This window comes from Ovis aries, chromosome 3 (genome assembly GCF_016772045.2).
Source record: "Ovis aries strain OAR_USU_Benz2616 breed Rambouillet chromosome 3, ARS-UI_Ramb_v3.0, whole genome shotgun sequence".
NCBI classification, from domain to species: Eukaryota; Metazoa; Chordata; class Mammalia; order Artiodactyla; family Bovidae; genus Ovis; species Ovis aries.
Genome location: NC_056056.1, coordinates 7,157,590 through 7,229,386, shown reverse-complemented (window position 1 = coordinate 7,229,386; position 71,797 = coordinate 7,157,590). Strand labels below are relative to the sequence as shown.

Sequence of the window (71,797 nt, the reverse complement as noted above, 5' to 3'; positions counted from 1 at the left end):
TCAGCCTGTGGACTAAGCTCTATTTGCCTTCTAAGTATCAGGCTAGGCATCACCTCTTCCAGGAAGCCTTCCTTGACTTCACCCTCCAACCTCTTTCTATGTTAGGTGTCCCCTCTGGGCTCCCATGGTACCCTGTACTCCCCATGATTACACTGACTATAATTACATACTTCTCTGTCTGTCACTCCACTAGACTATGGGCTTAATTAATAATCTGGAATGAATGAATGAATGGATGTATAGATGGATAAATAGCTGGATGACATCTCACTTTTCCCCTGACATTGTCAATCATTCTGGCTCTTTGGAGACCCATCCCATACCCCGCAACTGACCTGGTATTGCCTGCTAGAAGGTATCCCTTCTTTGTTCTTCCTCTACATTACCTGCTTGATCTTTTGCCCAGAGTGACTTCAGGTTCCTTCTAACACACACTTTCCTTGAAGTTCATACCCTCTCCCTGGCCCTTAAGTCAAGAAGTGGGACTATAAATCCCAGAAATAGGGGAATATATCAGAGGGGACAGTTTTAATTCAAACTATGGGAAACTCTATTTCTTATAAAGTTCCTTCTTGTGCACACAAATCCCAAGGCCTGCTTCGAGGAGAAGTCAAGCAGGGAGGCGTCCAGTTCAGCGATGATATGCAAGGACTCTGGGTCTCTGACGTGGGTTAGAATCCCTGGCTGTCGGACTTCCCCCAGTCTGTATCATTCATGGCAGAGCACTGATGCAGGACTGGGCGGATGGGGCATTCCCACTAGATTCTAGCCTCTGTCCTTCCGTGACCTTGTCCCACCCTCCCTGTCCCTCCCTGTCCCTCTGCCTTTCCAGAACGACCTTTCCCTTCCTCTGACTAGTCACATCTGCCGAGTCCTGTGAGGCCAGGCTCTGCTCCTCAGGAAGCTCATGCTGACCGCCCTGGTCCAGGCAGGTCTTTGCTGGCATTGTCCTCCCTGATGTGAGGAGCAGCTAGGTGGGGTGGGGGCCTCACTCTTCATTTGGAGCATTGATTGAGCACCTCCTGTGTGCAGGGCCCTGTGCTGGGGGCGCGGTGATGAGTGAGACCTGCAAGGTCCCATTCTCTTGTCTCTTCCTTGCTTCTTACAGAAGCTGTTTTCTTGGTCTCTTGGTGGTTCCCATCTCCTCTGACTCCTAGCTGTGACTTGGAGGAGGCTGGTGGGACTCGGGGGGCAATGTTGGGTTGGAGACACATGTTGGCCTCCTGGGATTTTCAAGAGTGATGGGGACATTCCCAGACAGTGATATAAACTTGAAGATATATAAAATGCTTCCCTTTCATTCCCCTGTGGGTCTCAGTGACAGAGGGCAGGGTGGGCTGATCATTTTAGAGATGAGGAGACCCAAGGCCAGAGAGGGACAGTGACTCCTGAAGCTCACACAGCATGTTATTTCACTTGACTCAGCCTTCACAGCCCGAGATGCCTGCTTGACAGAGGCCCTGGGTGGACCTGCCCTCTTCCCCCTGGGATTATGTCCTTGGAGACTGCTGAGCAGGGGCTAGGGTTTCTGAGGGCTGGAGACATGGTCTCCCCAGCAACTACTTGGGACCTGGCGTTCTGGGCGGGAGGGGGATCACTTCCTGTGCAGCGGGAGCACCGGAAGAGTCCACAGCCAAGAAGCCAGTGTCGTGAGGAGGCTCGAGATGATGAGGCTGGGGGCGAGGAGGAGGCTGGAGGGATGGAGACAAGAGAAGGCATTTGAGATCCCTCTAGAAGTCGGGCAGACCCCGCAACAGGTTGGACATGAGGCCATGGGGCAGGGGGTACTCAGAACTTCGAGAGGATGGCTGACAGGACGATGGGGTCGTTTGTAGAGTGAGGGGCCCTTGGAGGAGGAACCTCTCTGAAGAGGGTGCAACAAGGGATCTGGTTTATTTTTTCTGGTTTTTGGCCTTGCCATGTGCCATGCAGGATCTTGGTTCCCCAATCAAGGATTAAACCCCTGACCCCTGAAGTGGAAGGATGGAACTTTAATCACTGAACTGCCAAGCAAGTCCCAGGAACCTGGTTATGATCAAGACATGTGTGGGGCATTCCTGTAGACACCCCTTGTCCATGAAGGTGGCTGGGATTTAAGGGTGAGTGACGACAAGTTGAACCCCTGCCCCAGTCCCAACCTCTAGCAGCCTCAGCCCTCTGGGCTGGTTCCTTGGGGGTCTTGGGAACATGCAGACCTCATTTCCTTCTCAACAGCCTCCCTGGAAGGAAGACACCCAGGGACTTGGCTGAACGTTGGAATTAATTTCAATTCGAAGTGTCGCCTGGCGTCTGATCACGTGGGACTCCGGTAATAAGATTACTTAATCACATGCTTACTCCATGATGAGGGAGGTGCGGCCCCGGGCTTGCGGGAGGACTCCGAGGCCCACGTTTGGTCCCTCTGGCCGGCTCCACCTGGCAGTGCACTTCGAATGAAGTTCCTGCCTCAGATTGTCTGCTGTCTTGGTGATTCAGACACTCATGACGAAGGGAAAGATGCCGGTGACGCAGCCAGAGATGCAGGTGACCCCACCTTCCAGCAGCAATGGCTGAAAAGCATAGACTTGCTGTCCCAACAGCGTGGTGCTTGGAGCAAGAGGGTCTGGGGACTTGTCTTCCCTGGCACCGAACGCAGCGCATTTTCCCTCGCTCACTGTTGTCTTCCCGCTAGGATGTAAGCCCCACGAGGACTTGCATTTCTGTCTGTGGTTCGTCGGTACCTAGAACGTGTCTGGCATGTGGTGGGATCTGTCAGGGTTGGATGAGTGAATGACTTCCCATTTGTCTTAAATGCCAGCCAGGGTCTTCCTGCCTCTTTCTGGGTCTAAATTGAGGGTCGTGAATAGTTGCTGGCTGCCCACCTTCCCATAAAACAGAGCTAAAGGCCGTAAAGCTTTCCGGGCAGGACTGCTCTGGGGACGAACTGGGACAATCCATGTAAGACCCTTGGTATTGACCTGAACACAGCAAGTGCTCAATAGTGTCTGCCACGAGTATTACTAGGGGGGTTATTTCTCACTACCTAATTTTGGGAGACTTCAGGCTGACCATGTTGCCATCAAGCCTCAGTTCCCCTTCAGCAAGAGGAGCACATGATGGGGACTCCGCTGGGCACTGGAGGATCCCAAAGGCCCACAGATGCCCCATTAGTAAGAGCTTGGGGGCAGTGAAGAAGCCTGTTTCCCCTGCGCCTTGTAAAGTGCTTCAAACTCGATGAAATGGTCCCTCACATTCTCATCCCTGACCTCAGTTATGGAGGACAGGATGGGGTGCATCATTTCACGGACACAAGCCCAGAGACGCAGAGTGACTGCCCAAGGTCACACAGCTCGTTGGTGGAGGATGTGATACTTCCTCCCACCTCCCCCGCCACGGGGGAAGCAGGAGGAAGGAGAGGATGAGGACAGGGCTGCCTGCCTCTCCAGCTGGCCCAGCATCCTTGCCGGGGGTGGACGTGGCCCAAAGCTCCGGAAAGGAAGGAGACGAGACTGGAGTGGTTCGAATGTTGCCTCCTCAGACAGGCCCTTCCCCTATCAGCATGCTTAAAGTAGGTCTCCTGTGTCGCTTTCCTGAAGTCTTGTCACCCACGGTGTTTACTGCACTCTGCTGCCCGCCTTTCCCCCCTTCCTTGTCTTCTTCTCTTGTTCAGAGTCTGCCTCTCCTACTGGGGATCGTCTTTGAAGGAAGCAGGGAGGGGGCTTAGGGAATCTTTGCCATCATCGTGCACCCGCCCCCTTGCACAAGTCAAGCACTTAGCAGCTGCTCAAGGCATATATTTTCAGGGTAAAGTGACACATTCGTCTATGAAGTATGATAACACATACTTCCTGGCATTGTTCTTGGGCTTTTCAGGGGTCAGTGCCTGAAAGCATGAGGCACGTGGCTCTTGGCAGGAGCAGGGGCTAAAGATGGTGGCTCATGTGCCTCCCCTGGCTTGGGAGTCTGAGCCTCAAGTTCCCACCACGCCCGGTACAGCTTCACAGTAAATCTGCAGACTGATCGAATGAGAGATTTATAAGACAGAGAAACAGGGTGAGAGCGCTTGTGTTCAGCGATGGTTTTTGTTGCCTAGGAACACCCACCCCCATCATCAGAGGCGAGTGACTTTGTAGGTGAAGAGTGGGTCGTGAAAGACCCAGAAGTAAATAGCCTCCATCGCAAATGAGCAGAAGGGAGAGGGGCTTGGGAGGGTTCCCAGGTCTGCAGGGCCCAAAGCTGGGGGAGGTGCTGGTTCCTGTTGGGGCAGAATTAAGATCCACAATGATTTCTTGATTTCTCTGGTGTCTACAACTTACTGAGGAAGTTTATCATAAGGAATGTTAACATCTGCATCTTGGGGACTTCCCTGGTGGTGCAGTGGATACGAATCTGCTTGCTAATGCACGGAACATGGGTTCAGTCCTGGAAGATCCCACATGCCGTGGAGCAACAAAGCCCGAGAGCCACAACTACTGAGCCTGCATGTGGCAACTACTGAAGCTTGGGCACCACATCAAGAGAAACCACCACGAGAGGCCCATGCCTTGCAACAAAGAGTAGCCCCCACTCACCACAACTAGAAAAAGCAGGCCCACAGCAACGAAGACCCAGCACAGCCAATGAATAAATACATGGGCATCCCTTCATCAATGTTCTACAATAAAAAACCACCTGCATTTTGGCTCCAAAAGTCAGCTGAAGGATGGGGTTGACAGTCATCATCCTGTCAGTTGACAGGAAGTTAACAGCAAGTTGTCTGGAAGCTCCATGGGTCTTGGGTTGATTACAGAATAGTAGGGACCCCCAGGGGCTTTGCCAGGTGGCACTAGTGGTAAAGAACCCACCAGCCAATCTTGGAGACATGAGAGAGGCAGGTTCAATCCCTGGGTTGGGAAGATTCCCTGGAAAAGGGAATGGCAACCCATGTCAGTATTCTTGCCTGGGGAATCCGAGGAGCCCGGCAGGCTAAGGTCCATAGGGTCTCGAAGAGTTGGGCATGACAGAAGTTGACGTATCACGCATGCAGAGGCCCCCGGAGGTACCCAGATGGACCCTCAGCCCCTGACAGCTAACCAGGGCAGGGTCTCTGTGGGCACTTGGGGTCAGAATGATAGACCCTTGGGGCCCAGTACATCACTCCGCACTGCTGACGTGGGCTCTGCTTCACTGTCTTGTCATGGACCGCTCTGGGACCTCTACCTGGGCCCCCTCCTCCTTGTCCCAAGGTGACTTCTTGAACTTTCCAATTTGGCCAATGGCTGAGAAGAGGGGTGTAGCCCAGTAGGTGAGGGCAACCACTTATGATCAGATCCCGTCTCTGACTCTTACTAGCTAGGGGATCTTAGATGATCGCTCAACTTCTCTGAGTCTCAGTTTTCCCTTCTGTAAAATGGGGTGAGGAGTCCATGAGGCAACATCTCTGGAGTGCCTGGTATAGAGCCTTACAAAGACCTCGGGGGAGCCTTCTGAGCTCTCGCTCTGGTGGAAGAAGCTTCCTCTCTCAAGTTGGACCCCATATGGGGTGCAGTGTGCACAGGAATGGGGAAGACATGGGGCCACTGGGGCCGCTGGGCCAAACAAGGGCTGAACACCAAACAGGGGCGGAACATTCAGGAAGGCTATTTCTCTCCTGGGAATGCTGGATCAGCCACCATCATTCCAGCAGCAATACTATAGATGGAGGTAAGAGGAAAAATGACAATCATAAAGGCAATAATAACCAGAATTATGGAGCACCAAGAATGTGCTTTATGCTGTGCTGAACACCTTACAAATATTACCCCAAGTCATCCTCATAGTGGCCCTGAGAGGTGGATTTTGTCATATCCCTGTTTCACTTTGCTTATTTTTTTCTCTTCCGTGGAATTCTTTCCCCCAAAGCTGGGGCTTTATTTTATTTTTTAATTTTTAAATTGAGGTAGAGTTGATTTATTTATAATGGTGTGTTAGTTTCTGGTGTATAATAGCAAAGTGAGTCAGATATATATATATATATATATATATATATATATATTCTTTTTCATACTCTTTTCCATTATGGTTTATTACAGGATATTGAATATAGTTTCCTGTGCTATACAGTAGGACCTTGCTGTTTATCTATTTTATATATAGTAGTTTGTGTCTGCTAACTCCAAATTCATACTTTATTCCTCCCCTATCCTTTTCCCCTTTGGTAACCCTAATTTTATTGTCTCTCTCTCTCTTTTTTTTTTGCTACGCCATGAGGCATGTATTTAACTTATATGCAGAGTACATCATGAGAAATGCTGGGCTGGAAGAAGCACATGCTGGAATCAAGATTGCCGGGAGAAATATCAATAACCTCAGATATGCAGATGACACCACCCTTATGGCAGAAAGTGAAGAGGAACTAAAAACCCTCTTGATGAAAGTGAAAGAGGACAGTGAAAAAGTTGGCTTAAAGCTCAACATTCAGAAAATGAAGATCATGGCATCTGGTCGCATCACTTCATGGGAAATAGATGGGGAAACAGTGGAAACAGTGTCAGACTTTATTTTTTGGGGCTCCAAAATCACCACGGATGGTGATTGCAGCCATGAAATTAAAAGACGCTTACTCCTTGGAAGAAAAGTTATGACCAACCTAGATAGCATATTCAAAAGCAGAGACATTACTTTGCCGACTAAGGTCTGTCTAGTCAAGGCTACGGGTTTTCCTGTGGTCATGTATAGATGTGAGAGTTGGACTGTGAAGAAGGCTGAGTGCCAAAGAATTGATGCATTTGAACTGTGGTGTTGGAGAAGACTCTTGAGAGTCCCTTGGACTGCAAGGAGATCCAACCAGTCCATTGTGAAGGAGATCAACCCTGGGATTTCTTTGGAAGGAATGATGCTAAAGCTTAAAGTCCAGTACTTTGGCCACCTCATGCGAAGAGTTGACTCATTGGAAAAGACTCTGATGCTGGGAGGGATTGGAGGCAGGAGGAGAAGGGGACGACAGAGGATGAGATGGCTGGATGGCATCACTGACTCGATGGATGTGAGTCTGAGTGAACTCTGGGAGATGGTGATGGACAGGGAGGCCTGGCGTGCTGCGATTCATGGGGTTGCAGAGAGTTGGACACGGCTGAGCGACTGAACTGAACTGAGGCATGTATTAATAGGATCTTAGTTCCCAGTAAGTGAGTAAGTAAGTGAAGTCGCTCAGTTGTGTTGGACTCTTTGCGACCCTGTGGACTGTAGCCTACCAGGGTTCTCCGTCCATGGGATTCTCCAGGCAAGAGTACTGGCATGGGTTACCATTTCCTTCTCCAGGGGATCTTCTCGACCCAGGGATCGATCCCAGGCCTCCCGCATTGGAGGCTGATGCTTTAACCTCTGAGCCGCCAGGGAAAATGACCAGGGATCAAACCCCTGCCCCCTGCACTCGAAGTGCAGCGTCTTAACCACAGACCACTTGAGAAACCCCTTAACTTTGTTTTCTGCCTCTGTGAGTCTGTTTCTGTTTCTTACATAAGTCCATTGGTATCATATTTTAGATTCTACATGTAAGTGATATCGTATGGTATTTATCTTCCTCTTTCTGACTCACTTCGTATTCTCTAGCGCCATCCATGTTGCTGTGAATGGCATTGTTTCATTCTTTTTAATGGCTGGGTAATAGTCTATCGTGTGTGTGTATATGTGTATATATATAAACATCTTCTTTATTCATTCATTTTGTCATATCAACAGACATTTATGTTGCTTCCATGTCTTGGCTATTGTAAATAATCTGCTACGGACACTGGGATGAATGTTTCTTTTCAAATTTTAGTTTTCTCTGGATGTATGTCTAAGAGAGAGATTGCAAGATGATATGGCAACTCTATTTTTAGTTTTGTGAGGAAACTCCAGTGTGTTCTCCATAGTGGCTGCTTCAATTTACATTCCTACCAACAGTGGAGGAAGGTTCCCTCTTCTCCACACCCTCTCCAGTGCTGGTTATTTCTAGACTTTTAAATGACTATCCCTGTTTTAAAGATAGAAAACTCATACTCTGGGAGCTGAAATGATTTCGCCAAGGTCATTCCCTTGGTACACTGTGTGGAGGAGGGCTAGGCTTGAACCCAGAAGTCCAGCTCCCAAGTCTCTCAGCCTCTCCACCTGGCTGCCTATTTTCCCCACCTTCTCCCTCCCTACCTGTGCTGACGTCAGCTGTTCCCACTTGCTTTTTCCACGGTCATTCTGTCTCATAGCAGCTTGGGAGGTAATTCTAGCAGCTTGGGATATGTGCTAAAATTGCAAGGAAATGAACATTGATGGGGGCCTCAGAACTCTGATTCTGGGCTTCTCATATTTGTTCTGCCTGGCTAAGGGCTCTGTAAGGCTACAGGGACCATGGGGACAGGGCCCACTGGCAGTGGAACTTGGTGTTCCCTGCTGGATCCAATTCCTCCCACGTCACCCAGACCCTTCACTCCCATCTTGAATGTTGACAGCTCTTTGAGCCTCTTCCTCACTGACCATCCTGACCAGGTCACTGCTCTTATATCCTAGGGCTAGGATAAAAGCCAAGGCTTTAGAATCCCTCGCATCTGGATTAAAATTCTGAGTGCATCTATGAAAAACCTGCAGTTAACATCACACTTAATGGTGAAAGACTGAAAGCTTTCACCAAATCAGGAACAAGAGAGGCATTCTCAGTCTCCCCACTCTTGTTCAATATTGTACTGGAAATTATAGCCAGCACAGTTGGGCAAGAAAAAGAAATAAATGTCATGAAGATTGGGAAGGAAAAAAGTAAAACTATCTTTATTTGCAGTGACATGATCTTATGTATAGAAAACTGTAAGGAATTCCCTGAAAATATATATGAGAACAAATATATGAGTTCACAAAGGTTTCAGGATACAAGGTCAAAATAAAAAACCAAGTTCTATATACTAGCAATGAACACTGTAAAATGAAATTAAGTAAATAATTCCATTTACATTTGTATCTGAAAGAATAAAATACTTGGGAATAAGTTTAACAAAAGAACTCTTGTAACCTTTTGTAAAATTTGCATGGTGAAAACTACAAAATATTGCTGAAAAGAACTGAAAGAAAGAAGGCCTAAACAAATGGAGAGACAGGCCTAAATGGAAAAACATCCCATGTTTATGGATTAGAAGACTTAATATGGTTAAGATAGCAGCACTGTGGTTGGATGGCATCACTGACTTGATGGACATGAGTTTGAGCAAGCTTCGGAAGTTGGTGATGGACAGAAAAGCCTGGCGTGCTGCAGTCCATGGGGTCACAAAGAGTCAGACACGACTGAGCGGCTGAACTGAACTGAGCAACATCAACCAAATCGATCTATAGATTTAATGCAATCTCTATCAAAATTCAGTTGGCATTTTTGTAAAAATTTATGCTAAAATGTACATAGAAATAAGAGAGACCTAAAATCTTCAAACAATTTTGGAAAAGAAGAACAGAATTGGAGAACTCACACCTTCTAATTTCAAACTTATTGCACAGTTATAGGAATTGAGGCTGTGTGGCACTGGCATAAGATTAGAATACAGATTGATGGGATAGAATTGGGAGTCCAGAAATAAATCCATATATTGACGCTCAATTGATTTTTTGACATGGGTGCCAAGATCATTCGATGGGGAAAGAAGAGTCTTTTTAAGAAATGGTGGGACTTCCCTGACGGTTCAGTGGTTAGGACGTTACCTTCCAATGCAGGGAGTGCAGGATCCATCCCTGGTTGGGGAGCTAAGATCCCACATGCCTTGGAGTCAAAAAAACAAAACATAAAGTAGAAGCAATGTCGTAATAAACGCAACAAAGACTTTAAAAAGTGGTCCACATCAAATAATCTTGGTAGTGACAATTGGAATCACACACCCAAAGAGTGAGGTTAGATCCCCACCTCACCTCATATACAAAAGTTAACACAAAATGGATCATAGTCCTAAATATAACAGTGGGAGCTATAGACCCTTAGAATAAAACAAAGGAGTTAATGTTCATGAGAAACCTAAAATCTTCAAACAATTTCAAAAGCAGAATTGGAGAACTCACACCTTCTAATTTCAAACTTACTGCACAGTTATAGGGATTGAGACTGTGCGGCACCGGCATAAGGTTAGACTATAGATTGATGGAGTAGAATTGGGAGTCATGCAACACAAAGGATATGAAACAGATAGGTAAATAGGGCTTCATCAAAATTTTAAAGCCTTGTGCTTCAAAGGATTGCAAGAAAGTGAAGACAACCCCTATAATGGGAGGAAAAAAATGTATAAATCATGTATCTGATAAGGATCTTGTCTATACAGAGAATTATTTACAAGCCAAATAATCCAAATGAAAAATCCCAAGGAAGACATACCAATTGCAATAAGCCCATGAAAAGATGCTCAACACCACTTGCCATTAGGGAAACACGAATCAAAACTGCAATGAGAGACAGTTTCACTCTCTGCTGCTGCTGCTGCTAAGTCGCTTCAGTTGTGTCTGACTCTGAGCAACCCCACAGACAGCAGCCCATCAGGCTCCCCCGTCCCTGAGATTCTCCAGGCAAGAACACTGGAGTGGGTTGCCATTTCCTTCTCCAATGCATGAAAGCGAAAAGTGAAAGTGAAGTCGCTCAGTCATGTCCAACTCTTAGCAACCCCATGGACTGCAGCCCACCAGGCTCCTCCATCGATGGGATTTTCCAGGCAAGAGTACTGGAGTGGGGTGCCATTGCCTTCTCACTCTCTCTAGGATGACTCAAATAAAAAAGGTAGACCCTTACAAGCACTGGTGGGGATGCAGAGAAAATGGAACCCTCACACGTTGCTGGTGGTGTTGTAAACTGGCACAGTTACTTTGGAAAACAGATAGGTGATTCCTCAAAATGCTAAAGACAGAGTTACATAAGCCTTGGCATCCATTCCTATGTGTATACACCCAAGAGAACTGAAAATAGATATTTGCACAATCACATGTACACACATGTGAATAGATATTTTATATTTATATTAACATACTTATGAGTTCATTATTTATAACAGGCAAGAAGTAGAGACAACCTTTATATCCATCAACAATGGATGGATAAACAGCATATGGTATATTTATACAATGGAATGTGATTTGGCAATAAAAAGGAAGAAAGTACTCAAACATGATAAAACATGGATGAAAATATTGGGTTGGCCAAAACATTCATTTGGGTTTTTCCATAAACTCTTATGGGCAAATCTGAACAAAGTTTTTGGCCAACTCAGTGTTATGCTAAATAAAAGCTACCTGTCACAAAAGACCACATACTGCGTGATTCCATTGATACTAAGTGTCCAGCGTAGGCAAATCCGTAGAGAGGAAAGTAGATCCGTGGTTTCCGGGGCTGGCAGCAGGGAAGAATGGGGAGCGACTGCTAATGGGTTGGGAGTGTCTTTTTGGGGTGATGAGAACATTTTGAAGTTGGACAAGAGTAATGGTTGTACGGCTCTGTGAATGTACTAAAAAGCATTGAATTGTACACTTTGAAAGAGTGATACGTGTGATATGTGAGTTATATCTCAACACAATGGTTATTTAAAAGGGGAGGGGCTCAATTTCACGGGAAATATAGGGATAGAGAAACAGGTTAAGTGTCACTGCTGCTGCTAAGTCACTTCAGTTGTGTCTGACTCTGAGCGACCCCATAGATGGCAGCCCACCGGGCTCCGCGGTCCCTGGGATTCTCCAGGCAAGAACACTGGAGTGGGTCGCCATTGAGGAAGCAAACAGACAACCAGGCTGTGGACATTTCACAGGACAACAGACTCAGTTTCTTCAATAAGTCAATGGCATGGAAAAACATTAAAAAAATAAAGACACAAAACCGAATGCTATGTGTAGACCTTCCAAGGATCCTAACTCAAACGAATCACCTGGAAAACCATGCTGATGAGAGTATCAGGATAACTAGATGATGCACTGGATATTAGATGATGCAGTGGGATTGCTGTTAGTTTTGCTAGGTGTGACAACGAATGCTATTAATATTGTATCCTTATATTAGAGGAATACGGAAGTGTGTTGGGATGAGATGACGTGTCCAGGGTTGGCTTTATCTATTTATACGGCTGTGCCGTGCAGCATACAGGATCGTATTTCCCCAACTAGGGATTGAACCTGTGCGCCCTGCAGTAGAAACACAGAGTTCTAACCACTGGAGAGCAAGGGAACTCCTCCCAGGCTTGGCTTTATATTTCCTTTCACGGCAACAAAATAATGGAAAGGGACAAATATAGCAGGTAAAATCTCAGTAATCTTTGAATCTGAGTGATGGTCTGTGGGGATTTATTATGCTCTTTTTACTTCTGTGTATGTTTGAAACGTTCCTAATAAGCACTTTAAAAAATTGTGTATTTTTTAGTTTCGGTTGCCCGTGGCCTTGGTTGCCCTGCGCAGCCTTTCTCTAGTTACGAGGCGTGGGGGCCGCTCTCCAGCTGTGGTGAGCGGGCCTCTCATCGCAGCGGCTCCTCTTGTCTCAGAGCGCAGGCTCCAGGTGCACAGGCTTCGGTATTTGTAGCACACAGGATCAGAAGTGGCGGCTCACTGGCTTAGCAGTCCCGCAGCACATGGAATCTCCCTGGGCCAGGATCGAACTCGTGTTCCCTGCCTTAGCAGGCAGGTTCTTAACCACTGGACCACCAGGGAAGTCCCCAAACTTGTTTTAATGTTATGAAAGAGATCCTGCCTGTGTGGCCTCAGGCAAGCCCCTCCTCTGAAGGTGGGTTTGCACATCTATAAAATGGGGTTGGTAGCTGTCCCATTTCACAGATGAGGAGACTGAGGTTCAGAGGGGTGGTATGACCTGCCCAGGTCAGCACTGGAGAAGCCAGTATTTGAGTCTGAACCCACTCGGCTCCAAACCCTGCCTGTTACCTCCTTGCTTCTCTGAGGACGTGGTGGCTGCCTCAGCAGTTTTCACCTTTGGGGTATATGTGTGTGCGTGTGTGTGTGAGACCTCAGGGCCTGACTGAGGCAGCCTGAGGCCCGTCTGGAGGTAGAGTCTGTTTTCTTTCCCTAGCGGGCACGGTGGACACTGGGACATCCTTTGAGGTGGCAGCAGCTCTCACACGGGCCCCTCAGTCCATCCTGCCCTAGGTCACCCGCTGCCCCCCGCTCCGGATGTCCAGGAGCCAGGCTCGGCAGCACAGGCAGCAGGACAATGGGCCCTTTGGAGGCCTGAGCAGGACCTGGGCCCTGGCTGTGGGCTGCGGCTGAGGCTGCCACAGAAGGTCGCTTGTGGCTGGTTGAGGGTGCAGCCAGAAATAGGTCCTGCTGGGCACGAGCTCCTGAAGGCCCCACCCTGGATTCAGCCTGGGAATGTGGGTATTTGTGGCACTGAGGGGAGGAGAGCTTCGTCAGGAAAGCAGGCCTATTTTGGGGCCTTCGGGAGGCAGGGAGGAAAATGGGCGCCAGCCCTGAAAACATCCACGCTCAGCCCCCCTCCTTAGTGCAGAGGCGTGAACACAGGCTCCTGAGTCCCTCTGGGTGCAAACCCTGCCTCTGTGCCCGCTGGGCATGTGGTCTGCTGGCCATGCAATTGGTTATTTCCTGCCTTGTGCCTTACTTTGCTCATCTGTATGGTGGGACAAACCACGAGGCCTTCATGGGTTGTGAGGATTCCTATGACGCATGCGCAGCTCCAGGAATAGTCTGTGCTCATGATGTACCTGTTACTAAAGTGTTTCTACCACCTCTCCTGCCCGCCTCTGGCAGGGGGCTGCTCCTGTCCTTGGATGGGCCCTGCAGGGCCTGAATGGTGATCTGCGGCACAGTTTTACACCATCCCTGTTTGGGGGAATCAAAGCACTGGAGCCCAGGCAGAGGCCGGCAAGCCCCCCACCTCGCTTCCCCTCCCCAGCACGGCTCCCCGGTTCCCCTGCTGGCTCCCCAAGTCCGCCCTGTTCTGCAGCTTCCTCCCATGATGCACTGCAGGAGTCGTGCTCAGAGCTGGCAGTGGGAGGGATTCCAGGCGTTTTTTTCCCCTGCATGACTTTTACATCTGCCTCTCTTTGCCTGAAGCTGGGTGATGGGGGCTGAACACCAAGGAGCTTTGCATGTCTAGGCCTGTGGTTCACAGACAGATACAGACCCAGGTTCAAGTCCAGAGTCATCCGGGCAGCTGTCGGCCCTTGGAGAAAGGAGAAGTGGAACTTGTACTTATCTAGTTCTTCTGGAAGCCAAGGGACCAGGTCTCCCTCCTCCCGCCCCCCTGGATGTCCTTGAAGCTATTTTTATGTGTTGCTAGAAACCTGAGTTGTAGACAAAGCCAAAAGCATGGGGAGGTTTCCCTTGTATCATGGGTCTTGCCCAGCGGAGCTCAGGCCATTCCTAGCAGACTGATGGAGTCCGTCCAAATACTCCACTGTGTGTGTGTGTGTGTGTGTGTGTGTGTGTGTGTGTGTGTGTGTGTGTGTGTGTGTGTGTGTGTGTGTGTGTGTGTGTAGGGGGGAGCCTGGTTCTCATCCCCCTAGAGCCTGGAGGTCACTGTTGCGAGGGCCCTGGTTGGTTGGCACAAAGATGAGGAAGGAGGATTTACAGAGGCTGCGTAAAGGATACAGCCGTCCTGGGGTCTCTGAGGCCTGCATGGAAATTCAGAATGCTCGTGAATTTCAGTCATCCATCGTCCATCCATCCGTCCATTCATTCATCACATATTGAACCAGGATCTTCTTGGTGTGGGGGGGCAGCGATCACCCACCAAACACATGGAGCCCTGCTTCCAAGGAGCTCACAGATCTGACTGCTTCACTCTCCAACTCAACACCCCCCTCTACCCCCAGTGTCCACGGGAGATGCTGTAATCTTTATACTGTGACAGGGATGAGACACGGCAATGTTCCCTGCCCCCTCACTTAGGCCTCGTAAAAGAGGATCTTAAACTTGTTCACTCAGCGCTTCCTTCTCCTCTCTGCAGAGAGCTCTCCCTTTCCCAGCCTGATTCTCCAGAAGGGGAAATGCAGAGCAAAGGGGCACGCTTGCTGGGGCAGTTTTGGGCTATTCTTTACCAGGGGCTCTGCCAAGCAGAGAGCGCAGGAAGGGACTGGAGTTCCCAAGGCTGAGTGGAGCTGTAAATGAAGACTTCAGTGGGCAGAGAGACGCAGGAAAGCCATGTTCATTCCAGGGCTGCCAGCGAGGGGCTCTGGAGTAGAATTTGATACGAGAGCCCCATAGGGTCAGGAGAGGGGATTGGAAATGGTTGCTGTGGGTTAGAAACAGGACCCTCCCTGATCTTCTTTGCAAGACAAAAAATATTGAAGAGGCTTCCCTTGTGGTACAGCGGATAGGAGTCTCCCTGCCAATGCAAGGGACACAGCTTTGATCCCTAGCCTGGGAAGGTTCCACACGCCACGGGGCGACTAAGCCCGCGTGCCACAACTTCTGAGCCTGGGCTCTAGAGCCTGCGAGCCACGGTTACTGAGCCCACATGCTGTAGCCACTGAGCCTGTGTGCCTAGAGCCTGTGCTTTGCAACAAGAGAAGCCACCGCAATGAGCAGCCCACGCACAACCCTGAAGAGTTGTCCCCACTCTCTGCAGCTACAGAAAGGCCGCGTGCATCAACGAAGACCCAGTGCAACCAAAAATAGCAAATAAATATTTTTTTTAAATTGGAAATCCCTGTAAATAGTATGTGGGTGTTGTCCCAAACTCCATTTTTTTTTTTGGTCCCCCCTACACCTTGAGGCATGTGGGATACAGGATCTTCTTAATTCTCTAAGGATGAAACCCTTTCTCTCTGCAGTGGGAGTGCGGAGTCTTAATCACTGGACAGTCAGGAAGGACTTCCAAACTCCTTTTAATGAGACTTTGTAGGGAAGGGGCCACGTGGGGCCCAGCAGTTACTAGGGTTACATTGCATGGCTTACTGGGCTTTCCATGATCTGTGGTCTTCCCACCTTTTCAACTTTATCACTTATCTCTTCACCTTTTCCCTCCCCCAACTCCATACCCAAACCCTGCATTATAGCCTGATCCTTTGACCTCCCACTGGTCTTGCTGTGACCTCTGCCTGGAACCACCTCTGCCCCTACACCGGGACTGTTTTGAAGCATTTGGTCTTCTGGGCGCACTCTCTCTTCTCTCCCTCGGTCATTGGGTTGACATGCCCAGACTACTTTCCTTTTGTTTTCTCCTTTAGTATGACTTTTAATGCAGTCTTAGACAGATGAATGTAAACGTGGCTCACAGGTGAGTTTTACCAGTCTGTTCACACTCAGCACGACGTGCAGACAAATAAGTAGACTATCCAGGGAAGTGGCATTGCCTGGCACTTTGCCTTTCTGGTTCACAATAAACCACAGTAATTAATTTATTAAAACTATCCTTTGGGCACCTACTACCTCCCAGATATTCTGTTGAGTGCTGGCGATAAAAGTATACTTAGTGAAATTGAAGTCTACAATCCGAAGCCTAACCCAACACCAACCTTAAACACAACCCTTACCCCAGTACCAGCCCTAATCCCAATGCCAACCCCAATCCCAAACCCGATGCTAACCCTGATCTAACAGCAATCCTTTCCTGACCAAAGCCAATACCAAGTCTACCCTGAACCGAAACCTAACCCCAACCCTAATTCTAACCTTTGGGTTAAAACCGTTTTAGTAAATGTCTCCTTTTCTGCCTATTATAGGCAGTGGATTGTGCTGAGTAGTAACGAAACTCACCTGATTCTGGATGAGCCAGTGCCTTCAGACTGGAAAAGGTAGAAGGCAGGTGAGACCAGGATGAACACCAGCCCAATCCAGGGGATAACTTTGAAACACAGGGGTGTATATTTTCATGTAAGTCCCCAAGAGCCCATTTTCCAAAATTACGATCCTTAGTGCAACCCTGCCTGACTCAGCTGGTATCTGCTGACTCTTCTCCTCGCTGATCTCTGGGTCACACAGACCTCTTCTTCCCGTGAATGCCTTGAGCTCCTTCTGCCCTCAAGGCACCCACATGTTGTTCCCCTCGCCTGAAATACCTTTCCTCTCCTCCTCATCTGGCTGACTCCTGCTCAGCCCTCCAGTCCCTCTGAAATGTCACTTCCTGCCCTGCCCCCCCCTCCCCCCAAGGCTCGTTTTTTGTATCTTTCATGCTGGTGAATCCCAAGGGTTCCTTTCAGGGCGTTTGTGGATATTTGTAGCCACGTGTCTGACGTGCTTGTTTGCATGTTTGTTTCTTTAACGTCTGTCTCCCCAGCCAGACGGTGACCTCTTTCAGGGCAGAGATGTTGTTTTGTTCACTGCTCTAGCCCCAGGAACCAGCACAGGGCTTGGCACACAGCAGACCTGCAGAAAACTTGGGTGATCGAACAAAGGAATGAATGAAGGACTGCAATTTCCGCTTCTTCATAAAAGTGAAAGATAGGTTCCAGCTAAAGGCAGCTCCTGACCGGGGAGTTTGTCCTAGGCCCTTTGCTGAGCCCCGGGGAAGCCAAGAGAGAGGGGAGGTGTCTCCCAGAGCAAGCAACCATCCAGGCTTACTTGGAAACAAACAGAGGTTTTTTTTTTTTTGAGAATCCATTTCCTCATTTCAGAGTCTCCAGAATACTGAGTGGGAGGGTTACAGGTACCGTCCTCACTGTTCTGCAAGATGCTTTTGCCTAGAGAAGTAAAAACGCTTGTGTAGGTCACTTGGCTGGTTGGCAGCAGTGCCTAAACCCTGTCTCCTGGTCCCTAGCACTTGGCATTGACTCTTCCTTTCCTTCTGCTCCTGAACTTGAAGGTGCTCAGCTCTGTGTCTGCCTCCAGGAACATGCCTCCATGGGAACCCTGACACGCTCCAGGCCCATCTTCCCATTTTGTTGACGGGCATGTTGACCCTGGTGGTGGAACCAGACTTAGGCAAATGAGTCAGAGGTTAGTGCCCTGGGTCCCTAGCAGATTCTTCACACCTAAATTCTTCCTCCCCCGTTTCTGGAGGGTTAGAAGGACCTGAGTCACAAGGATCACTGCTGTTTATTGAGCACCTACTGGTGACATGCCTGGGTGAACTGCTTGTTATCTTGCTGGAACTTTACAATTATTCAATTTACCAGCTGAAGAAAGGGAAGCACAGAAAGTTTCAGTCACTTGTGCAAGGCACGCAGCTGGTAAATGTTGCTGATGGTATCTGAACCCAGATCTACTGGGGTCTAGAATCTTAACTTTATACTTAAAGACAAAGAAAATCCCAGAAGTGTCAAGGAAACGCTGCCCAAATGTTAGCAAAGCTGCCTGGTCCAGATAACTGCACAGCGTGGCCTGGGGAGCATCCTGTGAGGCCGCGGGTGATCTGGGCCCCGCCCTCAGTTCGCTGACAGTTCGGCCCCGCCCCTCTAGCTCTGGCAGCGCTTGGCTCCGCCCCCGCAGGCAGAGCGTGACTCCCATTGGCCACCGTTTCCATGGTTACACGGGGCCTGTGGAGCGTTGGTTTCCCGACACGTGTCCCCCGGAGCCGCCCGGAATTTGACAGGGGACCACGTGCGCGGCAGCGCGGGAGCCAGACAAAGGGCTGGGGAAAGCAGGGAACGAAGCCTGCGGAGAGGCCAGCGTGGCCGTCGGATCCGGCGGGGGTGAGCTCCACGCTCCTCCTGAAAGGAGGAGGAGCCCTCCACCTCCGCCTTTTTGTATGTTTGGAGGAAAGAAAAAACAAAAAAGAATTAACGCGGAAAGTGCTGGGGGAGAGGATTCCAGCCAGTCCCACCTGCCCTCCTTTCTCCCAGAAAAATCTGGTATGTGGGCATCTTTTAAGGCATGAGGGGCCACAGGGTTCTTACTTATGCACTGGTCTTCTAACCCCGCCTTGACTTCAGTCCTTGAGGTTTCAATTCTCTTTCACTGGCTTGTTCGGGAAGCAGAAGCTTAAGTATAGTTATCTGATGCTTGAAAAATGAAACCCAAGGAATTGTGGGGGATTTTGTCATCCATCCATCCTACAAGGGCAACTGCATCCCAGTCGTGATGATGTAACCTCTGCCCCCACTTTCTGCACTGAGTCTCTGGACTCTGTGCCTAGCCAGGACCTGGGCTGGACCTCTAAGGTCAGTGCAGTAGACAGATACTTATCCTGTCCTTGTGGCCCTGGTTGGGGGGCATTGCCATCTTTCCAGTCTCCAGGCCAGATGCCCTTAATATCCCCCTATCCCCCATTCCCATCACCAGTTGTATCTGCTTCCTATTGCTGCTGTAACAACTCATCACAAATTTAGCAATTAAAACAACACAGATGTGCCGTCTTGCAGTTTTATAGGTCAGAAGTGAAGTGAAGTGAAGTCGCTCAGTCGTGGCCGACCCTTGGCGACCCCATGGGCTGTAGCCTACCAGGCTCCTCTGTCCATGGGATTTTCTAGGCAGTAGTCCTGGAGTGGATTGCCATTTCCTTGTCCAGGGGATCTTCCCAACCCAGGGATCGAACCTGGGTCTCCCGCATGGTAAACAGATGCTTTACCATCTGAGCCACCAGGGAAGTCTGACACAAATCTCACTGGGCTAAACGCAAGGTGCTGGCAGCCCAGCTTTCCTTCTGGAGGCCCTGGGGGAGAATCGTTTCCTTGCCATTTCCAAGCTGCCCTTGTTGCTTGGCTAGTGACCCATTTCATTTCCAGAGCCAGAAGTGGGGTCTTCCTTTACTGTGAGACTGACTCTTCTTCCCTCTTCCAGGTTAAGAACTCTTGTGATCACATTGGCCAACTGGATCATTCAGAATAATTTATCTCAAAGCCAGGTGATCAGCAATCTCAATTCCATCTGCAATCTTAACTCTCCCTGCCAAGTAACATGAAATATTCACCCGTGTGGGGATCAGGATGTGGACATCTTCGGGGGCATTATTCTGCTGACCATACTAGTCCTGACAATTGGACCTTCCAAACCTCCGTGCAGCCCTCTTCTTCTCTCCTCCCTTTCTGGCTGCCCCCATCTCTGACAGGATACTCACAGTGGCCAACTTTCTATCATCTTCCTGCTTCTCACCCCTTCTCTATCCTCAGCCCCTAGGGTGAGTGCTTCCAGATACAAGCCCCAGGCTTCCCTGGTGGTTCAGTGGTAAAGAATTCACCTGCCAATGCCGGAGACATGGGTTCACCCCCTGATCCGTGAGGATCCCACATGCTGAGGAGCAACTAAGCCCATGTGCCACAACTACTGAGCCTGTGCTCTAGAGCTGGGAACTGCAACTACCGAAGCCCGGGTGCCCTAGAGCCCCTGCTCCACAACAAGAGAAGCCTCTGCAATGAGAAGCCCATGCTTGCTGCAACCACAGAAAAACCTGCATCAAAGACCCAGGACAGCCGAAAGTTAAAAAAAAAAAAAAAAAGAACACGCTCCATGGCCCAGTCACCTGCAGGCGAGAGTTCAAACTGTATTTGGGCACAAAGGGCCTCCACCTGCCTTCCCCACCCACTTGGCCCTGTTGGCTCCCCCAGGCCCATCCTCACTCTCTCTGCCTCACTGCCCTTTGCTCCTGTAATACTAAATCACTTCCGGTTCTCTTTATTTCCCAGGGCATCTGACACCTCCTGGCCTTTCTGGATTGTCCACCCATCTTTATTTATCTCCCCCAGGAAACCTTCTCTGACCCCTAGGTCGAGTAAAGGGGCCGCTTCATTGTCCTGCCCAGAACCTAAAAGTTCCCTGACCATGGCGACTTTAAGAGCTCTCACCCCTGCCTCCTTGTGTCTCCGCAGCCCCCGTGATGAGCTCCTTGCCAGGGGCACTGTATGTCATTCGCCTCTTTTGCCTGCATCCACCAGCATCTGTTGGCCACAGTCAGTTCAGGGGCTTGGTGGTGGGTGTGAGGAGACCAGCTGGGCTATTCTGGGAAGGATGAAATGGATGGAAAAGCCCTTTTCTTCCTGATGTGAGAGGACCTTTGCTTGGATTCTGGCTGCCGGGATAGAGTCATAATAACAGGCGCAAAATGGCAGCCGTTGCTGCCCGCTGCTCCACGTCAGGATCTGCTAAGCGCTTTACACCTGTGTTGTCAACTGATTCGGACAGCAGCCTTGGAGGGACCAGCCTTGTCTGCAGCCTCATTTAACAGCTGAGAACCTGAAGCTTGGGAGGTTAAGCTTGGGCCAGGAAAGCATCTTGGCCACCCCAGGGCCCTGTTTGGAGCGGGGATAGTGGGAACCAGTGGACGGGTGGTCAACAGTGAGGAGTCCCCCTCCTTGGGCAGGGAGCTATGGCTGGCTCAGCCTTGGGTGGAATTGGCCTGACCCCTCCCCCCCACTGGGGAGCAACTTCCGGGATGTACTTCCTGTGACCTCTTCTTTGCACTCACTTCCTGTTTCCTTTTCCTCATGCTTCTGCCAGCCCATTGTCCTGTTCTTCCCTCTCTGGCTTGTCTGACCAGGATATGTAGGCAAGAGGTTCATATTCAAAAGTAAAGGAAGAAGAATGGGGAATCAGCGTTTGACAGGGACAGAGTGTCAGTTTGGGAAGATGAGAAAGTTCTACGTGTGGATGGTGGTGATGGTTGTAACAGTGAGAATGCACTTAGGGCCACTGAGCAGCACACTTCAAGAGGGTTCAAAGGGCATTTCTTGTGTTATGTGTATTTCACTTTAGGGAATAAATTGCGAAAAAAAAAAAAAACCCCAAACCCAAACCAAACCCAAACAAGGAAAGAAAAGCGCTTCACCTTCACAGAAATTTCCAAGATCAGCTTCCCACAGCACCTTGGTTGTTTCTCAAGCCTCTCCGGGGCCAGGCCACACGTGTTCTCACTTCATCCTGAAACAACCTCCAGGAGAGGGATGGCCACCTCCCTGGCAGATGAGGAGGCTGAGGCTTAGCAACCGGAAGTGGTGAGGCTGTGCTTAAAGACAGCAGGCCTCTAGTTCTTAGGTGCAGCATGAGGGAAGTGTTAGGAGTTCGGGCTTAAAATGGGCTCACCTCCTGGCTCCCATGAGACCTTGAGCGAATGTTTCCTGTTACTGACCTTCCTATTCTGACAACTGGGGACAATAACAGTGCAGTGGGAGGATTTGATGAGATGATGTTGGAAAGTCTTAGCCCAGGGCCTTGGCCACCATCAAGGGTAAAATTCCCTCTGAGGTCCTGCTGGGGCCCCCTTTTGGTGCTTCAGTGGACATACGGCTGACCATGAGACCAGAAGACCCATGTCAGCCTGACACTGATTTTCTCTGTGACCTTGGGTAGGTCCCCTCCCCTCCTTGGGCCTCACATTTCTCAATAAAGTTAGGTGGGATTGGTACTTGGTGGCAATCTACATGGAAAGGAAATCCAAAAAAGAGGGTATATGTGTATACACATGGATGATTCCCAGGTGGCTCAGACAGTTAAGAATCTGCCCGCAGTACAGGGGACCCAGGTTCAACCCTTGGGTTGGGAAGCTCCCCTGGAGAAGGGAATGGCTCCCACTCTAGTATTCTTGCCTGGAGAACTCCATGAACAGAGGAGTCTGGTGGGCTACAGTCCATGGGGTTGTAAAGAGTTGGACACAACTGAGCGACTAACACACTTCTACATTTTCACATGGATGATTCACTTTGCTGTGCAGCAGAAACTGATATAGCAGTATAAAGCAACTAAACTCCAATTTTAAAAAAAAGTTAGAAGGGAGTAGGTGTGCAGGGCCCTTTCCAGTTCTGGCTTTCTAGGTTTCATTCAGAGCCTAGACATCTTTAGAATCAGTGTTCCCTGTCTGGCCCATCCTCCAGTTGGAAGGGCTGGGCCAGATCTCCAGTTACACTTTTACCTTCTGATTTTTTCAGGAACGTTTCATCCCCAGCAAGAGGAAGATATCAGAGTTTTAGGATCCCAGGGTACCAATCTCTGCCAGCCATGTGGGCCAAGGTTGGGAACAGACTTGGACTCTGACAGAAGTGCAAGCAGGAACTCTGGCCACTCCAGGGTGAATTCTGACAGGTTCCTGCCATTGGCTTGAATTGTTTCCTGGTGGTTCTGGGTACAAAACACTTGTATGGACTGTGTATGGACTCACTTGTATGGACTCACAATTACATGTGAGTTTCAGGATCTCAGAGATGGCTTTGTTTTTCCGGTACCTCCCATCATCTTCACAGGGCTGGGCCCGGAGGTGGTTCCTCAGAAACCCCACAGTCCTACGTCCCTGGATGTTGAGGTCAAGAAAAAAAGAAGGGTGGGGTTTCAGCTGCAGGCTGGAAGGCAGAACATGTACAGGGCAGGGCAGGTGGGCTGGAGCACCCTGGGGACTCTGGGGTGGACTGGGTGGTACCAATAGTGCTCAGCACAAGAGTACTTAGAAAATGAGAACTGGGCTGTGCGGAAATTCCCTGGTTTCCCAGTGGTTAGTGCTCTCAATGCTGGGGCCCTGGGTCAGGGAACTAAGATCCCACAAGCCGTGTGGCAAAAAAGAAAGAAAGAAAGAAAAGAAGAGACACAGAAGAACTCACTGGCTGTGTGATGGCTGGTGTGACGAGTGGGGATGGGAAGAGGTGGGCAGCAGCTGCAAGAGGTGAGGGAGGAGAGGTCTTCTTCAGGGTGGGAGGCTTAGCAGCCACATGGGACTTTGGCTGGTGTCAGCATTAGCTGATGAAGAGGGTTTTTGAGAGAAGGCAGGGTCAAGGCTGACCCCAGAGTTTTGGGTCCCGGGGGCTACTTGGTAGATAAGGAACCATTAGCTGAAATGAGAAAGCAAGTTCTGGTGGGGGGAACAGAAGTTCTTTTCCAGGTTCAGTAGGGAGGGCTCAGTGAAGATGTGAATGTGGGCTCCAGAGGGGTGCTGGAAGGCCCCAGATCTGATGAGACCACCCAGGAAGTGAGAGAAGGGGAGAAGCTTGTATTGTTTCCTGGGAACTGCTGCGACAGAGTACCAAAGCTGGTGAAAGTGAAAGTATTAGTTGTTCACTTGGGTCCGACTCTTTGTGACCCCGTGCACTGTAGCCTGTCAGACTCCTCTGTCCATGGAATTCTCCAGGCAAGAATTCTGGAGTCGATTGCTATTTCCTCCTCCAGGGGATCTTCCCAATCCAGGGATTGAACCTGGGTCTCCTGCCTTGCAGGTAGATTCTTTACCACTAGCGCCACCTGGGAAGCCAAAGCTGGTAGCCTAAAACAGTAGAAAGTGCTTCTCTCAAAGTTCTGGAGATCAAGGTGTCAGCGCGGCCATAGCTCCTGGAGACTGTGGATAGAGTCCGTCATTGCCTCCTTCAGGCTTTGGGTGGCAGCCGGCAGCCCTTGGCTTGCAGCTGCCCCACTCTGATCTCTGCCTCTGCTGTCACTTGTCATCTGATCTCTTGCGGTGTGTCTCTGTCCTCTTCTTGTAAGGACACAAGTCAAACTGAAAAAGGCCCACCCTCCATGACCTCATCTTGACTGATTATACTGACACAACCCTGTTCCAACAAGGTCACGTTCTGAGGCACAATGTGAGGGTAAAACTTCAAATATCTTTAAAAATATACATATTTATTTGGCTGCGCCGGGCCTCGGTTGTGACCTGTGGAATCTTTGGTTGCGGCATTTGAACTCTTAGTGGTGGCTCTAGTGTGAGCTCTAGTTCCCAGACCAGGGATTGAACCCGGGCCCCCAGCACCGGGAGCACAAAGTGTTAGCCCCTGGACCATCAGGGAAGTCCCCAAAATATCTTTTAAAAAGCATTCTATTAGAAATATTTTTAGGTTATCTTTTTCGGTATATTGTGGAAAAATACACAAGACATGAAACTTACCCTCCTAACCATTTTTAAGTGTAGACTTTTTTTTTTTAATTGAAGTATCATTGATTTACTGTATCATATTAGTGACCAGCATAATGACTCAATATTTTGATAGATTATACTCCATTTAAAGTGTACCGTTCTGGGGTTTCCTGGTGGTCCAGTGGTTAAGAATCCACCTTGCAATGCAGGGGACATTGGTTTGATCCCTGGTCCAGGAAGGTCCCACGTGCTGGGGAGTGGCTAAACCTATGTGTCATGACTTCGGAATCCATGTGTTCTAACAGGAGAAGCCTCTGTAACAAGAAGCCTACACCTGGCAACTAGAGCATAGCCCCTGCTTCTTGCCACAGCAAGAGAACAGCCCGCACACAGCAGTGAAGACCCAACACAGCCAAAAATTTTAAAATGAAGAGTAGAGTTTTGTGGCGTTAAGCACAGTCATGTTTTTCTACAACCATCCCAACATCCATTCCCAGAACCCTTTTCATTTTGCAAAAACTGAAATTCTGTCCCCACTCTCCCCTCCCCCAATCCCTGGCAACCACTATTCTGTCTGTCTCTATGGATCTGACTGCTGTAGGTTCCTTACAGAAGCAGAATTGTACAGTATTTGTCCTCTTGTAACTGGCTTAGTTCACTTAGCTCATGTCCTTAAGGTGTGTCTGTGTTGTAGCATGAGCCCTGATCTCCTTCCTTTTTAAGGGTGTTAACATGCTGGGAAAGATTGAAGGCAGGAGGAGAAGGGGATGACAGAGGACGAGATGGTTGGATGGCATCACCGACTCAACGGACATGAGTTTGAGCAAGCTCCAGGAGATGGCGGAGGACAGGGAAGCCTGGCGTGCTGCAGTCCATGGGGTTGCAAAGAGTCAGACACGACTGAGTAATGGAACAACAAGGGCTTTTCTGGTGGTTCAGACGGTAAAGAATCTGCCTGCAATGCAAGAGACCCGGGTTCAATCCCTGGGTGGGGAAGATCCCTGGAGAAGGAAATGGCAACCCACTCCAATATTCTTGCCTGGACGATTCCATGGACAGAGGAGCCTGACAGGCTACAGTTCACGGGGTCGCAAACAGTCGAATCCGACTGAGCAAATAACACTTTCACTTTAACACACACCAACATATTTTGTGGAGTGGGGAGGGGCGGGGGAGGGACACAATTCAACCCATTATTGGGGTCAGAAGACTCAGTCTTGGTCATCCCAATATTAAGGCAAAGAATATAACAGCAAAGAAAGTTGAGGAGTGGTGGGGAGGCGGAGGGAAATCAGGAGAATGTGCCTTTAGTACCGAGGGGGAGTGATGGTCAGCACCAGGGCTCCTTCTGGTCAAACAGGAGGTGGAAGGAGACAGGCCGTCGGGGTTAGAAATGGGGAGGATATTGGTGACCTGGACCAGACCTGTATTGGTGGAAGGGGAGGAGTGAAGCCTGTTGGCAGTAGGTTTGGAGAGACTGGGATGAGAAGCAGCGGGCACAGCAGGCAGATAACGCTTTTGATAAATTTTGTAATAAAAGGGAGCTGAGAAATGGGGTGATAGCTGGAGAGAGACATGCAGTCAGAGGTTTTGTAAAGATGAGAGTAGTTACTGGCTCCTTTGAATGCGAGTGAGAATTATCCAGCAGGGAGGGGAAATTGATGAAGGCGGAGGAAAGGGGGCGTGGCTGGGGCATGTCTAGAGGTCAGGGGTGTGGGACTTGGTGACCAGGGCAGGGCTGGGCACCTCTGGAAGCAGGAAGGAACATGTGCCAGGGGTCGGGGTGGTGGTGGCAGTCCCTGGATATTCTTTTTTAAAAAAATAATTGTATTAATATTTATTTTTGGCTGTGCTGGGTTGTTGCTGCTGTGAGCAGGCTTTCTCTAGTTGCGGCAAGCAGGGGGTCCCCTCTACTGTGGTGCTTGGACTCTCACTGAAGTGGCTTCTCTTGAAGACTCTAGGTCCCCTGGGCTTCAGTAGTTGCAGTCCGTGGGCTCAGTATTTGCCGCTCCTAGGCTCTAGAGCACAGGCTCAGTATTTGTGGCTCAGGGGCTTAGCAATCCCTCGGCCTGTGGGATCTTTCCAGATCAGGGATCAAACCCATGTCTCCTGCATTGGCAGGCGGATTCTTTACCACTGAGCCACTGGGGAAGCCCCCTGGATATTCTTATCATGTCCATCTGAAACAGAACAGGCTTGTAGGTGAGAGAGTCAGAGAGGAGGTGATGCTGACATGGTCTGGGAGGTGAGAAAGCAGAGGAGGAGTGAGTGGACCCGGGGAAGTGTAGCATGCGTGCAGAAAGAAAAGCAGCTGCTGTTTGTTAGCTGCAGATTTACCCCACACCAGGCACCACGCGAATGGTATTTCACACATTTTCTCGTTTAATTCTCCCATCAACTCTATGCAACATATATTTTTATTTTCCATTTTACAGATGTGGAGACTTTAAGACTTAGGAAGGTGATGTAACTTACCTTGCATCATATAACCTGTAAGTCTGACCTGAAGCCTGACTGCTGAACAAGTCTGTCCAAATCCCACAGGAATCCTGGGGACTTTAATTTTGTCAATTATTAAGTTACATTTTTTTTTCTCCTGTCTGTAGAAGTACTGATTGTTTATTTCAGAAAATTAGAAAATTCAAAGTCACATAAATAAGAAAAAAAATTTTAATGGCTCTAATTTTACCACCCAGAAATAATCGCTGTTAGAAAGTGATTTCTTTGCAGTAGTTTTTTCAATGCATATTAATAGAGGCAGATGTAATGTGTTTAGCAAATCCTGTTTCCTTTCTCTTCCTGGCAGGCAACTAGACTACATTTCCCAGCTTCCCCTACATGTGGGCATGTGATTGAGTTCTGACCAATGGAAGGTGGGAGGGAGTGATCTCTCTCTCTCTCTCTCTCTCTCTCTCTCACACACACACACACACACACACACACACACACACACAGTGGTCTCGTGATCACACACACACACACACACACACACACACACACACACACACACACACACCCATGCCTGACCCATAAGCTCTTCTGAGCTTCCGTGCTCTCTCCTGTTGCTGCTCATGGGATGGGAAGTGGGAAGGACTCGGTGAAGGACTCCAGGACCCTAGAGGGCAGCTAGACCATTGTCAGAAGGCTCCTGTGTTCCCAAATGACTCAGTGGGATAGAGGTCCCCCTCCCCTGATAGTTCCATGAGGGTCAATGAACCTTGGCTGTGTTGTCACTGGACTCTGGGCATTGTTTGTTAAAGCCTGAGACAGTGCCATCACATAAACATTGGAATCGTACTATAGATACAGTTTTAAGCTGATTTGTATTTATTATTACTACTATTATTATTATAAGAGAAGGGGACGATAGGATGAGATGGTTAGATGGCATCACTGACTCAATGGACATGAGTTTGAGGAAACTCCGGGAGATGGTGAAGGACAGGGAAGCCTGGTGTGCTGCAGTCCATGGGGCCACAAAGAGTTGGACACGACTGAGCGAATGAAAAACAAATTATTATTACTTACCATTTACTGCAATCTTCTTTCATATTATTAGGCAGTTTTGGATAGCTTGATTTTAATGGTAGGCCCTTATAATTATTTATGTACTCAGTCCCATATGGCTGGATATTAGGTTGCTTCCAACATTTTGGTTTTATAAGTCCTGCTCCAGTGAACATCCTCATGATATATCAGGTCACCAGATCTGGGTATGTTCCTGTTAATTTACCTTTGTTTCCTGTCTGAGCCCCTCCTTTACCTGGGCTTAAGGAGGTGCCCCAATTCCATCGACACCATATGTAAAAACGAGCGTAGTGGGATGAAACGTACATTCTTGGATCAAGGTGTGTGAAAATCTTGATTTTTCTAGAATTGACCTAATTTTGCCTTTGTGTCCCCTTGTCGGCTGACTTTGTGGCAGTGGAGGAGGCGGGGTGACAAAACTGAAAGTCAGTCTCTTCCTTTGTCAAACAATCTCTTCCAGGAAAGTATCTGGTCAATTCAAAGCCCTTAGTCCTTGTGAGGGCGGTTCCTCTGCCCCCAGGGTGTCTCCTTGCTGGTTCCTGCAGGTGGACCTGGTTGCAGGGAGCTTCTGTGGTCTAAAGGGGCTGAGGAAGCAGTGTCTCTTCCTGCTAGCTGTCACTGCACCTGCTCAGGTGTGGCTGGTTTGGTATGCACTGGTCTTTGGGCATCTTGCTGATGATGTGACTGTGGACCTTGCTTTATGGACCATACTTCTGAGTCCAGCCTCTTCTCCTCCGTGTTGGTTTACTAGGGCTATTGCAAACTGGGTGGCTTCAAACAGCAGATATTTCCTTATTCTGGGGTCTAGAAGTCTGAGGTCAAGATACTGTCTGCCACGATTCTTCTGAAGCCTCTGCAGGAGGATCCCTCATCGCCTCTGCCCACTGCTGGCAGCCCCAGGCTTGTAGCCGCATCACTCCGATCTCTGCTTGCGTCTCCTCCTCTTCTCATAAGGATGTTGACCATACGAGGATTCCCACCCTAATATCCTCATCCTAACTCGGTGATGTCTTTCAAGAGCCCATTTCAAATAATTCACATTCACAAGTACAGGGCGGGGGTGGTTAGGACCTCAACATAGCTTTCTGGGGAATACAATTCAATTGTAATAGCCTCCCTGGATCCTCAGGGCTCCCTCCGCTCAGTGTGGCAGTGAGGGTCCCTATTATGAGACTGTCCTCAGTCTCACCTGCCTGGGGACCCACAGCCGTTTCCTCTCTCCTGCAGCCTGGCCCTGTGGGCTGTAGCATCAGGCCCAACATGGATACATCCCTGGCGGGGAACATAGGCGCTACCTTGGGTATCTGCATATCCACTGAAAGTGAAAGTGAAGTCACTCAGTTGTGTCTGACTCTTTGGGACCCCATGGACTGTAGCCTGCAGGCTCCTCCGTCCATGGGATTTTCCAGGCAAGAATACTGGAGTGGGTTGCCACTTCCTTCTCCAGGGCGATCTTCCCGCCCCAGGGATCTAACTCAGATCTCCCGCACTGCGGGCAGATTCTTTACTGTCTGAGTCACCAGGGAAGCCTTTCCCATCCCCTGAACCTACCTGAATCGTTCTGCTGCCCTAGGACCCTCCGACCATCTCCTCCTGCCCTGAAAGGGCCTTCCACTTGCCCGCACTGTCTGGCAACAAATCTTTTTCTCTGTGCTACCGACGTTATCCCACATTCCGTCATGGGACAAAAGCCTCACGGTTTAAGTTTCATGGTGGTGGCAATTCGAGAGAGAAGAGGAAAAAAAATACTGAATTAGCAAAAGGGAGAACACAGCAGGAAACATTTCAAAGATCCTACGCCTGTTAAAATGTTTTTGATGGTAAGCCCCATTTGGCTTGACCTTTGAAAGTCTAAACAGATGAAAACCCTGGTCTCCCTTTAGCTGGCAGCCTGTTACTCCCATAGTAAATCCTGGCCAGACCTCCCTGTCTTTTCCTCCAAAGGCTTCTGGCTCTTGATTTCTTCTTCTGGGACACCTTTCTCCTACCCCCTGTGCTGGGGTGTTTCCAGCTCATGCTGTGGTTCTCAGCTTGGACTACACTTCATTGGTGAAGCTGTTCCCAAGCCCCCAGACAGGTAACCCGCTACGACAGGTGGCTATCACCTATTACGCTCGCGCCTGCGTGTTTTCTGTCTGTGACCCGCAGCAGACTGCAGCTTCGTGGGGGCAGGAGCCACAAACGCTTTGTTCTTGTGTTCCCACTCTTGGCACTTGGTAGGGCCCCACCCAGTGTTGGGTGAAGGAATGAAAAGCAGTGAAAGTAACACGACATCGTTTTGTATTAGATTGAACCACGTGAGCGTCCAACAGAATGTGGTCGGTTTTGACCTCCCAAAATTGCAATTGTCTGTGACTGAGGCCTTCCCAAAGCTCTCCTTTTTTTGTGGACTCCCATCACTGGGTGACGATCAGGTTCCCGGCTGAATGAGGGGGCTGAGGATGGTCTGAAATTTCCTGGGACTCTCCTTTCTCTCTTCCCCTCTCGTGTTGGCCATCAACCTTTCCAGGCCCAGAAGATTCTGTGTTGGGTGAGTCTGAATGTGTGGGATCAAATAGCCCACATGGTTTAGCCTTCTCCAATTTCTAATTGTTCTCCGGTTGCTCCATGCCCTCCGGAGTTACCTTCCTGCATCATGGCTTGGAGGTTGACCACCATATGAACTGGTGTAGCCTTGCTGGTAAGAGCAATGGATTTAGTGTCAGACAGCCCTCAGTGTGGGGCCTGGCACACAGTAGGTGCTCAATAAATGCTTGAGGCATGATGGAAAACAGATTGGAGTTTGAGTCCCAGCTCTGCTGCTTATTAGCTTCGAGGTCTTGGGCAAGTTACTTACCCTGAGTCTCTGTCTCCTCACCTATCCACTGGAGGTAACCATGTACCCACCAGGTGGAGATGATGGAGGGAAAGGGCTTTGTTGGCCTTGGGTTTGGGTCCATGTGAGGCTTCCTAGTGGTGGGAATTGACGGTGGTGGGTGTCTCTCAGCAGTGTCCTCTCTTCTCTTCCAGAATGTTCTAAGCCTCTCTTATCTGGCTTCCCAACTTCCTATCTCTTCCGCTCCGGCTACCCTGTGCCCCTCACCCAAGGATTAATTAGTGCTGTTGTCTGCGGTCTTATCACTTTCTGCTCAGCGCTCTGCAGGAGCTCCTCCTTGTCCCTCAAGTGATGTCCAGGCTCCTCCTGTGACCTCTGAGAGGCTCTCTGAGGTCGGCCTCACCCAGGCACGATTCCAGCCTCGGCTCTGAAGACACTCCTGTGCTTCAACCACACGTGTCTGTTACTTGTTGTTTCTGCCTCAGCCCCACCTAGCTTCCAGACTCCTGTTCCACTCAAGCTGTTCCTTCCACCTGGAATGTTCTTACCTCACCAAATGAGACGATGTTTGTCAACGAACTTTGATGTCAGACGGCCAACATTAAAAAAAAAAAAAAGAAAAGAACAACAGGAAATAAGAGGTTGGAGAGGATGCAGATACTTTGAAACCCTTGTGCTCTGCTGGTAGTCCTGTAAAATTGTGCAACTGCTGTGGACAACAATATGCCAGTTCCTCAAACAGCTAAACGTACACGTTATCGTACGACCCAGCAATCCTACTTCTGGGTGTGTATCCCAAAGAACTGAAAATAGGGACTTGAAGAGATATTTGTACCCCTATGTTCATAGCCGAAGAATTGATTTGTTTGAACTGTGGTGTTGGAGAAGACTCTTGAGAGTCCCTTGGACTGCAAGGAGATCCAACCAGTCCATTCTAGAGGAGATCAGCCCTGGGATTTCTTTGGAAGAAATGATGCTAAAGCTGAAACTCCAGTACTTTGGCCACCTCATGCGAAGAGTTGACTCACTGGAAAAGACTCTGATGCTGGGAGGAATTGGAGGCAGGAGGAGAAGGGGACGACAGAGGATGAGATGGCTGGATGGCATCACGGACTCGATGGACGTGAGTCTGAGTGAATTCTGGGAGATGGTGATGAACAGGGAGGCCTGGCGTGCTGCAATTCATGGGGTCGCAAAGAGTCGCGGACACGACTGAACGACTGAACTGAACTGAACTGATGTTCATAGCAGCATCATTCCCAGTAGCCAAGAGGTTAAAACAACCCAAATGTCCATAGACAGATGAGTGATTAACAAAATGTGGTTCATCCATACAATGAGATATTATTCGGCCTTAATAAGAAATTCTGACACCTGCTACAACATTTTACTAATATTATACTAAGTAAAATATGCCAACCACAAAAAGACAAAAATTGAATGACTCCACTTACGTCTGTGTGTGTTAGTCACCTAGTCATGTCTGACTGTTTGCGACCCCACAGACTACAGCCCGCCAGGCTCCTCTGTCCATGGGATTTCCCAAACAAGAATGCTGGATTGGGTTGAAAGTGAAAGTGAAAGTGAAGTCGCTCAGTTGTGTCTGACTCTTTGCGACCCCGTGGACTGTAGCCCACCATGCTCCTCTGTCCATGGGATTTTCCAGACAAGAGTACTGGAGTGGGTTGCCATTTCCTTCTCCGGAGGATCTTCCCTACCCAGGGATCGAACCCAGGTCTCCCGCATTGTAAGCAAGACGCTTTACCATCTGAGCCACCAGGGAAGTCCTCTGGATTGGGTTGCCATGCCCTTATCCAAGGGATCTTTCTGACCCAGGGATTGAACCAGTGTGTCTCGTGACTCCTGCATTGCAGGTGGATTCTTTACCGCTGAGCCACTAGGGAAGCCCAATTCCACGTATACGAGGTCCCTAAAGTAGTCAAGATCATAGAGTCAGAGGATTTCCTTGGCAGTCCAGTGGTTAAGACTCCATGCTTCCAAAGCAAGGGGCATGGGTTCAATCCCTGGTCAGAGAACTAAGATCCCACACGCCAGGTGGTATGGCCAAAGACTAATAACAATGAAAAAAAAAGATCATAGAGTCGGAAAGTAGCATGTGTGGTTGCCACGGAGTGAGGGAGGAGGGAGTGGGGAGTCATTGTTTAACAGAGATTCAGCTGGGGAAGATGAACATAGTTCTGGAGATGGGTGGCTCAACAACGTGGATGTGCTTAATACCACTGAGCTTATGCTTGAAAATGGTTAAGATGGTAAACGTGGTGTTTTGTGTGTTTTACAATTGAAAAAAAAAAAAAAGACTTTGAAGATTGCCTTTGCCAGAAGCCACCATCAAGAGATGTCAGAGGGTGGGGGACAGAGGGTGGTCTGCATAGAGGCTTCAGGCAGCCTCTGCCCTGCCGCTGGAGCCAGGCCCCCTGGAACATTTGCGACTCCACCATGAGAAGACCGAGAACTCCATGATAAGCAGGGCTGCTCTGGGGCTCCCTCTGTCCTCATCCTCCCCTTACCTGGCCTCACCTCTCAGTTCCCTGAAATCCTCTCCTCCAAAGACTTTTCAGCCCCTCCCCCAGCGGCCACTTCCAAGGCCACAGCTGGATCTTGGCTTCTCCAGGGACAGCCTCCCCCACCTGGAGTCTCCACTACCAGCCTCTCTTTCTACAGCTCCTGTATTTCCTACCTCCTGTCTTTCCACACAGTCCCTCTGAGACCTTGAACCTGATCATTCCTTGCCTGGCAACCTGTGACCCCCTTTCCCCTGTTCTTCCCCTTCCCGTCACCTCTGCCTCTCCTCACTCAGGTTACAGATGAATCCCTCGGTTGCATCTACCCTCAGCCCCCTGCCCTTTCCCTCCACTTATTTGCTGGACAAATGCTGGTCCCAGTGGAGTCCAGCGTGCTGCCTCTAGTGCTCCGGCCCCCAGGCATGGAGCTGGTGAGGGGCCTTTGCATCTTCTCGTCTCCATTTCCCTTCTCTGGCTTCTCTGCAGAGCCGTGTCACCCACATCCCCTCTCCTGGATCGTCCTTATCAGCAGGCAACAAACATGCTGGAATGTCTCCCACGTTAAAAAAAAAAAACACCACCCTTGACCCCCCCCCCCAAATCCCCCAACGCCAGCCCTGTTTATCTGATTCTCTTCTAGGACCCTCCATCGTCAGGGTGGTCTCTCCATGACCGCTCTCCTCCTGTGATCTCCTGAGGCCACTGCAATCTGTGATCTCTGAGCCACTCCACCCAAATAGCCTTTGGCAAGGTCGGTGCTGACCACTATGTGGCTGGCCCCAGAGGTTACCCTTGGTCTACTCACCAGCAGCAATGGGCACAGCTGGTCACTCCCTCCGCTCTGAACACGCCCTTCTCTTGACCTCCCACCTTTCCTCTTGCTCCTCGTCTCCCTGTTAACCTGGCCCTGGCCCAGGGATCCTGACTCTGCTTCTTCTGTCTGTCGCAGCTCTCCATGGATGGTCTCTTCCTTCCATGGGGCTGAGAACCATCTTTCTAGGGACACCCCCCTGCCAAAAGCCGCCTGCCTCTAGCTGGCCCCCTGCACCTGCACTCCAGGCCTGCCCAACATCTCTGGTGGACAGCTCACGGCTCCTGACGCTTAACCAGTTCCAAACAGTGTGTCCCCCACCTGCTAGCCTCCAACCTGCCCTCCCACAGCAAATGGAAACACCTTGCTTTCATTTCCTCAGGTCAAAACGCTTGGAAGTGTCCTCGGCGCCTGTCTCTCTTGTATCCCATCCAGACCAGCGAGTCTTGTCAGCTCAAACTTGAAACGTGCGGGAAACCTGGCCCCTTCTGGGCTCCTGGGACCCAGGGGCCAGTGGCCATCCCCACTCCTCTGTGTTAGCTGACCTTCTCCCGGCTTCACCCTCTCATTCCTCTTCAGCCTGTTTTCCGCACTGAAGCCCAAACCATCCTTATAAAACGCAAGTCCAACCGTGTCTCTCGCAGGCTCAGAATCCTCCAGTGGCTTCTCAAGGCAGGGAGAGGTGGGGGGCGAAGCCCTTGTTCCCCAGTCCTGATCTGATCCCACCTCTCCGTTACCTTGCAGACCCCTTCGGAGCCCTGCTGAGGGCAGGGCTGTGTGTTTGGTCTTGGCTGGCTCCCCTGGTACTGTGACCCGCACCCCGGCCACACAATGGTGCAAACTGGATGAACGAATAAGCGAGGAACGGGCCACAGCCTTTCCCTGGGAGGTTCCACCCTGCGCTGGAGCCCGGCCCAGTTTCCTCCAGTCCCTCCGCTTGCTCCGGGCTGCACCTGGCCCCCGGCCCCTCCCCCTAGGCCAGGTGTGCAGCCTCAAGAACTGTTCTGTCTGATTGCCAACTCTCGTCTGCAAAGGAGGTGCCACAGGGACCAAGGATTTGTGGGGCTACCAAATCCTCGTGAGCCCGTGTGAATCTCGTGGTTACCCTCCCAGGGGCCCTCCTTTCCACTGGTGGGCGTGGCAGAGGGAGCAGCGACCACGCCCCCTTACGACACACACCCCCTTTGGCCACGCCCCTCTTCAAGCCGACCAAGCTCCCGGAAGCCCAGACTTGCAAAAGCTGGCGTCCAGGAGTCAGGTCCCTCAGGCTTCTCATCTTCACTTTGAGGGCGGGGGAGGCCACTTGTCTCAAATGGGGAGTCGAGGAATCCAGATTCAAGCTCAGAGCCTGTTGGGGGGAGCTTAAGGACCCCTCCAGCATGTGTGTCCCCAAATAGCCAGGAGCCTTGCTTCTCACTTCTGACATGACATGACACCAGGAGCTGAACAGAAATAGAACTGCAGGGATCTGCTCCAATCTGCAGACTAAATTGAATTAATGTATAGGAATTCTCAGTTTTAAGTTTCTTTACTTAAAATTTTCTTATATGCTTAACACCTGCCAATACTTGCCTGTACATAACATTCAATAATAATAATTGCTGTCACCTATGCTAATCTGGGCCTTTCCCAGTGGCTCAGTGGTAAAACATCCTCCTGCAACGCAGGAGATGCAGGTTCCATCCCTGGATTGGAAGGATCCCCTGAAGAAGGAAAGGGCAACTCACTCCAGTATTCTTGCTGGGAAAAATCCATGGACAGAGGAGCCTGGTGGGCTACAGTCCATGGGATCGGAAAGAGTTGGACACGACTGAAGCTACTCAGCAGCAAGCCAATGTTATCTATTAGACATATCCCAGGCATTGTGCGCTTTCCATACAAATGTCTGGGAATCTACAGAAAGCCTGTGTTGGGTCAGTGCTACTATCTTAACTGCAGAGGAGAAAACTGAAGCTCCGAGAAGGGAAACCAGTTGCCTAGAATCACACAGCTGGCTCGGATGCAGCTGAGATTTGAACCCAGGTCCAGGTAGCACTAAAGCCCCTGCTCTACCCATCACCCTCTTCCATCTCCTTTTTTCCTTTTTTGGCCAATCTGCTAGGCATGTGGGATGTTAGTTTCCTGACCAGGGTTTGAACCTGTGCCCCTGCATTGGACGCGCAGTCTTAACACTGGGAAGGTCCCGCCCCTGTCTCCTTCTTGTTGGCACCAGAGCACTTAGACATTTTAGGGGACTGCTTTCCGGTTGCCGTCTGTATCTCGCGGTGGTTGTCCTTGTTTTTAAGGGGTTCTGCCCTGTCGTTGTGTTGTGCTTAGTTGCTCAGTAGTGTCCGACTCTTTGGGATCCCAAAGACTGTACCCCACTAGGCTCCTCTGTCCGTGGAATTTTCCCATGGAGTGGGGTGCCATTTCCTACTGCAGGAGATCTTTCCGACCCAGGGATCGAACCCGTGTCTCTTGAGTTTCCTGCATTGGTAGGCGGGTTCTTTATCACCAGGCCACGTGGGAAGCCCGAGTTCTGCCCTAGGGAGTCTTTTTGAGAGGGGCGCGCCTGTTTCACTTGCTGAGATGTGACTTTCAGGCTAAGACCTAGGAGGAGTCAAGGTAGCAGTTGCTCAGGGGGACCCGAGGGGTTGGGGTGGGAGGCCTGGGGGCTGGCCTTGTCAACCACTGGCCCTCCTGCTCGCCTACTCCCTGACCAGAGAAGACGACTCTGAGGATCCTGGGGGTGAGGGTCCTGGGACTGAACATTTATCGTGAGGGGTCTGCGTGTAAGCCAGGGGGTCTCCCCACAGCCCCAGCTCGGCCCTCACTTGCAAAATTACCATTCTAGGCTGCAAAGGGCTGTTCATCTTTGAATTCATCCTGCCATTTGGATCTAAGGCAGACGCTCCCCAGACAGAGCCTGGGAACGCCTGTCTTCTCCCCATCAGAGCTGATCACACTTTACGGGGGGGGGTTACAGAAGTTTCCGGATCTCAGAGAGTGTCCAGGTTGCTCTCTGAGCTGGAGGGGAACCAGGTGAGTTGTGGGGTCAGAGTAGGGAGCATTGTGGGCTTCAGAAGCGGGTCATGACTCAGTGGGACCCACATGGACAGAGGCTTCCCTGCCCACACTTGGGCCGGGTGATCGACTGGCACCTGGGACATATGCCGCCAGCCTGCGTGCCTGGCCCCCGACACTGCCAGCCAGTGCACAGGACTGTCTCTGCCTCCTCTGCTTTGGGGAAACAGAAGGGACAGACAGCTGCCAGCCCTTTCATGTATGAAGTACTCCTTCCGTCTTGGCCTCCCCCGTGGAGGACCATTCAGGGACTGTCCTAGCACCCGGGTGAGTTTCTCACTCTTTGTTACCACTGCCCGTTTTCACTCACATATCCCTTCCTAAGACTTAGAATTGCATTCTCATAAAGGAAATTGCTAGTGTATGTAGTGATTATCATCTGACTTACCTACTTCACTGAGAAATCAAGAGGATAGTTTGTGAAGATTTGGGGGGTGGCCTCCTTCCTCTTGGAGAAGGAAATGGCAACCCACTCCAGTATTCTTGCCTAGAGAATCCCATGGGCAGAGGAGCCTGGTGTTAGTTCTAGGTCTTTATATGAGTGTTCAACTTCAGCTTCTTCAGCATTACTGGTTGGGGCATAGACTTGGATTATTGTGATCTTGAATGGTTTGCCTTGGAAACGAACAGAGATCATTCTGTCATTTTGAGATTGCACCCAGGTACTGCATTTCAGACTCTTTTGTTGACCATGAGGATTACTCCATTTCTTCTAAGGGATTCTTGCCCACAGTAGTAGATATAATGGTCATCTGAGTTAAATTCACCCATTCCAGTCCATTTTCGTTGGCTGATTCCTAAATTGTCGACATCCACTCTTGCCATCTCCTGTTTGACCACTTCCAACTTGCCTTGATTCATGGACCTAATATTCCAGGTTCCTAGGCAATATTGTGTTTTACAGCATCGGACTTGACTTTCATCACCTGTCACATCCACAATTGGGCGTTGTTTTCCCTTTGACTCCGTCTCTTCATTCTTTCTGGATTCTAGTAGCATACGGGGCACCTACCGACCTGGGGAGTTCATCTTCCAGTGTCCTATCTTTTTGCCTTTTCATCCTGTTCATGAACTAGAATCCAGAAAGAATGAAGAGACAGAGTCAAAGGGAAAACAATGCTCAGTTGTGGGTGTGGCAGGTGATGGAAGTCAAGTCCGATGCTGTAAAACACAACATTGCCTAGGAACCTGGAATATTAGGTCCATGACAATATTGCCTAGGAACCTGGAATATTAGGTCCATGAATCATGGGGTTCTCAGGGCGTCCCTAGTGGCTCAGAGGTTAAAGCATCTGCCTGCAGTGTGGGAGATCTGGGTTCGATCCCCTGGGTCGGGAAGATCCTCTGGAGAAGGAAATGGCAACCCACTCCGGTATCTTGCCTGGAGAATCCCATGGACGGAGGAGCCTGGTGGGCTACAGTCCATGGGGTCGCAAAGAGTTGGACAGGACTGAGCGACTTCACTTTCACTTTCACTTTCACTTTCATGGAGTTCTCAAGGCAAGAATACTGAAGCGGTTTGCCTTTCCCTTCTCCATTGGACCACGTTTTGTCAGAACTCTCCACCATGACCCATCTGTCCTGGGTGGCGCTACACGGCATGACTCATCGTTTCATTGAATTAGACAAGGCTGTGGTCCATGTGATCAGTTTGATTAGTTTTCTGTGATTGCGGTTTTCACAATGTCTTTCACTTGTCTCTTGCAGGGAGGTAATGACAGTACATATCTCTCAGCAATAAATGAGGTTGGTCCCTCCCTTGCAGGGAGCCCCATCCCCAGGATCAGTGGCTGGTGGGGGGCTGTCCCCCACTGGTCAGGTCTTCCCCGCTGTTGATGAGCAACCCCAGTGACATAGGAGGGGGTGATTCCAGGATCCCTACTGACTCCCTTTTTCCCTCTCCCTTCGTTTCCTGGAAGAGCGGCTTATACCTTCTAATACTTTCTAACAGAACACCGTGGCAGGCAGTGACAGCTGGATAGAACCTGTTGACAACTGTTTCTTTTCGTCGTAATTCACCTTTACTTTTAGCTTCTATTTATGGCGTTGGGGGTCTTAGTTTCCCCCTTCAGTATTCAGATAAAGTTCCCAGATAGACACATTTACAGGTAAGAATAGTTGATTCATTTAAAGAAAAATGTCAAATAATACAATGATTCAGATTGACTAAGACCTACTGAAGGTGATACCTGAAGGATCGGGCCAAGACCAGCAGCTGTGGATAGAGTTTTACTCTTTCACTCTCATCAGGAGACTTGGTTGACGCTCACTCTGTGGTTGTCCCAAAGGTGGTACTGCATTTGGCCAGGAGGGGTTTGGGCCCTGGGTGCTGTGTCTGTGCTGAGCGCAGCTTTGGGGACCCTCCCTCCTCCAGCAGCCTGGCAAGGTTGGGGCTGACGTGACTCCTATTTTAAGGCGAGAAAGCTGATCAGAGAGGTCTGGTGATGTGCTCAAGGTCACCCAGCTGGCGAGTTGGGGCGCGGGCCTGACTTCACCTCGGGGTGAGAGGTCTAGTGGTGGTGGGGTCATTCCGGTCACCCAGTCCTCGTCATCTGGATGGGGAAGGGGCTGGAGAAATGGAAGTGTGCTGGGGTGGGAGGGGCTGGGAGGACAGAGTGGGGCCCAGGAGTCTGGGAGTGTGTATGGGCCTTGGAAGGAGAAGCCTGGAACCCAGGGACCCCGCCCTCCTGGGATCTGCTGTCCACGCCACCACCCAATTCTGCAGGGGTCTCCTCTCACCAGGCACTCCCCCACCCCCACCATGGCAACCCCTGGGGCATACAGTGGCATTGAGCAAGACACTTTGGGTGGGGGTGGCGATGTGTAGAGGGAGGGGTTGCTATGCTAGCCATTGGTGGCCACTGGCCTGGCACACCTGGGTGGACCTAGAGGGTTGCTGGGCACCCAGGTCTGGCTCCTGGCTGCAGAGCAGAGGTTTGGGTCTCCTCCCAACCCCCGTCCTGTTCCTGTGTATCCTCTGCCCATCAGTCCCAGGAGGGGCTCTGGAGGAGCTCTGCTGGGTTGGGTGCACTGAGGAGGGCCTCGGTGAGGGGAGCAGAGTGGGAGTTGGGGTCCTCAGCTTCCCCTTCCCTGCAGAGGGAAAGCCTGAGGCCTTATGGGCAGAGGGGCTTTGGGGGCTCCTCCCTGCCCTGGTCTCCCTCCTCCCCTTAGGAGAGGTCACAGGGGGCATCCAGGCCGTCCCACTTGGCCAGCTCTGCCTGCTGCTGCCTGCATCACGTCGCCCCCGGCAGGGCTCCTCCCCTCCCCGCTGCCCCATCCCGCTGCGTGGTCCGAGCACGCTAACCCCTCAAAGCACGGAGGAGTGGACTCGTGGTAATTGCTCAATAAACTTTACCCATGTGTTATCATTAATACCAAAGTGCTTAAAAAGCTAGAGGAATCGCAGTATTTTATAGTAACTATAAATGAAGCATAACCTTTAAAAGCTGTGAATCACTATACTGTACACCTGTAACTTACATTATATAGTGCATCTACTACACTTCAATTTAAAAAGTCATTGCCAGGCCCCCTACTCAAAAAAAAAAAAGCCTGGAAGGATTAAGAGGAGCCTTTTAAGAATCACTTTCCCTGGTGGCGCGAGTGGTAAAGAACCTCCTGCTAATACAGGAGACGCAGATTCGAACCCTGGATCAGAAAGATCCCCTGGAGAAGGAAATGACAACCCATTCCAGTATTGCCTGGGAAATCCCTCGGACAGGGGAGCCTGGTGGGCTACAGTCCATGGGGTCACAAAGAGTTGGACATGACTGAGCACGCACAGGCTTTTAAGCACGACGGTGGGATCTTAGGGTGGGAGGTCCTTTTATGAAGCAGGAGTGCGATGTCAGGAACCCCCTTGCCCACAGCCTGTAAGGGAGGGGTCTGTCTTGTCCCCTCCTCCAAGATCATCCTTTGGGGGTGGGGTGCCTCCCAGACCTCCCTGCGTGGCCATCCAGTGGGCTGAGCCTCCGTTCATTCTCTGGTGTTTCTGCGTGAGAACCTGAGCTGGGCGTCCCAACACCTTCTTCTGGTAACTCCACCCCTGGTGTGGTGCCTGGCATGGAACGGGCGTGGAACCTTTGTGAATCAGTGAAGGGCGGCATCGCGGTTATCCGTCCCTGCCTCACAGAGGACCCTGAGGCTGAGAGGTGAAGTCACTTGCCTGAGGACACATAGGAGGGTGGTGGTGAGTGAGCCCTCCAGTCAGTGCCAGACGGCCTCCCCACAGAGCTCCCTGCCTTGGCCCCACACCCTCCTGGGCAAGCCAGGATTTTATATCCATTCGGGCCCAGTGGGCTGAGAACATGGGGCAGGGGTGTTGGAGGTTGTGGAGCTGATCTGTCCTGCTGTGCTTGGCAGGAGGCTTCGCAGACCCAGCAGGCTGAGAAGGGAGCAGGAATCCACAAACACGTTAATTATCTCAAGTTCAACAGGCATGGCTCCTGTCGGGGACCAGGAGGCAGGGTCTGTCTTTGCTTGTTGTTTCATTACTTTCCAAGTCTGGGACCAGTGGCTTCTGGATGGAGTCCTATTAAACTTCCATCTATTGGATTCATCCATCCATCCATCCATCCATCCATTCAGTAAAATATTCTCAAAACTGAAAGACTCCTTAGAGATACCGCTATTTACCCTGAGTTTGTTTGCAAGTGGGAAGATGATGGTTTCGCTGATTCCACATTTCTTGATCACCTGTGATGCGCTGGTCAGGTGGTCTAGTTCAACACCTGAAACACCATGGCTGCCGTCCGTCTTGTGACTGGAACTCCTCACCCAACACTGTAATGTGTGCATTTCCCCGTGTGTCAGATTTCCTTGTGAGCACTGCTGCGCGGTGCGGGACACCATGCCTCAGGGGTCTGCCACCTGGATTACCGAGAAGGGGAGACCCTCCCCCGTTCAAACCGGGTCCCTCAGCACCCCTCCCCTCTGTCCAGGGACCTCATCCTCAGGCTTCAAGGCCTGGCTCAGTTCTGCCTCCTCCATGAAGCCTGCCATACCCCGCCACCCCAAGCCCATGCTTTCTCCTCCAAAGCCTTTGACTCTCTGCCTCGTCTTCCCTACCCCTAGCTCTCCTACCCCTCTTCCTCCTCGTAAATGTAACATCGCTTCTCTTGCTTTCCAAGCTTCAGGTCGGAGCTCAAAAGTCACCTCGTCAGGAACCTCCGGGACCACCCCTTGTAGTAATACTTCTCTCATCCCTCTGTTTATCCCCAGGCCCACAGGTCTGTTCATTCAGGAGAGAGACTTCTGTTGAAGGGGCTGGGTAACTGCTAAATGCAGAAAGACCTGCCTTATAGGGCTGCCAGATTTAGCAACAAAAGGAAAAGTACAGCACAAATTTCAGATAAGCAACAACTTTCGAGTATAAGCATATCCTGAATATTGAATGGGATATACTTACACTTTGAAAATATGTTGTTTATCTCAAATTCAAATGTAACTCAGCATTTTGTATGTAACCTGGCAACCCTACTCTGTTCCACTCCTCTCTTTGCCCCCTTGTCATGCACTCTCAATAGCCAGATGATGGGGGTGAGCTGCTGGTTGAGTGTGGCGGCAGGGGTCTTATCTGTCTCAGCCTCTGCTGTGTGCCCTGCCCTCAGCAGAGAACCGGACATGAATCTGTTGCCAGACTGATACCCATCGATAGGTCAAGTGCAGGGGACCCCACCCTGAGCCCGTGGCATGCGAACCGTTAGTTGAGGCATGTAAGATCTAGGTCCCTGACCAGGGATCAAACCCAGGCCCTCTGCATTGGGAAGGCAGAGTCTTTGCCCCTGGACCCCCAGGGAAGTCCCAAGAGATGCTCTTTTAACTCTTGTAAGATGGCTATGATTTGGTGGCTCAGAGGTTAAAGCGTCTGACTGCAATGCAGGAGACCTGGGTTTGATTCTTGGGTCGGGAAGATCCCCTGGAGAAGGAAACGGCAACCCACTCCAGTATTCTTGCCTGGAGAATCCCAAAGATGGAGAAGCCTGGTGGGCTACAGTCCAGGGGATGGGCTACAGTCCGGGAGCTTCCCAAAGAGTCAGATATGACTGAGCGACTTCACTTTCTTTACTAAACACCAAGCCTCATACTGTTTTATACACATCAACTCTAACAGCAGCTCTGCAGGGAAGGCGTTATTAGTTACACTTTCGATGGGAAAGTGAGGTTCAGAGAGGGGGTGTATCAGCCCCAGGTCACGCAGTGGGGAGCAAACCTTCCTCCAGCCAGGCCTACGCGCCCCCACTCCCCCAAGGTGTGAACTGGGATGGAAGACTCTGTAGTGAAGATGCTTGCTGAGTGGACTTACAGTGTGGAGCTTGCGTGAACTTGTCAAGTTTCTGAGCTGCCTTTCTTCCCAGGTTAACCCTTTCCCTACTGATCTCGCTAATGCAGATGCTTTATTCTGCAAGCCCTGCTTCTTTCCACGTTTGCTGCCAAGGAGACTTTGCTCCTCTCCAGAATTCTGATTTAAGGAGGATTCGAATGAATGAGAATCTGCTGAACAGAAACTCCTGACATGGCAGGGAGGTGGCCGGGTGACTGGAGAAGGGGGATAAGCTGGGCAGACCAGGAGGTGTTCAAATCCAGGCCCTGCCCTTGATCGGCTCTGTCTTCAGGCAAGTTACTGCCTCAGTTTCACCTTTTCTCAAGAGGGAGTTAATTAATTCAGACACCACAAGGCCCCAGAAGTGCCATCACTGTGGCTGCTGCTGCTGGAGGTAATTAGGGACAGGGCATGGCAGCCTTTCCCTGGGGGCCCTGGCGCAGAGGAGCCGCAAGCACCGGACTCCGAGGAGCCCTCAGGCATCTTTGCAGGTAGGGCCTGGTCTCTGGCTCCTCCACTGGGAGCTGCTGAGAAAAGAAACCAGCCTCTCCACCTGGCCTAGGGCACCATGGTCAAGGTCAGCCAAAGCACTGATCAGTGGGTCCCCGCACGGATCTGCCTTCTCTCTGAGGCTATCTTGACTGTTGGTGTGTGTGTGTGGATGTGTGCATACGCACGAGTGTGTGTGTGTGTGTGTGTGTGTGTGTTGAGGAGGAGACGTGGGCTGCACTCTAGGCAAGAGGAAGGGTGTGTGCTCACAAGGGTGTGTGTCACCTGGCTGAGGAAGAGTAGCTGTCCTTGCTCCAGGAAGGTGGCTGCTTTCCCAAATTGTCACCGCAGCCTCTCACGTGTGCTTGGAATAAAATGCAAACTGCCCCAAGGCTCTTGGAGTCCCAAGAGCTGGCTCCTGCCACGGGGCTCACCCCACAGCCCGTCTCAATCACCCCAAGTTCTTTTCTTGGCCTGCCCCGTGCCCTCCACTGGAGCAAATATCCATCACCCATCAGCTGATTCCTCCCTGGCTCCCCAGAGAGGCCCCTCGATGGTCAATGGACACTAGGTGTCCTCAAGCCCCCTCCACGGTTCTCTCAGCCCCAGCCGGCACACAACCTCCTCCAGGCTCCGTCTTCATATCCTCTCCGACTCCTCAGTATCTGCTGAACGGAGTAGGAAGTGGGCTGCCTCAGTAAACTCGCGTTTTCGTTTAGCGCCTCATCCTCACCGCACACACATTCATCCATTTCTTTGTTCATTCAGCAAGAAACACGAGGCCCTAGGAAATTCAGGGTAGACGCCAGCGGTCCCTTACCCGGGAGAATCTGTGTCCAGCCAGGGGTGTGTGTGTGGGGGCGCGGGATTGGGGCGGTGAGGTAGGAACCGAGCAGGTGAGGAGAGAAAGCGAAGCCACCTGGTGATTTCTCTGGGCTCCTCCAATTCCAGGTCGCTCCGCTGTCTCCCACACATTCTCTCTTGTGGTTGGCAAGAGATTAATATATGCAAATACCATTTTCCTAGGGTGGCTTTAGCCTTGAACCCCGTGGATTAAGTTACTTGATTTAAATACATATTTGGGACCCATCCCCACACACAATATACATGTATAAATCCTAAACCCCAAACAAAATCCCCTCATTTCACATGTGCTGCGGAGCTAATCTCAAGTCCTGTGGGCATTTCAGCAGTTAAGATGGTTCACGGGGGTTGCTGAGATTTTATTTGGAATATCAAATACCTGTATAATATGGAATGTTCCCAAACAGGGCTTGCTAATACCAGCCAAGGAGGGGCACAGGGGATGAGCTGGGTGCTGGAAGGGTGGTGTGAGGGAGCCTCTGGAGTGAAACAGGCCTGTTAACCAGTGAAGAGGGAGGTGACGCCACAGTGGTTGTCAAGGAGCCAGGCTGGGCGCCCTTAGGAGCAGAAAGGGACAAGAGGGACCACTGGGTCTAGACTGTGGGTTCCTTGAAAGTGAAAAGTGAAAGTGTTAGTTGCTCAGTTGTGTCCGACTCTTTGCAACCCCATGGACGCTAGCCCGCCAGGCTCCTCTGTCCACAGAATTTTCCAGGCAAGAATACTGGAGTGGGTCGCCATGCCCTTCTCCAGGGGATCTTCCCAACCCAGGGATTGAACCCCAGTCTCCTACATTGCAAGCAGATTTTTTTACCCTCTGAGCCATCAGGGTTCCTTAGATGCCTATAAGGAGGGTTTGGGAGCAGTTGTGTCCAAAATTGAGACCTCCACCAAACATTCCCCAACTCCGTTGGAAGGACACGCGGGTGGGCAGGGCAAACAAGGCCTGGGTTTGGGAAGGACAGAGCAGAGACTCTGACAGCGTGGCCACCAGGCAGCCTAGACTGCCTTGGCCCGAGACAACAGGAAGTCCGTTTCCCCAGTAAGTCCTGCCAGACTGGGGACTCAGCCTCCCCAGTCTTCCTGTAAAGGGGGTATCATCTGGTGGATCACCTGTCCTTCAGTAAGAGCTTGTGCCTGGCCTTTGTGTTCCCTACGCAGCAGGAGCATCTCAGCAGTGCTCACCTTCCTCCTAGACACTGTTCTTCCTGGAAACTTCCAGACTCCCTTGGTTCCCTCTGCCTGGAGCTCTTCCTCAGAGATCAGGGGGCTCACTCCCTCCCCCTTCAAGTCTTGGCTCAAGCTTCACCTCTTCAAGAAGTCCACTCAGAGCAACCTGTCCAGACCCACCCCTGCACACCCTACCCTTTACCCTGCCTCACTTGGTTTACCCATGATCAAGTGGGGTTAAGTGTTAGTGCCTCAGTCGTGTCCGACTCTGCAATCCCATGGACTGTAGCCCACCAGGCTCCTTTGTCCGTGAATTCTCCAGACAAGAATACTGGAGTGGGTAGCCATTCCCTTCTCCAGAGGATCTTTTCTGACCCAGGGATCAAACCCGGATCTCCTGCATTGCAGGTGGATTCCTTACCATCTGAGTCACCAGGGAAGCCCATAAATTCTAGGGATGTGGCTTAGACGGTAAAGCGTCTGTCTACAATGCGGGAGACCTGGGTTCGATCCCTCGGTCGGGAAGATCTCCTGGAGAAGGAAATGGCAATCTACTCCAGTACTATTGCTTGGGAAGTCCCATGGACAAAGGAGCCTGGTAGGCTACAGTCCATGGGGTCGCAAAGAGTCGGACATGACTGAGCGACTTCACTTCACTTCACAAGGATTTTTCAATACCTGCAAATCAATCAGTGTGATATATCATATCAACAAATTGAAGAATAAAAACCATATGGTCGTCTTCATAGATGCCGAAAAATCTTTCGACAAAATTCAACACCTGCTTATGGTAAAAACTCTCCGGAAAGTGGGTATAGAGGGAACTTACCTCAACATAATAAAGGTCATATATAACAAGCCCATAGCACTAGCCTCCTAACCAACTTCATGATTTATTTTTTATGATGTTTCCTGTTTACAGAGCCCTCTCTTCAGCCCGTCATCAGAATGTAAGTTCCTTGAGGCAAGGGTCTGCGTTTGTTACGTCCGCTAACGTAACCCTGAAGAGGACTTGGCAACCCACTCCAGTATTCTTGCTTGGAGAATCCCATGGACAGAGGAGCCTGGTGGGCTACAGTCCATAGGGTTGCAAAGAGTCAGACATGACTCAGCAACTTGGCACGCACAGTGTAACCCTAGGTCTGGCACACAGTAGGTGCTCAGTCAATGCTTTGTTGATCCCTTGAATCCCTCCCCACCCTCTGGCTCGTCAGGAGCTGGTAGACCAAGGCAACGACAGCCTTCAGTATCAAGAAACCACCCAGCCACCCAGAGAATCTGCTCAGTCCTCGCTGAGCACTGCCCGCATAGGTGCCAAACCGAGGCCAGGCTTCTGCGGTAGGTGGAAAGGGGCTGGAGGAAGACCCGCCCTGAGTTCACACACAGCCCTGCCTGAAGTGCACCCACCCATCCCTCCGCAGTATCACAGGAGGCTTCCCAGAAGGGGGCCCACGTGGAGTTGGGCATGAAGCTGAGGGGCGAGTCTTGAGGGCACGTGCGACAGAGCTGTCTTTGCTGTGATATTTATATAACTCACCAGGCTCCCCTGGCTTACCGTGCACCTGTTATCTTTTTCCATTCATTAACTTTTTTTTAAAGATTTTTTTGATGTGGACCATTTTTAAAGTCTTTATTGAATCTGTTACACTATTGCTCCTGTTTTATGTTTTGATATTTTGGCCACAAGGCATGTGGGATCTTAAGTCCCCAACCAGGGATTGAACCCATACCCCCTGCATTGGAAGGTGAAGTCTTAACTACTGGACCACTAGGGAAGACCCAATCCATTTACTTTCAATCCATCTGTGTCTCTATATTTAAAGCATAACTCTGCAGTCTCTTTCCTACCCTCTTCGCACTATTATTATTATTTACTGGTTGCTTAAAGGATTAAAATAGTCATTCCTCCCTAACTTTTCAACTTGGAGTTAACATTGAAAAGTTAACTAAATGCATCACATAAAATGTAAACTCCCATTGGCTCCCACCCTGCTACCCATTATGCTATAGTTGAGACCCTGATGCTGGGAGGGGTTGGGGGCAGGAGGAGAAGGGGACGACAGAGGATGAGATGGCTGGATGGCATCACGGACTCGATGGACATGAGTTTGAGTGAACTCCAGGAGATGGTAATGGACAGGGAGGCCTGGCGTGCTGCGATTCATGGGGTTGCAAAGAGTTGGACACGACTGAGTGACTGAACTGAACTGAACTGAAGTGTATACAATTTTTACTTTAGACAGTTCTATATAGTTTACAGAAATTAAGAGGAAAAAATCATCTTTTCTACTTACTTAGGTATTTATCATTTAAAACAATTTTTTCAAGATTATTTAATTTTAATGTTTTTAACACCAGAAACTTTTTGTATTGGGGTATGGCTGATTAACAATGTTATGATAGCTTCAGGTCTGTGCTTCTGGAGATCTAAATTTCCATTTTATACTCTTTCCCTTTTAGGATTGCTTATAGTACATGTCTTCTGGTGAAAAGTCCCTATCTAAAAAGCAACTTTTATTCATTGGAAAAAGAATATTTATTTATATGTAAAGCTGAACCACTTTGCTCACCACCTGAATCTAACACAGTATTGTAAATTAACTATCTTTCAATTTTAAAAATGGTTTTTAAAAGTCTAAACTTTTGTTCAATCTGAAAGCGACTGTCTTGTCTGCAATCTTATAGGGTATTTTTGCCGGATATAGAATTATTGGGTTGAAGAATTTTCCCTTTCTCTTTTTAAAAAAACCTTTAGTTTTGAAATAATTATAGATTCATAGGAAGTTCAAAACACAGAACAGAGAGAGTACTCTGAGCCAGTTTCCCCCAGTGGTTATGCCTCGCACAGAGTGCAACGGCAGAGCCAGGAGACTGGCATCGGCACAGTGTGCGTTCGAGTTGTGTGTTGCTTTTTCACATGAATGGATTCTTGTAACTACCACAGCCACCAAGATGCAGACTATTCCATCAACCAAAGATCATCCTCAAATAGCCCCTTTATAGTCATACCCAACCTCTGCCACCTACACCCCTAATCCTAGCAAACCACTCGTCTCTTCCCCGGCTCTATCATCTTCTCATTTAGGGAATTTCGTGTATGAAGTTATACACCACGTCATCTTTTCAGAATGACTCTTTCAGTCAGTGTGATGCCCTGGAGATCCATCCATGCTGTTGTGTGTATCAAATAGTTCATTCCTTTTTTGTTGCTGAGTACTATTCCATGGTTTGTTTAAAACTGCTCACCTACTGAAGGGCATGTGGGTTATTTCCAGTTTTTGGCTACTACAAATCACTATGAACACTCATGTGCAGGCTTTAGTGTGGCTACAAGCTTTCATTTCTCTGGGATAAATGTTCAGAAGCTTGATTGCTGGGCCATAAGGTAACCCTACATTTAGTGTTTGGAAAAGCTATCAAACCATATTGCAGAGTGGCCTGACCATTTTCCACAAGAACGCATGAACGACGCAGTTTCTCTGCATCTTCACCAGCATTCGATTTTTTTTTTTTGTATTTTATTATTTTAGGTGTTTTAATAGGTCTGTAGTGCTATCTCATTGTGGACAAAATTTGCATTTCCTTAATGGCTAATGATGTTGAACATCTCTTTTACATGCCTATTTGCCATCCGTATACTGTCAGTGAAATATCTCTTCATATATTCTGTCCATTTTCTGATTGGATTGTTTGTGGGGGGGTTTCGCTATTGAGTTCATTTTCTAATTGGATTCTTTGCAGGATTTTTTGCTATTGAGTTTTGAGAATTCTTTATAATCTAGATATATGCTTTTTGTTGGATTATTTGTGATGTTAAATATTAGGTGATTTGCAAATCTTTTCTCCTAGTTTGTGGTTTGTCTTTTCATCCTCTTAATACAGTCTTTGGCAAAGCAAAACTTTTAAAGTTTGATGAAGTCCAATTTATCAATTTTTTTTCTGTGTTTTTTTGTGCTATGTCTAAGAACTCTTTTCCTAGACCCAGATACTAGCCCCAGAAGAGCTTTTAATAAACATTTTATAGTTTTACATTGAAGTTTGTGATCCATCCTGAGTTATTTTTATATAAGGCTTAGTTTGTGGTTCAATTATTTTTGAGGGGTCTACTATGCCAAAGCCTTTGACTGTGTGGATCACAATAAACTGTGGAAAATTCTGAGAGAGATGGGAATACCAGACCACCTGACCTCCCTCTTGAGAAATCTGTATGCAGGTCAGGAAGCAATAGTTAGAACTGGACATGGAACAACAGACTGGTTCCAAATAGGAAAAGGGTGCATCAAGGCTGTATATTGTCACCCTACTTATTTAACTTATATGCAGAGTACATCATGAGAAATGCTGGGCTGGAAGAAGCACAAGCTGGAATCAAGATTGCCAGGAGAAATATCAATAACCTCAGATATGCAGATGACACCACCCTTATGGCAGAAAGTGAAGAGGAACTCAAAAGCCTCTTGGTGAAAGTGAAAGAGGAGAGTGAAAAAGTTGGCTTAAAGCTCAACATTCAGAAAATGAAGATCATGGCATCCGGTCGCATCACTTCATGGGAAATAGATGGGGAAACAGTGGAAACAGTGTCAGACTTTATTTTTCGGGGCTCCAAAATCAGTGCAGATGGTGACTGCAGCCATGAAATTAAAAGACGCTTACTCCTTGGAAGAAAAGTTATGACCAACCTAAATAGCATATTCAAAAGCAGAGACATTACTTTGCCGACTAAGGTCCGTCTAGTCAAGGCTATGGTTTTTCCTGTGGTCATGTATGGATGTGAGAGTTGGACTGTGAAGAAGGCTGAGCACCAAAGAATTGATGCTTTTGAACTGTGGTGTTGGAGAAGACTCTTGAGAGTCCCTTGGACTGCAAAGAGATCCAACCAGTCCATTCTGAGGGAGATCAACCCTGGGATTTCTTTGGAAGGAATGATGCTAAAGCTGAAACTCCAGTACTTTGGCCACCTGATGAGAAGAGTTGACTCATTGGAAAAGACTCTGATGCTGGGAGGGATTGGGGGCAGGAGGAGAAGGGGACAACCGAGGATGAGATGGCTGGATGGCATCACCGACTTGATGGACGTGAGTCTGAGTGAACTCTGGGAGTTGGTGATGGACAGGGAGGCCTGGCATGCTGCGATTCATGGGGTCGCAAAGAGTTGGACATGACTGAGGACTGAACTGAACTGAACAGATGTCCAGTTGTTCCAGCACCATTTGTTGAAAAGGCTATCCTTTCTCCATTGAATCATTTTGTACATTAATTAAAAAAAAATCACATGTATATATTTGTGTGTGCCTTTTTCTGGTTCTCTGTCCCTATCCATTGATCTATGTGTCTGTCCCTCCACCAGCATCACACAGTCTTGATTACTGTAGTTATGTAATAGTTTTCAATTGGGTAGAGTGATTCCTCTCACTTTATTACTCTTTTTCAAAACTGTTTTAGGTTTTCTAATTCCTTTGATTTTTCAATGCAAATTGTATAATATCATCCCTATCTTTAAAAATCTTTATTGAATATTGACAGGAATCACATTAAACTTAACATGTCAGTTCTGGGAGAATTGATATTTTTAATGTGTTGAGTCTTCCAGTCCATGAACATGAATTCTCTCTCCATTTATTTAGCTCTAAGAAAAAATTCTTTTCATCAGTGTTTTATAGTTTTCAACATGTAAGCCCTGTATATGTTTATTGTTTATACCTAAATATTTCTTTTTTTAGAGTTGTTATAATGATGTTATACCTTTAATTTTACTTTCCATGTGTTCATTGCTAATATATAGATACACAATTGATTTTTGTGTGCTGATCTTGTATCCTGCGATCAGAATGAACTCTGTTATTAGTTCTGGGAGATTTTTTGTAGTTTTTTAAATTTATTTTCTACATTAATATTCTTATCAGCAAATATGACATTTTAATTTATATCTGATCTGTATGCCTTTAGTTTCCTTTTCTTACTTTATTGCTTTGGATAGAACTTATAGCGCTAAACATAGATTGTTGAGAGCAGACACCCTTTTTCACATTATTAGGAGGTGAAAACTCAATTTTTCACTGTTAGACAATGTTAGTTGTAGGGTTTTGTTTTTTTTTTTTTTGTAGATGTTGTCGATCAAGTGGAGGAAATTCCCCTCTACTCTTAGCTTCCTTAGAGAATTTTTCGACTGGGAGTTGAATTTTGTCCATTTTTTTTCTGTATTCATGTATGAAAGTGAAAGTCGCTCAGTCGTATCTGACTCTTTGGAATCCCATGGACTATACAGTCCATGGAATTCTCCAGGCCAGAATACTGGAGTGGGTAGCCTTTCCGTTCTCCAGGGGATCTTCCCAACCCAAGGATCAAACCCACGTCTCCCACATTGCAGGCAGATTCTTTACCAGCTGAGCCACATGGAAAGCCCATTCTTTAGTATGATCATGTGATTTTTCTTCTTAAGCCTGTTTACAGTGGATTACATGGATCTATTTCAAATATTGAACCAGTCTTACACTTCTAAAATAAGTCCCACTTGGTCACAATGTATAAATCTTTTTAATATATTGCCAAATTCTAGTATTTTGTTAAGGATATTTATATCTGCATTAATTAGGGATGTTGATCTGTGTGTATGATAATCTGTACTTTTCTTTTTTGTCCTGTATGGTTTTGGTATCAGGGTAATACTGCCCTCATAAAAGGAATTGGAGATGTTTCCTTCTTTTCTTATTTCAATTTCTTTAATACTTATAGTGTTATTCAAATGATTTATTTCATATTGGGTAAATTGTGATACTCTGTGCTTTCCAAGGGATTGGTCCATTTCATCTCTCTGTCAGATTTACATTTGTAGAGCCATTCGCAACTTTCCATTTCTATCCTTTTGATGTCTTTGTAGTCTGTAGAGTACCCCTTGTTCCATTTCTGATATTGGTGATATGTCTTCTTTTTTTCCCTTTGTTATTCTTGCCAGAGACTTCCTAATTTTATTCATCATTAGAATCAGCTTTTTGTTTCTATGATTTTCTCTATTTTTATGATTTTAATTTACTGAGTTTTTGTGTTTGTAATTATTATTTCCTTCCTTCTGTTTGCTTTGGGTTTATTTTGCTCTTTTCCCCCTAGTTTCATCTTTAATTTTTTTTCCCCAATACAATATTGCATTTAAAGTTTATACTTTGTAAGTGGGACATTTCATTCACACGAAACTTTCTAAAGCCTACTTTCTTAAGGTCAGAGATTAAATGAATGACCTGAGACTTTCTCTCTTTCTAATGTAAGCATTTTCAAGGTCAAATTTGCCTGTTACTCCAGGTATCTCTTGACTTCCTGCTTTTGCATTCCAGTCCCCTATAAAGAAAAAGACATCTTTTTTTGGTGTTAGTTCTAGAAGGTCTTCTAGGTCTTCATAGAACCATTTAACTTCAGCTTCTTCAGCTTTACTGGTTGAGGCATAGACTAGGATCACCGTGATATTGAATGGTTTGCTTTAGAAACGAACAGAGATCATTCTGTCATTTTTCAGATCACATCCAAGTACTGCATTTCGGACTCTATTGTTGACTATGAGGGCTACTCCATTTCTTCTCAGGGATTCTTGCCCACAGTAATAGATAAATGATCATTGAGTTAAATTCACCCATTCCAGTCCATTTTAGTTCACTGTTCCTAAAATGTTGATGTTCACTCTTCCGATCTCCTGTTTAACTGCTTCCAGTTTATCTTGATTCGTGGATCTAACATTTCAGGTTCCTATGCAATATTGTTTTTTACAGCCTCAGACTTCCATCACCAGTCATATTCACAACTGGGTGTTGTTTTTGCTTTGGCTCCATCTCTTCATTCTTTTTGGAGCTATTTCTCCACTGATCTCCAGTAGCATATTGGGCACCTACTGGCCTGGGGAATTCATCTTTCAGTGTCCTATCTTTTTGCCTTTTCATCCTGTTCATGGGGTTCTCAAGGCAAGAATACTGAAATGGTTTGCCATTTCCTTCTCCACTGGACCACGTTTTATCAGAGTAACAGTACTTACTGTTTTGTTGGAGTAACAGGCAAATTTGGCCTTGGAGTGCAAAATGAAGCAGGGCAAAGGTTAACAGGGTTTTGCCAAGAGAACACACTGGTCATAGCAAACACCCTTTTCCAACAACACAAGAGAAGACTCTACACATGGACATCACCAGATGGTCAAAACAGAAATCAGATTGATTATATTCTTTGCAGCCAAAGATGGAGAAGCTCTATCCAGTCAGCAAAAACAAGGCTGGGAGCTGACTGTGGCTCAGATCATGAACTTCTTATTGTAAAATTCAGACTTAAATTTAAGAAAATAGGGAAAACCACTAGACCATTCAGGTATGACCTAAATCAAATATCTTATGATTATATGGTGGAAGTCACAAACAGATTCAAGGGATTAGAACTGATAGACAGAGTGCCTGAAGAACTATGGACGGAGGTTTGTGACATTGTACAGGAGGCAGTGATCAAGACCATCCCCAAGAAAAAGAAATGCAAAAAGGCAAAATAGTTGTCTGAGGAGGCCTTACAGATAGCTGAGAAAAGAAGAGAAGCTAAAGGCAAAGGAGAAAAGATATACCCATTTGAATGTAGAGTTCCAAAAAATAGTAAGGAGAGATAAGAAAACCTTCCTCAGTGATCAATGCAAAGAAATAGAGGAAAACAATAGAATAGGAAATACTAGAGATCCCGTCAAGAAAGTTAGAGATACCAAGGGCATATTTCATGCAAAGATGGGCACAATAAAGGACAGAAATGGTATGGACCTAACAGAAGCAGAAGATATGAAGATGAGGTGACAAGAATACACAGACGAATTTATACAAAAAGAGCTTCATGACCCAGATAACCATGATGGTATGATCACTGGACTAGAGCCAGACATCCTGAAATGCAAAGTCAAGTGGGCCTTAGGAAGTATCACTATGAACAAAGCTAGTGGAAGTGATGAAATTCCAGTTGAGCTATTTCAAAGCCTGAAAGATGATGCTGTGAAGGTGCTGCACTCAATATGCCAGCAAATTTGGAAAACTCAGCAGTGGCCACAGGACTGGAAAAGGTCAAGTTTCATTCCAATCCCAAAGGAAGGCAATGCCAAATAATGAACAAACTACTGCCCTGTTGCACTCATCTCACATGCTAGCAAAGCAATGCTCGAAATTCTCCAAGCCAGGCTTCAACAGTACATGAATCATGGACTTCCAGATGTTCAAGCTGGATTTAGAAAAGGCAGAGGAACCAGAGATTAAATTGCCAACATCCACTGGATCATCAAATAAGCAAGAGAGTTCCAGAAAAACATCTATTTCTGCTTTATTGACTATGCCGAAGGCTTTGCCTGTGTGATCACAACAAACTGTGGAAAATTCTGAAAGAGGTGGGAATACCATACCACCTTACCTGCCTCCTGAGAAATCTGTATGCAGGTCAAGAAGCAACAGTTAGAACTGGACATGGAACTACAGACTGGTTCCAAATTGGGAAAGGAGTACATCAAGGCTGTATATTGTCACCCTGCATATTTAACTTATATGCAGAGTATATCATGCGAAACGCCGGGCTGGATGAAGCACAAGCTGGAATCAAGATTGCCAGGACAAATATCAATAACCTCAGATATGCAGATGACACTACCCTTACGGCAGAAAGCAAAGAAGAACTAAAGAGCTTCTTGATGAAAGTGAAAGAGGAGAGTGAAAAAGTTGGCTTAAAGCTCAACATTCAGAAAACTAAGATCACGGCATCTGGTCCCATCACTTCATGGCGAATAGATGGGCCAACAATGGAAACAGTGACAGAGTTTAGTTTTGGGGGCTCCAAAATCACTGCAGGTGGTGACTATAGTCACAAAACCAAAAGAAGCTTGCTCCTTGGAAGAAAAACTATGCCAAATCTAGACAGTGTATTAAAAAGCAGTGACATCACTTTGCCAACAAATGTCCATATAATCAAAGCTATGGTTTTTCCAGTAGTTTTGTACAAATGTGAGAGTTGGACCATAAAGAAGGCTGAACGCCAAAGAACTGATGCTTTTGAACTGTGGCATTGGAGAAAACTCTTGAGGGTCCCTTGGACAGCAAGAAAATCAAACTGGTCGATCCTAAAGGCAATTAACACTGAATAGTCATTGGAAAGACTGATGCTGAAGCTGAAGTTCCAATACTTTGGCCACCTTATGGGAGGAGCCGACTGGTTGGAAAAGACCCTGATGCTGGGAAAGATTGAAGGTGGGAGGAGAAAGGGACGACAGAGGATGAGATGGCTGGATGGCATCACCGACTGGATGGACATGAGTTTGAGTAAATTCTGGGAGTTGGCGATGGACAGAGAGGCCTGGCGTACTTCAGTCCATGGGGTCGCAAAGAGTCGGACACGACTGAGCGACTGAACTGAACTGAATGTAAATAATTAGTGCTATAAATTCCCTCACCACACCACTTTAGCTGCATTCCACAAATTTTTATATTCTGTGTTTTTGTTTTCATTCGGTTCTATGTGTTTTTAAAATTTCCTTTGAGACTTCTTCTTTGACCTATGGGTAATTTTTAGAAGTGTGTTGTTTCCAATGTTTGGAGATTTTCCTGTTGTATTTCTGATATTAATTTCTGCTTTGATTCTCTCACGATCAGAGAACACACTCTGATTTCACTTCTTTTCAGTTTGTTGAGATTTGAGAATTCTCTGGTGGCCCCCTGGTTAGGACTTGATGCTTTCACTGCCGTAGCCCAGGGTTCAATCCCTGATTGGGAAATTAAGATTCCACAAGCCCTGAGACACAGCCAAAAAGTAAATAAATAAAATAAAAATAAATAAATTTGTTGAGATTTCTCCTAACCCTTACCTTCACATTTGCATCAGTTCCGTTCAGTCACTCAGTCATGTCTGACTTTTTTTGACCCCATGGACTGCAGCATGCCAGGCTTCCCTGTCCATCACAACTCCTGGAGCTTGCTCAAACTCATATGCATCTACTCAGTGATTCCACCCAACCATCTTATCCTCTGTCATCTCCTTCTCCTCCTGCCTTCAATCTTTCCAAGCATCAGGGTCTTTTCCAATGAGTCAGTTCTTCCCATCAGGTGGCCAAAGTATTGGAGCTTTAGCTTCAGCATCAGTGAAAACACAGATATGATATATTTGCATAGCCTCCCCCATTATCAACATTCTTTACCACAGTGGTACATTTATTACAACTGGTGAACCAAAATTGACTCACCATTATAACCCAAAGTTCATGGCTTACACTAGGGCTGACTCTTGGTGTTGTGTATTCTATGGCTTTGGCTAATATGTAAAATGACACATATCTCCCATTAGCCACATAGAGAGTATTCACCATGTTGAGTATTTTCACTGCCCAAAATGTGTTTTGTCTATACTCTCCCTCCCCCAGTCCCTGGCAACCGCTAATCTTTTTACTATCTCCATTGTTTTCCCTTTTTCAAAATTGTGTGCATCATACGGGATGCAACCTTTCCAGATTGACTTCTTTCACTTAGTAATACGTGTTTAAGTTTCCTCCATGTCTTTTCCTGGCTTGACAGCTCATTTTGTTTGATCATTGAATAATATTCCGTTGCCTGGATTAGCACCGTTTATCTATCCATTCACCTGATGAAAGACATCGTGGTTGCTTCCAAGGTTTGGCAATTATGAATAAAGCTGCTAGAAACACCTGTGTGCAGGTTTTATGTGGACATAAGTTTTTAACTCCTTTGAATAAATACCAAGGAGCTTGATGGGTGGATCGTATGCTAATACTATGTTTAATTTTGTAAAAACTGCCAAACTGTCTTCCAGTTGGTTGTTCCATTTTACATTCCTGCCAGCCATGAACGAGAGTTCTTGTGGCTTCACATCCTTGGCAGCATCTGGTGCTGTCAGTGTGCTGGATTTTGGCTATTTTAGTAGGTGTACAGTGGTAGAAATGAAAAAGTTTTAAATTCCACTTGTAATGACACACAGACATAAAATACTTGGTGATGAATTTAACAAAAGAACAAAATTTTTCAAGTCTTAAGATAAATGGAAAAAAACAGTATGTTCATGAGTTGGAAGACTCGGTGTTGTCAAAGTGGCCAGTTCCCCCCAGTGACCAATAGGTTCAGCACAATCTCAATTATATTCTCAGCAGCCTTGTGGAAATATGTAAATTGTCAAGCTGATTCTAAGACTTATATGAAAATGCAAATGCCCTACCACAGCCAAAACAATTGTTGTATTGCTGGAAGTTGGAGAACCTACCCAAGCTGATTTCAGGACTAAGGAATCAAGGCATAACAGACAGATTAATGTAGCTGACAGGAGCATCAGAGGTAGATCCATGCTTAATCAGCATGTTGATTTTTCACAAAGGGGCAAACGCATTTCAACGGGGAAAAGAAGTCTTTTGAACAAATGGTACTGGAACAGCTGGGAGTCCATATTGAGATGAATGAAACTTTATCTTTACTTCACATCATATGTGACATTCAACATGGATCATAGATCTAAATGGAAAAGCCCAAACCATAAAGCTTCTCAAAGAAAACATTAAGAAAAATCGTCATGACCTATGAACCGGATGAAATTCCTCAGGTGTGACACAGGAAGCAATGACCAGAAGGAAGATCACCAGACTGACTTCATCAAAGTAGAAAACTTCTGCTTACTGTGAAGAAAATGAAAAGGGAAACCACAAAGGTGGAGAAAATGCAGCAAACCAAATAACTGGTAAAGAACTGGTGTCCAGATTAGACAGAAAACCCTACAACTGAATGATCAAGGGGCATGCGCTCAGTTCAAAACGGTCAAAAGATCTGAACAGACTCTTTAGAAACAAATGCATATGGGAATTCCCTGGTGGTCCAGTCGTTAGGGCTCCGCACTTCCACCGCAGGGGGTGCAGAGCTCAGTCTGGTAGGGTGACTGAGATCCTGCAAGCTGTAAAGCATGGTCAAAAAAAAAAAACAGACACAAAAATGAAGAATGCATCTGAATGGGCAGTGAGCGCTCAGCATCACGAGTTTTCTGGGAAATGCTAATTACAGCCCATGAGACACCACGACAGTGTCTCACGATTAAGATATTTCTATGATTAAAATTTTAGAAGATTGACGACACCAAATGTTGGTATGAATGTGGAACAACCAGAGCGCTCCTAAATTGCTGATGGGAACACAGAATGTTACAAGTATTTTGGAAAATGTTTCACCAGTGGCTTATAAAGTAAAAGGCACGCTTACCCTCTAACCCAGGAATTCTCCACTACTAGGTATTTTCCTGATAGAAATAAGTGCACATGTTCACAAAAAAGACGTGTACGTGACTGTTTATAGCAGCTTTTATTTAGAATACACCTCTAACGGGGAACAACCCAAATATCCATTACCAGGAGAGTGGGTATACAAACTGTGGTGTATCTAATACCATGGCATCCTAGTTATTAATAACATGGGAATGATCTATCAGCGTACACAGCATAGATGAATCACACAGACACTACGCTGAATGAAAAAAACGGATGCAAAAGAGCACAAACTGTATGATGCCATTTATATGATGTTCTAGAACAGGCTAAACTATTCAATGATGAACAAAGTCAGAATATTGTTTTTTTTTTCCAGGGTGAGGATCATCTTGGAAATCACAAAGATATTTTGGGGGTTGGTGAAAAGGTTCTGTATCTTTATAAGTGTGTGGGTTACATGGACGCATGCATTCGTCCAAGCTCATAGAATTGTACGCGTGAGATTTGGGCATTTCACTCTATGCACATTTTACCTTAAAAAACTCTGAACTGTAAACAAACATAGACTCAGAATAATACTGAGCAAACAGCAGGTGTTGCAGTGGAATGACAGCCACTGTTCATGACTCTTGGATCTATGAAAGACCCACAGTTCGCTGCATCTTCGCTTGGCCACCCCCAAGCGTGGGGAGGGCAGAACTCTTTGCTGCCTCTGCTGTACTTGCTCACAGTCGCAGGCAGAGTTCTCCCACATTCTGGAGAAGGGAGGTGCCCCGTGGCACTGCTGCCACAGCATCACTTTGCCTCTCTCTATCTGGAAGGCAGCTCATGTCTGCTCTCTCTCCATCACTGGCACAACTTGCTTGATTCACACGTCCTCCAACTGGCCACCCTCCACTGTGCCAAGGACTAATGTTGTGCCTCAATCGACTTGCCCCTGGGGACCACTGCCCTGCTCCTGGCAATCAGAATTCACCTGGGAATGGGGTGCCTTCGTTCCAGACACAGTCCTGTAAAGATTTCTCTGTGAAATCTGGAGCATTTTCATTCCCATGTTCATAAATCACCGAATATTCGTTCAGCTCCTGCTGTGTGCTAGGTCCTGAAGATTCTTGGGACCTACACGTGGGCAAATCAGGGAAGTACCTTTGGCCTCAGGGACTTACATTCTGGTGGAAGGACGCAGAGCGGAAGGCAGAATAATGACCCTGTTAGTATGTGACCTTTATTGACAAGAGATGTGATCTGGCAAAGGCCTGGATGTCTTCTCATGCGTGCATGCTAAGTCTCTTCAGTTGTGTCCGACTCTTTGCGACCCTATGGACTATAGCCCTCCAAGGTTCCTCCGTCCATGGGATTCTCCAGGCAAGAATACTAGAGTGAGTTGCCATGCCCTCCTCCAGGGGGTCTTTCCGATCTAGGGATTGAACCTGAATCTCTTAAATCTCTTGCATATGTAGGCGGGTTCTTTACCACTGACACCACCTGGGAAGCCTCTCTCTTCTCATACCTGAGAGTAATAGCATCAACCTGACTCCCACCCTGCTGAGGGAAAGTGGCTAGACCCCCGAGCTCCTGGCTTGAACAGGAACCAGAGATTGGAGCCAGTGTTTGGAGAGGCCAGGTGGATGATGAAGGGTCTGAATCTGCTCGGATGTGGATGTGGAATCATTCGCTTCCTCAGGCTGCTTATGACCTCTGACCTCATGCAGGCTCCTTCTTGCTGGGGCTTGCTCTCCCTCAGCACTGGACACAGCCTGTGCTAGACAAACACATGTAAAATTTAGGAAGAGGTGGGGTACTTCTTGTTTGAAAATTACATCAAGATTACATAATCATGTAAATTCTCCTTGTTCACCAAATCCCACTCTTGTTTGGAGAACACCAAGGCCAGCCCCAGGGGATCAATCATGATTAGTTCATTATTCATGCCAATCTTGTTCCCCCTTTCTAATGAGTAGACAGAGGTAAGCATGTGACCCAATTCTGGTCAATGAGATAGAAAGGGAAGTCTGCTGGGAGCTTCTGGAAAGAGTCCCTCCCTCCACTTCACAAGTATAGAGAGAGCTTTCTGGATGCTGGTGTGTGAGGGTGTGATGCCTGGAGCTGTGGCAACCGTTTTGCAACTATGAGGTGACAAATTTGAGGTTAAAAAAAAAACTTAAGGACAACAGAGTCAAAAGGTGAAAGGCACTCTTTCCCAGGTTACCTTATGTGGCAAAAGGAATTTTGCAGATGTGATTATGAATTTTGATCTTGACTCAAGCTACTGGACTGACCTTAGAACTTCTTATCTCAGTAATTCTTCTTGAATACCCTTTATGGTTCAATCCACTCAGAGCTAGCTTGGTGTTCTATTACTGGTAGCAGAGACACACCCCTATTCTTCTGCTCCAACCATCAGCAGTTCTCCATTCTGCTCAGCACAGAATGGAAAGCCTTAGCCTGACCCACAACGCCTGTGCCTAACCTTTGCAGCCACACCTCACATCCCTCTCCCCTGAGCTCACTTTCTTCTCACAACACTGGCCTTCAGTTTTTTCTTCCCACTCACCAGGCTTCTCACCACCTCCAGGCCTTTGTACACGCTGTACCCTCTGGCTGGAATGCTCTCTCTTCCTGCGTCTCCCTGCAGCACCTGGTTAAATTCTCAGATTCCTTTGGCCTCAGTTTATACAGCCTTAAGTGAGACCGTCCCCATCTCTTCTCGTCTGGAATTGTGTGTTTATTTACAACTTTATCTAGCACTTTATCTAGCATCCCCACTGGGATGAAAGCTTTATCACAGATGGCATTGGGTCTGCTTTTTTCACACCTAGCCCCTGTACCTACTACTGTGGAGCCCACAGCAAGTGCACAGTTGTATCTCTTTAAAAAATGTTTATCAGAGTATAATTGATTTACAGTGTTAGTTTCAGGTGTACAGCAAAGTGAATCAGTCATATATATGCCTATATCCACTCGCAGTTGCGTTTCGTTTTATTTATTTAGCTGCTCTGTGTCTTAGTTGTGGCATATGGAAACTTTGATCTTTAGTGGCGGCATGTGGGATCTTTCAGTTGTGGTATATGAACACTTAGTTGCGGCATGGGGCATGTTCCCTGACCAGGGATTGAACCTGGGCCCCTTGCATTGAGAACACAGAGTCTTAGCCACCGAACCACCAGGGAAGTCCCTCATAGTTCTGTCTTCTGAATGAACGAAACAGTTAGTGAACCATTATTTCCTGTGCATCTCTGCTATACTCTGAGGCTGTCAGGTTTAGGAATAGTTCACTGAGTTCCGGGGGACCCATCCTTCCCCAGACAGTCCCTTACATCCCTGTTTGCACTTGATTCATTTGTTTACAAGTTTGTCACTTGTGTGTGTCAGACGCGCACACACACACACACACACACACTTAGTAGTCTGTTAGTGTATAACAAACACACCCCTCCCAAACACACAATAGCTTAAAACAACAATAAACACTTATTATCTCATTATTTCCATGGGTCAGAAGTTTGGCTGAAGGCTTAGCTGGGTATTTCTGGCTCAGAGTCACCTAGGAGGCTGAAGTCAGGTGTCCTCGGGGACTGCTGAGGCTAAAGAAACTGCGTCCCCCAAGGCTCACGTACAAGCCTGCGCCGCTCCTGGCCTCTCCATTCAAGGCTGCTTGAATGTCCTCACAGCATGGCAGCTAGCTTCCTTTAGATTCATGGGAGCAAGGCGGAAGCCACAGCGCCCCCTGTGACTCAGCCTGGGAAGTCACATATTATCACACACCGTCATGTCCGCTCTGTTGGTTATGACTTAAAGGATGCGAATACCTGGAGGCGCCATCTTGGAAGTCGGCCACATACCCCCAGCTCTTCAGGAGCAATTTGTTGAGAGCACTAATAAACGAACACACTATTTTATGACAATGAATACAGTGTTAGCACTGACATCTTGAGCCATTGTAAATGGGCTAATATACGATACACTGAGCCCACGGGAAGAGCTCTGTGCCAGCTCTTGCTGTTATCTCTAAAGATACGGTCTACTTGAATCTGATGCCCAGAGAATGTGTTGTTGTAGGCATGCAATTCATCACACCCATCAGCTCAGCCTCAATGAATTGTGGGGTATGGAGGGTCAGTGATGGCTTGGGGGATTTGGGGAGCAGGGAATGACTGCTCCCAACCCCTCAGCTACTGTTGAGAAAGGATCTAAAAATTAAAGACTTTGTGGTGAATACATGAACTAAATGAACAAATGATTGCACTGGAGACCCTGAGGAATTCCTTGCCTGAGAGTGAAATTCTATCTCCTCGGCATCCCCTGGCCCTAGACAGGTCTTGGGGAACAGAGTACTGGGCAGAGCTGCTGCAGCCTGGCGTAGGGAGAGCTAGAGCCAATATATCAATGAAAAACCATGTTTTCCCGGCCAGGAGAGTGCTCAGGAAGTATGGCCAGTGCCCAACGGCCCCTGTGTTATCTGCTAGGATGGTCCAGGGACCCAGACATTTTGCTACTGCTGGTGGTGGAACAATCTCTCAGGCTCCTTCTTAGGAGATCTTCCTGCCCAACCTGTGGTCCCTATACCCCTGGCAGAAGCTCAATGTTGTTTTGTACAATCCGGGCTCCATGGAAACCACCCAGACTCAGTTAATTCCCATTTCCTTTGCTTCCAGTAAACTGGGTTTATGGGAATCTCTGGGATCCCAGTTAAGGTAAAATACTAGTTAGCCTCAGGGTCTGCTGGCTGCATAGTCTCAGGGTGACATCCGCCCATCATCTTAAAAAATTTTTTTTGTGTGTGGCTGTGCACCACACATGGAATCTTAGTTTCCCGATTAGGGATCAAACCCACATCCCCTGCAGTGGAAGTACGGAATTTTAACCACTGGACCGCCAGGGAAGTCCCAGTCATTGTTTTATAGCGTGTGTGGATGCTGTTCCGTGCAGCCTCTTGTTTCTGTCTTAGCATTGTGAGGTCTTAGGCAGAACGTGTCTGCACCAAGCAGGCAATAAGTCACTTAAGCCCTGGAAATGCCTCTCCAGGGGAGGCGAGGCTGCTGACAGCCACCAGCGCTGAGACCAGATGATGTAAGATCTTGGACAAACTGTGCTCCTGAGCCTCAGTGTCTTCATCTAAGAAGTGGGGCTGCCTACAGCAGCTCATCTCGGAAGGCTGGGAGGACAAGGGGAGGCAAGCACCTGGCCTGGCGCCCCAAACGACGGCTCTGGTGGATGTCCCCGGGTGCTGCGTTAACAAACCAATCCAAGATTTGCAAGGCTGTGGTGGGCGGCAGGGACCCTCCCCGCCCCTGCTCTGGGCTGGGCCCCAGCTCACCCCTCCAGAAGCCACAAGTCTGGGGGGGAACCGGTGGGTGTGGGAACAGATCAATTACATCACAGTGTGAGGTCTCTGTTTTCCAAACTTTCCATCGTGAGTGTTTATTGCTGTGATAATGGGGGGTGAGAGACCCAAAGACCAAACAAACAGCATGATGAGAGAGAAGCAGAAATTGAGAAAAGGACCAGGGCTGTGGTGCGCGCAACAATAGAAGACAGAATCTTCTTGACATGGGGTGGGGGGGGGGCGGTGGCTAGGTGATGCCCCAAGGGGGCCTCCTCTGGGAGGTCCCTTGGAGGCCTGCGAAGAAAGAGAGATGGGCCAGACCCTGGGATCAAAGAGACAGAGCTGAACCTCGGGGCAGCAGAGCTTGCCTGCCACTTGCCGGCTGTGGAGGCTTGGGTAAGAGACGCCCCAGTCTCCCCCTCTATAAAATGGGGATGATGAAGCTGCCACCAGCCCCTCCACCTCTCAGGGTGGTGGTCAGGATGAAAGGAGGGAACAACCAACAGTGCTTGGAGCTGAGCCTGGCAGGGTGGGCTCTACATTCAAGTTTTTGGATAAATAAGTGGAAGCCCCGCCCGCACGTGCGCTGGGGACGCCTGCGGCCCAGCTGCTTGTTGGTGCAGGCCTGCAGCCTGTGTCAGGGAGTCGCCCCTTTCCTTCATCCTCTGCTGTGCCTCCAGTCTGCTTGTTGCAGGGGAAGAAGGGTGCTAAGCAGAGAGCTACCCCTATCAGCCCACTCTGCTGATGGCTGAGGCCCCTAGAAGGCAGGCTAGGGGCTTTGCAAGCCTCTGTATGTGGCCTCCTACTAACAGGCTGGGGAACACCTTTAGGGGGCCTGAGGTTTCCAGTGACCCCTGGTTTGGCAGCCTCTTCCCCACCAGGGCCCTGCCCTTCCCTGAGCACCATCAGCCAGCCAGGGCTGGTTTCTGCCCGTGGGGATCTGGAAGCCCCAATACAATGCCAGAACAGCTCAGACACCCTGGCATCACTGCGAGGGTGCTGCCCATCCCCTGGGCATCTCAGCCTCTGTCCATGCCCGTGGCACCCATGGAGTGGGCTGGGAGGGGCTGCATTGAGAGAGGGGAGGGTGCAAGGCCATCTGAACTCCCCAGATGGGTGAACGAGTCCAAGCCTCAGTCTCCTGGTTTGTCCAAGAGTCTATCCGTGCCCCCATGTTTCTGAAAGTCCAGGAAAACACAGCTCAGTGATGTGTCTGCTACACAGGGGGTGGCAGGTGGGGCAGGGCGCAAACGGCGGCGGCAGGTATCAGGCCCCAGCCCCAGGGCTCTGAGCCACCTTTCTGAACACTGATGCCCCGGGGCTGTGAGCCCCTCCAGGCACCCCTGTCCTTGCTCCCCGGCCGCGTGAAGGGGCCCAACCCAGTTAGCACTCGTCTGTAAGGATGTGGGCGCTCTTTCCCAGAGAACTGGGAGCCTCCTAGCAAGCGCACCCCTGCAACCTCCCTTCCCCATCTGCCTCACTCAGGCTCCAACCAGAGAAACAGAACCAGCAGATCTACGTGAAGAGATTTACCGCAAGGAATCGGTTATGCAACTGTGGAGCTGGCTAGACAAGCCTGGAATCTGAAGAGCAGGCTGGACCGAGGGGCCAGGGCTGATGGTGCTGTCTGTGGGCGGAATTTCTGCCCCATCAGGGAAGCCTCAGCTCTGCTCTGAAGGTCTTCCAAGGGATGCAACCAGGCTCACCTAGAGTGTCTAGCACAATCTGTCTCACTTTAAGTCAGCCGAGTATGGACTGGAATCACCTCCACGGGGCACCTTCGGAGTGACACTAAGATTAGTGTTTGATGGAATAGTTGGGAATGGCAGCTTTACCAGGCAGGCACCAAGCATCCCTTCACTCTTCCTCTGTCAGTGGTTTCCAGCTCCTTCCTGCTCAAGCATCAACTCTTCAGACAGCCCCCATCAGAGGCAGGGTGAGATCAGCAGGGCTCCCTCCTGCCATGAATTCGCCTGGACCCCCAGCGCTCAGCCCAGCTCTTCCTCCAGCTGTGTGTCCCTTGCTTGTGAAATCTCCCTTAACCAGCCTGGGCAAGCCATCTAGGAGCCCAGTTTGGTGTGGAGCCACCCTCAGAGAGCTGCCGGTCATTTAGAGGAGCTGTCAGGAGTCCAGAACACCAGTCTGCTGAGCGCCTCTGTTTTTCGGGCCTTCAGGCCTGGCTCTGGGCGGGATTCTCTGGTTAGCCTGCAGCTCTGGGTTGCAGGAAGCCAACCCTGTGGTTGTTTTGTTTCGATTGCACAACCCTGGAGCCAGAGGCCAGAGTGGACATCTGCTGTTTTGGCCGCCCAACACCCCTGGCCCCCTCTTTCTGGCAAAAGTCCCCCATTTGCATCACAGGGAATTCCCCCCATGTGTGCAGCCTGGGGAGTGGGCTGCCAGTCCAGATGCCCCTCCCTCCGTGCCAAGGGATGGGCCTATAGCCCCGGCTGGGTCAGCAGTCCCCCTTCCCTGAGGACGGGACTCTCACTCCTTGTCCTGATGGCCAGCCCGAGGGGCGGGTGTCGCTCCTCTCCAACATGCCCCCTTGGTTGCATCCTTGCTGGGGCCTGTCTGCCTCTCCTGTGTTTACTTCCACTCTGAACTTGCCCTCGGTCTGGGGATGAAACCTTTTACTGCTCAAGGCAAACAGAGCCCAATTTCTGTTGCTTACAACCACAGAAACCTGACTGCCTCTGAATGTCAGTCCTGGCTCTGCCCTGACTCTCTGTGTGACCCTGGGCAAGGTGGCCCCTTTCTGGCCTTAGTTTCTCCACCTGCACCTCTCAGCTGGCCTCCTGTGCTGACATCGATGACCCCACGGCTGCCGTGGCCACTGCAGCTGACCAGCAGGGACGTGTCTGCTGTCATGGATCAGCTGAGGACTTCTCTGCTCGACCCTGGGGTCTCTGGGGGTGTGTTTAGGGAGGGAGGGAAGACGGTAGCTGTGAAATCGTTGGTTTTACCTCCTCCTTATGTAGAACCATTAGTACATAAGGGGCCATATGTACATCTGCGTACATAAGGATTGATGTACTCAGCACCAAGACCTTGCTAAGCCCCCAAAACCTCAGCGTTGCACAGCTAAGCTGTTGCTTTATTTTTATTTTTTAAAAAATATTTACTTTTATTTATTTGGCTGCACCAGGTCTGTGTTGTGCCACTCTGAATCTTCCATCTTCATCACGGCATGTGGAATCTTCTAGTTGAGGCTTGTGGGATCTAGTTTCCTGAACAGGGATCGAACCTGGGTCCCCATGGAGCACAGAGTCTTGGCCATTGGACCACCAGGAAAGTCCCTACTAAGCCATTGCTTTTAGCCACTATGCTCATATTTTTGAGAATCTGGTAAAACCTCTGGATGCTCCCCTTAGACCAAAAAATATCCCTCCATCCATCTCTGCCTCCCTTCTTCCCTCCCTTCCTTTCTCTCTCTCTCACTCACACACACTTTAACACACCATTTCAGGAGAACTAGGCACAGGCTCCCGATGCCAGTCCTAACCCTCAGGCAAGCAGCTTCTGCTTTTATGAGACAAATAACCACCTTCAGTGCACAAGCCAGTGGCCTGGCCCTACATCAGATGCCTTGTAAGCATCACTGATGCACCTAAGGAGAACCACATTTGTGGTAGAGATTGCTGTTTTCACCAAATCCTAGATCATTCTCTTCCTTTTGGGCACCCAGCAGGACTACATTTCCCAGCCTCCTTTGTGGTTAGGTGTGGCCACATGACTGGGTTCTGGCCAATGGCATGTGAGCTGAAGTGATCTGCCCCACCACCCCTTTTGGCCTGCTCCATAAATTCCTTCTATGCCTTCCTCCACACTCTCTTTACCCTTCTACAAGATTACTGCAGAGAAGGAAAAGGCCCTAGAAGATGATGAACCACAGGATGAGGGAGCCTGGGCCCCTGAGTTACTGCCTGGAGCAGGGCCCCCACTTCCTCTCTACCAGCCCAGAGTAGATAGTGATGTGAATAAGAAATAAACTTTTATTTGGGGATGGTTTGTTATATCCATTAGCCCATCCTGAGTAATACAATATTTTTATTATCTGCATTCAGGGGAGCTGCTCTTTGTTGTAAAGGAATTCATCCTAGGTTGCCTTTAAAGCAGAAATCTCTGCCACTGCCTTCAGCCTGGACCCTCGAGGCTGCTGAGGGTGCATGATGGGCCTTCTGCCTGGCGCCCACCTGAACTCAAGGCATCTTTTCCAGGACCCGGATTGACCACCAGTCTCGGCCTCATCCCTTGCCCCCAGGCCCCTCCACCTGGCTTCTCTCATTTCACCATGTCTGTAGTCTGGGATCATGTTCCTTCTCATGGCTTCCCACTGCTTGGGCTGTTGTCTGGGGTCCAAAGACCATGGTTCAGAGTCAGCCGAATCTATTAGCTTTTCTCCCGAATAGCTCCTTGAGGACAGGGCTTGGGGAGTGCTCACTGCTGAATTTCCTTGTGACTAGCAGAAGATAAGCACGCAGCAGGTACTTTTTGAAATGCTCTGGTCTTTGCAGATCCACCGTGTGGAAAGCCCTGAGAACGCCATGGCTAGAATCCATCTCCCGGGAGCACCCAGGCTCCAGAGGAAGAAGCTGGACTCCACCGATGTTCATCCCCTAGATGCGCTGTAACAAGGCTCCCAGAAGGTCAAGGCCAGAACTCCGGGCCTGGGCTGCCTCGCTCTGACCACATTTCCAAGCACAAATTGCACCCTGACCCCGTCGTCCCCAAACCCTACATGCTGGGAGATGGAGTCACGTCAAGGCCATGATATGTGGACCAGCCTTTCCATCACTGAACCTCCAATGGAGGACCGGTCCCCCCTTTTTAAATAATTAAATCAATTTCCAAACTACCTTTGAAAATGAAAGTGAAAATGTTGGTCACTCAGTCTTGCCTGACTCTTTGCAACCCCATGGACTGTAGTCCGCCAGGCTCCTCTGTCCATGGAATTTTCCAAACAAGAATACTGGAGGGTGTTGCCATTTCCTTCTCTAGAGGATCTTCCCAATCCAGGGACTGAACCTGAGTCTCTTGCACTGCAGGCAGATTCTTTACTATCTGAGCCACCAGGGAACCCTTTAGCCATTGCTTATCTTTATAATATTAACAGTAATAATAACAACATTAACTTTCCTTGGTGTGTGTGTGCCAGGCCCCCTACGCTAGACCATTTATATCCAGACTTTTTTTGATCTTTTGGATCAACCCCTGGGGATGAATGCTGGCATTACTCCCATTTCACAGGTGAGAAAGTTGAGTCCTCCTCCCCGCTACCCCATGTCCCCAGCAGCTCCCAGGAGCAGCTGTGGAGGTAAGGGTCTGGCCAGGCAGAGGTGTTGTGGCAGACAGGGCTGCCCAGGACTGGCTTCCCTACTCCCAACAGCAGGAGAGGAATCTTCTGGAAAGAGAAGAGGAAGGCGAGTCCCCTTCCAAGGGGGCTCTAGGCAGCTCCCAAGCTTGCCCTCCGCTGGTTCCTTCTGGGGGCCCTTGCCCTCCATCCATGCTGGGAGCAGCTCTGACCCCAACCAAGGGATCTCCCCTCTCCCTCTAGGGCTCTCTCCATTAGAGCGGCTGCTGTGGGCTTGGCCGTTTGGTTTCTTCCAAGCAGACCAGGGAGTGATGCCTCTCCGAGGTTGTGTGCTCACTTTGCAAAACAGCAGAAATTTACAGCCCAAGTAATTGATCACGGTGCCGCTGCCTCCCTCCACCTCGCTCCATCTCCTAATTCCCTTCTCTCCGCTCTCCTCTCTCTTTTTTCTCAGCGCGCCATCTGTGGTGTCAGAGAAAAGGAAGCCAAGAAGGGGGGGAGGGTGCGGGTAGAGTGTTCTGGTCCCAGTTCCGCCAAATACGAGTCACATGAACCTCAGTTTCCCCATCCGCAAAACGGAGATGCTGATAATACCCGCTCCCCAGCCGGCCGGGGATGCTGGGGCTGTCAGGAGCACCTGCGCAGGGTGACTGCGCTCCCCAGACAGTTTCGTGAGGGAGGGGGTTGGCCTGGGGCCTACCTTCCAGATGGGGACGCTAGAACCAAGAGAGTTCGGGGTGTTCGCTCAGCCTCACGGTGCTTGAGGAGCAGCCCTGGGGCTTGAACCCCAGTCCGTTGAGCCCCAAAGCCCAAACCATTAGGCGACACCGCTGCCCCTCCTTCAGGGCCGATCAGAATGGGGATGCTCCCCGCCGGTCCTCCTGTACCCCCCCTCCCGTGTCACTTCATCCTGTGGGGAGGAGTGGAGGCCCCTGGGGCGAGGGGGAGACGCTGTGCAAACTGTGCCTTGATGGTGGAAAGAAGCATGACCATCTGCTGACTCCGCCCCTGGTCCAGGGAGACGCAGGTTTGATCCCTTGGTCAGGAAGATTCCCCTGGAGAAGGGAATGGCAACCGCCTCCAGCACTCTTGCATGGAGAATCCCAAGGACAGAGGAGCCTGGTGGGCTGCAGCCCATGGGGTTGCAAAGAGTTGGACATGATTTAGCGACTAAACAATGACTCCTGGACCAGAGGCCTTGACTGGGAGACCCTTTGGGACCTAAAAACTTGCCTGGCCTTTCCTTCCAAAGACCCTGGGTGAACAGGGGCCTCCTGCCAGCCGCGCCCCACACCCGCCTGCCTCCTGGTGCGTTCAGGAGGTTCCAGAACCTTCCAGAATGTTCCCCCAAAAGGGACTCTGAAGAGCACTTCGCTTGCCCTACACAGAGCAGGGGAGGCACACAGGCCTGCAAGAGGCCGCGCCTGGGCCCTGCCCTCTTCTGTTCAGTTCGGCGGTGGCGGGGGCGGGGGGCGGGGGGCGGTGTGTGTGTGTGTGTTAGGGGGGTGCGGATATTTCCAGGGGTCGAGGGCTGGTCTTTCCCCTTCCACTCCCGTTTCTGCCTTGTTCTCAGTCTAGCTTCGTCTCTGCCTCTGCAGAGACGTCTCTCTCCGTCTTTGTCTCTCCCCCAGCCTCCAGCCTGTAAGTGAGGACCTGCTCCCCTCCCACGCCAAGCCCAGCTCTTCTCTTGCTCCCTCGGCCTCCAAAGGCGCCTCTGGGCAGCACCGGCCTCCTCCACTCCCCAGTTGAGCCCAGGGTCTGCAGC

At 48.9% G+C, this 71,797-nt stretch overlaps 1 long non-coding RNA gene across 1 annotated transcript; it reads left to right on the top strand.

Annotated features, from left to right (window-relative positions):
• The first annotated feature begins 25,850 nt into the window (after nucleotides 1-25,850).
• Nucleotides 25,851-69,607, top strand: LOC132659375 (uncharacterized). Its single transcript, XR_009599738.1, has 2 exons — nucleotides 25,851-32,049; nucleotides 69,236-69,607. It is a non-coding gene; the product is annotated as an uncharacterized LOC132659375 (long non-coding RNA).
• The last annotated feature ends 2,190 nt before the right edge of the window (nucleotides 69,608-71,797 follow it).